The 72,089-nt window shown below is 41.6% G+C and overlaps 1 protein-coding gene and 1 pseudogene across 2 annotated transcripts; both read right to left on the minus strand.

The window, feature by feature from the left end:
* Nucleotides 1-7,153: 7,153 nt before the first annotated feature.
* VPS4B (vacuolar protein sorting 4 homolog B) lies at nt 7,154-41,530 on the minus strand. 2 transcript variants are annotated; one of them, XM_030925969.1, is made up of 11 exons: nt 41,248-41,530; nt 29,848-29,959; nt 28,666-28,822; nt 25,815-25,882; nt 22,123-22,242; nt 18,642-18,798; nt 18,148-18,296; nt 17,365-17,446; nt 15,220-15,439; nt 11,234-11,374; nt 7,154-8,960 (listed from the first exon to the last, which is right to left on the minus strand). In XM_030925969.1, the coding sequence occupies exons 1-11, from the start codon at nt 41,272-41,274 to the stop codon at nt 8,904-8,906; spliced, it is 1,290 nt and encodes a 429-aa protein (XP_030781829.1). In that variant the 5' UTR covers nt 41,275-41,530; the 3' UTR covers nt 7,154-8,903. The 2 variants fall into 2 exon arrangements, with proteins under 2 accessions (XP_030781829.1, XP_010387104.1); XM_010388802.2 differs by having other exon boundaries at nt 7,154-8,964.
* LOC115895526 lies at nt 33,697-35,033 on the minus strand (annotated as a pseudogene).
* Nucleotides 41,531-72,089: the final 30,559 nt, after the last annotated feature.

A 72,089-nucleotide genomic window follows, 5' to 3' on the forward strand; every position in this document is an offset into this window, starting at 1 on the left:
TAAGAGGCAGCTTCACAGTTCCCTACCCTCAAACTCTCCTCAGCCCTGATTCCACTCCCCAGGGGCAATCACTTCCAGTCTTTTTTTAGGTTTCGTTCCTGTGGATGATTTTATTTTGCAAAAATGGCCACAACAACATTCTGCCAACTCAAACACTCTTCTTAAAATGTCACTTTGACATGCCTCCCAGGGATGGGGAGGATCCATGTCCCCTCCCTTCAAAATTGGGTGGGCTTCTGTGAATATTGTGATCCATGGAATATGGCAGGAGAGACACTACGTGACTTTCGAGGCTAGGTTGCTAAAGGTGGTACAGCTTCCATTTTGGTCCCTGGAATACTTGCTCGTGAAGTTGCAGTCACCAGTCACCACGTCAGCAGTCAGACTGCCCTGCGGCAGCCATGCTGTGTGGAAGCCCAAACATCCTATACAGAGCGGCCACTTGGAGCAACCCCAAACCTCCATGAAGAGGGCTATCCAGCCAGCGCCCGGATGCCTCAGCTGTCCAGCAACTGTGGGACTGCACCTGTGCAGAGCTCTCCTAGGCAGAAGCTCCTGGCCAAGCCCTTCCTGAATTCCTGACCCACAGGAACCAAGAGAAAATAATTGAAACTATGAAGTCTGGGGATGACTTCTAAAGCAGCAATTCCAAACAAACGATTTTTTTTGAGTTACCTCCATGTCTGCTTATTGTACTACATCTCAATTTACTGACCTTGTACATGATTGCTTCCTACTTTGAGAGATGAGACTTTAGCTCACTTGCATTAACCCCTCACTTGCCCCTTCCAATTTTTTTTCATAGTTTAGAATTTTATCACCTACCTTTGAAACTGTTTTTAAACCTCCATTTCTTGCTCCACCAACTTTTGGAATCTCATATTACTATCCATTTGTAAGATTAATTTTATTTTATTTATTTATTTATGTATTTTGAGAAGGAGTCTCATTCTGTCACCCAGGGTGGAGTGCAGTGGTGTGATCTCAGCTCACTGCAGCCTCTGCCTCCTGGGTTCAAGCGATTCTCCTGTCTCAGCCTCCTGGGTAGCTGGGACTACAGGCAAGTGCCACAACACCCATGTAATTTTTGTATTTTTAGTAGAGACGGGGTTTCACCATGTTGGCCAGGATGGTCTCGATCTCCTGACCTTGTGATCCACCTGCCTTGGCCTCCCAAAATGCTGGGATTACAGGCGTGAGCCACCGTGCCTGGTCTGTAAGATTAAGTTTATATAATGTCTATTCTTTCTTCTACATCTATTTCAATTCTCAACTTACCTTAGATATATCTTCATTATCTGTGAAATACCAGGCCAATGGAAGAACATGTAAAGTATGTATTCACTGTTATTCTCTAAAATTCATTTATTTTCTAAACTGTCCATCCTGCAGAGTTAAACGGGCCCCTGGTAGATAAGACCATACCTGCACTTTTCATGTTCTGGATGGTGGCAGTATTTCTGTGATTCCCTCTAGTGTTATAACAGTTGTTTATTATTTACTGTTTCTGTAAGAGGGAAAAGTTCCAGGGGGTTCTCCTTGACCCTTTTTTTACATTAACCTTCACCCCACGTGTAAGAGAACCGCTCTGGTGACTGACCATTCCCAGAGATATTCATTCAGCTTAACCAATGCACACTTTGGTTAAAACACCACCTCATTTATCACTGAACCCCCGTAAGTCCCCTCTTGACCAGTGGACCATGTGACTTTCTGATTCCCCAGTTAAGATTATTAGCTCAGAGCCAGTGTCCCACAGTCCTCCAAAGTCTTCATATTTCTGTTTCACTATTTCCTAGCAGCTTTGGCAAGTAGCCTCCCACCCCTTCGGGGAAGGCCAAAAGGAAGGTACTTGTAGTATAATTGCAGGATCCTTCCTCAACAATACCGAGCCTATGCTTATTTCAAGTGGTGCAAAATCAATGCTGTGCTTCATGCTTTGCCTATCATGATGGTTCTGGTCAGGTATCCACCAGACTTGGGAGGTTTTGGTTAGGCTAATGAAGTAGCTCCTTAGTCAGCTGAATAGGCGTTTGTTTTTGTTGCAGGGATCCCACCGCCAATGAATTGTTGCTTAAGACTGTGGGAAAGACCTTTGTGATGATCACACTAGCCTAACATGGTACCAAAGTCCACTTGGCTTGTGCTAGCCTGCTGCCACTACTTGGCTTCTGCAACCCAAGTGGATTGCTTTCCGGCCCCAGTGCAATCGGAGGACAAGGAAAGCACGTTAGAAAGCATTTCTTCGGCCCGGCGCGGTGGCTCACACCTGTAATCCTAGCACTTCGGGAGGCCGAGGCGGGTGGATCACTTACAGCCTGGCCAACATGGTGAAACCCTGTCTCTACTAAAAATACCAAAAAATTAGCTGGGTGTGGTGGCGGGAGCCTGTAATCCCAGCTACTCGGGAGGCTGAGGCAGGAGACTAGCATGAACCCAGGAGGTGGAGGTTGCAATGAGCTGAGATGGCACCACTGCACTCCAGCCTGGGGGGTGAGAGCGAGACTTCATCTCAAAAAATAAAATAAAAAGTAAGAAAGCGTTCTTGCCACCTACCAAAGCTTTGATTAAGGAACCAGATTCTAGTTCTCTAGGAACACTGTGGCTTTGTGGATAGGTCTTACGGGGTAAATCCACTAAAGCTTTTTTATTTTCTAAAGTTGTTAGATTTTTTCTTTTACATTATATGTTAATGGAGTTCAGAGAGGGGCCACCGCCAAGTTCAGTTTCTTCAAGCAGTCAGGCAAACAATGAAAGTCCCTCTCAGTGACTCAAACCAAAAACTGAATACAGAATTTCTGTTGACTGAACTCACAGTGATAAATCCAATCATATCTGAAACTTGATTCCTCTGCTTTTTGATCATCAGCATAACCCACTGTCACATATGCTCCAGATGCTGATACTCAGAATCCTCCAAATTTTCACAAATATACACATTCTAATGCTACAGGGCCTGGTGTTTTCCTACTAAATTTTCTTCCTTTCACATACAAAACGTGGTGAATCTGTGAATTCAACTGATTGCCAGCAACCTGCAGGATCAAATATTGAGTTTGGCCTTTGATTACTTAGGCACTGTGGCTGTAAGAAATGTTTATTTTAGGACAGTCACAGAAGATCCCTGGTTTTCCTTCTCTGCCCTGACAGCTGTTTGAAGTTCTCATGCTCTTTATTTTGTTCTACAGCAGCTGCAAAGTGGCTCTCCAATATCTTGTCCTCACTGGGCACTTCATTCCGTGTGACCATAGGCAATAATGTAGTCAGCTGTCTCACTAGGAGCTACCAGAGTCCCATCCAGTTAGATGCTGGTGATGCTGCTATGATCCTGTTTTAAATGTCTTGCCATCTCTGTGTTACTTGCTCAAGATTGAAGGAACTGAGTGGCAGTACCTGATATGCCAAGGTTACATAAAGGGCCCAGCTACTAGTTACCAAGTGATGAAGAAAAATAGGATCTCCCCACTTTGGCTCCTGTGTTGGGAGGCCAGAAGGCAGTTAGATGAACAGCACCTCTCCAGAGTACATCTGTTTGATGACTGACTGTCCTGTTCTCTTTTTAAAACATCTCCTGTTATTTCATAGGGTTCTAGAGGGGGAGGAGTCCTAATTCCTGTGATTTGCTGTCAACCAAATTCTTCCTTAAAACTTTTTTTTTTTTTTTTTTTTGAGATGGAGTCTCGCCCTGTCGCCCAGGCTGTAGTGCAATGGCGCGATCTCAGCTCACTGCAACCTCTGCCTCCTGGGTTCAGATGATTCTGCTTCAGCCTCCCGAGTAGCTGGGATTACAGGCACTGGCCACCACGCCCAGCTATCTTTTGTATTTTTATTAGAGATGGGGTTTCACCATATTGGCCAGGTTGGTCTCGAACTCCTGACCTCAGATGATCTGCCCACCTCGGCCTCCCAAAGTGCTGGGATTATAGGCCTGAGCCACTGCGCCCAGCCCCTTAAAACTTCTTAATTTTGAGAAATTAAAAATAAAGATAAAAATACAAAGAAAAGAATGAAAGTGTCCATATTTCTATTCACCAGGATTTATAGTCACTGTTAATTTCTTGAGGTGTTTTTAGTCCTAATTTTCTTTTTAGAATAACACTGGGGGTGGGGGGCAGAAATTATACATGCTGACTGTACAAATTTAGAAAGAATACAAAGTAAGTTTCACTCACTCAACAAATATTTGTTGAACACCCATCAGGCACCAGCACTCTTCTAGACACTGGAGATACAGCAGAGAACAAAACAGACAAGAAACTCTGATTTCATAGCATACATGTTAGTGGAAGAAATCACATAAGGAAAATAGTAAATTATATAGTAGGTTAGATGACAAGCACTATGGGGAAAAATACAGCCAGGGATGGGGATAAGGAGCATCAGGAGGGTTTGTCATTTTCAGTAGGATGGCCAAGGATGGTGTCACTGAAAAAGAGACATCGGAATAGACCTGAAGGAGATACGAGAGGTAGAGTTAAAAAAAAAAAAAAAAAAAAAAATCAATCTAATAACATCATGAGCATTATGTGGAAGTCATTCCAGATGTCTATGTGAACATGCAGATTTCTGGATGATTATGGATGGATGGACAGAAAAATATACTTAGGAGACACTATCATAAAAACAATTCAAACTAGAAAAGATTTTAAATAATCAGTAAATTATTTAGTACCTATTTCTGGATATCTACGTATCTGGATATAAATGTACAGCATAAAGCATGAGTTTTCACACACACACACATACACCTTTGTATCAACCACCCAGATCCGGATTTGGAATTGCATTAAATCTATAAATTGATTTGGTTAAACTGACTTTGTTTTTTGTAAGGTATCCATCTCATAAACAGGGTCCACCCCTCCTCTTATTTAGGTCTTCCCTAGTGTCTTTTGGTAATGTTCCATAGTTTTCTACGTGGCAGTCTTGTCAATCTCTGAGTAGATTAATTTTGAGGCATTTGATGCTGATATTATTGTAATTAGTATTTTCTTTCTTTCTTTTTTTTTTTTTTTGAGACGGAGTCTCTCTCTGTCGCCCAGGCTGGAGTGCAGTGGCGCGATCTCGGCTCACTGCAAGCTCCGCCTCCCGGGTTTACGCCATTCTCCTGCCTCAGCCTCCCAAGTAGCTGGGACTACAGGCGCCTGGCACCTCGCCCGGCTAGTTTTTTGTATTTTTTTTAGTAGAGACGGGGTTTCACCGTGTTCGCCAGGATGGTCTCGATCTCCTGACCTCGTGATCCGCCCGTCTCGGCCTCCCAAAGTGCTGGGATCACAGGCTTGAGCCACCGCGCCCGGGCTTTTTTTTTTTTTTTTTTTTTGAGACACAGTCTCATTCCCTCACCCAGGCTGGAGTGCAGTGGTGCGATAATAGCTCACTGCAGCCTCGAACTCCTGGGCTCAAGTGATCCTCCCACTTCAATTCCCCAATAGTTGGGACTATAGGCACATACTACTCTCATAATTTCAATTTGTAATTGTTGCTAAGATAAATAATTTTTATTGACTTTGTATCCTGCAACCTTGTTAAATTATTTCTATAAGTTTATATCAATTTTCTACAATCATGTCATCTGTGAATGACAATTTTGTTTCTTCTTTTAATCTGTAAGCCTTTCATTTCTTTTGCTTGCACTGGCTAGAATCTGTACAAAGTTGAGAAAAAGTGGTGATAGATAACTTTGCCTTTTTCCTGATCTCTGGGGGAATAAACTTTTCAAAATTTCACAATTAAATACGTTGGCTATAGGGTTTTTTCCTAGATCTTCTTCTGTTAAGAAGTTCCCTTCTATTCCTAGTTTGTGCAGTTCAGAAAAAAAGCAAGTGCTGAATTGTATTGCTTTTTATGCATCTACAAAGAACTTGTCTCCTTTATTTCTGTAAATGCAGTAAATAGTATTAATCTTCCTATTTTAAGTTACAGGCAGTCCTTGTTTTTTACAGCTAACTGAACTCTTGCTGATTTCTATGGTATAAATATTCCCATTACAGCAGACTCTAAATTTCTAGTATGAGGTCACTGAATTCGCAGCTGGGAGAGGTACTATCGGTTTTGGTGAGCCAGGGTGAGCTAGTTTGAACACATTTTTGATTTTGTAGTTCTCAATCACCGAGACAGAAATTTATCATAACTTCACTAGACAAGTAAGAACAAAGTCACTTTATAAACTTATCTATTTTATAAGTCTCTCACATAATCCACGAGGTAGATCAAAATTAAAACATAACTCCTGTTTTTTTTTTTCCCCCAATGCTAAGTACCTAATAGCACCCAGCAATATATTAATTGCTAGGGAAAATGTAACTCTCAGAACTTACAATCTAAATGATCTAAACATGGTCAATAGAACATGCTTCAAACAGAGAAAAATCTCAACACAGCAGCAGCAATTTAACTGCTAATTCTTTAGCAGTTAGCAAAACTAGGATGGGGATAGTTTAGGCGGTCTTCCTACAAGAGGCTACATGGTTCATCATTAGGTTTTAATGGAAATACGTGGAATAGCCAAAAAAAAAAAAAAAAAAAAAAAAAAAGATACCATATTAGAATAAGAGAAGGATACAAATGAAGGGATGCAAGTAGGAAAGAAAAGGGCACCTGTGAAAACTCACAAACTTAAGATAACATCAGTGTCAACAACAGGCACTGTGTTGCTTCATTTGCAAGACACTGCCCCATCAGGTAGATATGCCTCTTTCTCATGGAAGTGGCTAAATGGTGCTTCTGTGGCACTAATCACGTACACCCATTCTGTCTTTCTGCATGTAGTCGACAGCAGACTCAGAAGTCAATTCTCTATTGACATGTTTTATAATTATAGAGTCCTTCTAGATTTCTCAAGGTGAGACAAAATGCTTTCAAATATCCAGGGTGTAGATCATAGAGATGCTTAACAACTATGATCTACTTGCTGGCTCAGAAAACGTCTACCTCAACTTCGTAATTACTGGTCAAGAGCCAGAAAAATAGAACATGCCCATTCGGGTTCCTTTGAGTATCTGTCCATAAAGAACACACAGCAGTACTGTATAATTCTGAGGCAGATAAACAGGTAAGATGTATAAATTACCTTATCCACAAAGAATTCAGTGTTAGTCTACTAAGTTAGTTCTCAACCCTTGCATAAAAGTCGTTGAAAAACAGAATTTTCATGTATACATTAATAATTTTAATGATTTCTTTGTATCTAACCAATTTAGGTAATATTTTCTTTTACACAGATGGTCCCAAAATAAAGAATACACAGAATACAGTCAATGAGTTTTACCAATTTACTTCACATAAGAGCATCATTCAGGCCTTTTCCATTTAATAACAAAAACAACTGTACAGAAAACCCAAAGGCAACCACATAGCATATGTAAAATGTGCAAATACACTTTAAAATGCAAGTTATTCTAGAGCATTTGCAAGATAGAATTTCATAGTAATTAAGGAGTCTACTTCATTCTAACTTTGTGTTTTGCATGTATAGACAATGCAAATCTACAAGGCACAACTTAGCGTTGATGCTACAGTATGAAACACATCCTCAGATTATTTATTTGAAAATATTAAAATAGTATCATGTTTATTGTTTTTTAATGAGTCATGAGCTCATTTCTAAAGCTTCATAAAGCATTACACTGATAACGTATGTGTGGTCAGGACAAACTGTTCCCTGAACTTAAAAGGTGAAGGACAAGACCCCATATTATTATCCTGTATTAAAAAAGGAAATATACATATATGTACACAGACACCCCATATCACAGACAAGAAACTTCCCATAATCCAAAGGGAGACCATTTCCTTATTAGCAAAGGAAAAATTTACACATTTACCACCTGTTTTGGTCAATCTTGCTACAAAAAGACACTGAAATAGACAATTTTCTTCTTTAAGGTAAAGACAATGTCTAATTTAGAAAATCTTCCTCTTGAGATTGCACAGTGAAAGGTATCATTTAATTAAATATAAAAGCTTACTGTTTTTGTTTTTTTGAGACAGAGTTTCGTTCAGTCGCCCAGGGAGTGCAATGGTGCGATCTCGGCTCACTGCAACCTCCGCCTCCCAGGTTCAAGTGATTCTCCCGCCTCAGCCTCCTGAGTAGCTGGGATTACAGGCACCCGCCATCATGCCCAGCTAATTTTTGTATTTTTAGTAGAGACGGCATTTCACCATGTTGGTCGGGCTGGTCTTGAACTCCTGGCCTAAGGTGATCCACCTGTCTTGGCCTCCCAAAGTGCTGGGATTACAGGCATGAGCCACCACGCCCAGTCAAAGCTCACTTCTTTTAAAGAAATTACTTAAATCTACACAGAAAAAAATATCAACTTATTACAAACCAGTAAGAGCACTGTCTATAATTCAAAATCTTTCAAACCCAATCACAATGCTCTTTGTTGTTTTATTGCCCATCCCTGAGAGTAAAGATTCTATCATTTGTAATTTTTTAATAACGTAAATTTTACATTGATAAGAATGTTTAACAATATTTTTTAAAATATAAAATAAACCCTATATCATTTTAGTAAAAAAAAAGATAAATGCTCTTTGCAAAGACCACTATTCATAAAAATTTTAAATATTTGTATGTCAATCAATTTCTGACATCCTTTCTACTGGGTAATTTCTATTTTTTGCCATTCATATATCGCTCATTTCCTCATAACCTGGTTATTTTGTACATTTTGTTAATAGGAGTATTTAATAAGTAATGGAGGAAAAGTACAATATAAAACCTAATGGAACTCTGAAGTGAGAGGTGTATTTCCCTGTGGTAAAAGTGTTGTACTGGAAACAATCAATGCGATCCAAAATAGACAAAAATATCTATGAAAGAAAGAATACATATGGGTAAGCATCTTCCTTGTCTTTGGTTTAGCCTTCTTGACCAAAATCTTCTGTAAACTTCTTTAATTTCAACAAGTCATGTTCATTGACTGTAGGTTTTGTGTTAGATAGTGACCGCAACATATCTGACTGCCAGGGAAAAAGAAGGGCAGGAAGAATATTAATAATAGAGTTAACAAAATAAAAAACCATCATATTATCATTATTGTTATGAACTTTAACCTAAGTTTAAATATGAATATTTGCCGTCTACCATAAGATACTGACAATAAACTCCCTGTTCTTTTTTTTGAGTCAGAGTCTCACTCTGTTGCTCAGGCTGGAGTGCAGTGGTGTGATCTTGGCTCATTGCAACCTCTGCCTCCTAGGTTCAAGCGATTTTCCTGCCTCAGCCTCAAAGTAGCTGGGATTACAGGCACCTGCCACCATGACTGGCTAATTTTTGTGTTTTTAGTAGAGATGGGGTTTCACTATGTTGGTCAGGCTGGTCTCGAACTCCTGACCTCAGGTGATCCACCCGCTTCTGCCTCGCAAAGTGTTGGGATTACAGGCGTGAGCCACCGCACCCGGCCCCTATTCTTTCACAGATCTTTCAAGATCTTTGATCATGTTATTCCTTTGTGTAGAAACTTACACTTTCTTCCCCTGCACTCATCAAATGGCTCCCCATTATCAGGACATTTCTCTTAGTCTGAGGATCAAGGCCTCCAAAGTATGTTCATGATCTAATTTCTGGCCTTATCTCTTTTTCTTAAACAAGAGATCAGTTTTCCAAGTAAGTATAGTTCAAAAGGAAAATATCATTCACTTACACGTAAGTGAAGCAGAATACCATTTTATGAAAAATCAACTAACCAGAATTTTACCACAGTTACAGTTAAGATTGAAATGGTTAGAAAAATATGCTAATATCAGAGATTCATTAAAAAACTAACTTCTAAGCCAAGACTCCTGTAAAAGGATATGAAAAATAATAAAAAGGACTACTCTAAGTTACTAAAAATGCTTCAAAGCTGAACAAAGTACAAAAAATAATACACCAAAGATTAAAACAAAAGGGGTTTCTGAGTAACTTCTCAGATAAGCATTATGGTTGGTTCACACACAAATATATGGGCGTGTACACATTTACATGTATGTCTATGGATCATGTAAAAGTTTCTCCTCTGGAAGTTACTATTAAACCCGCCATTAAAGGTCCTTAAAGATCTGAAACTGACAGAAAATTCCAAAAACTGGGAATGTTCTTCCATAAGTAAACAACTTTTCAATCACCCTAAGTTCCCGAAAAATAACACGCCTTACAAAATAAGTCTTGTATATTATTGTAATTCCTCCAATATCAACTATGTAACTGTAATTTTTAAAAATAAAAATAGAACTACATTATTTAAACTTTCTATGGACCTTTGAAAAGTGAAATAGAAAACACTATAAATATGATACAAGCATTAGTATTTCTGTTTTTTTTTTTTTTTGAGAGAGTCTCACTCTGTTGCCCAGGCTGGAGTGCAGTGGTGTGATCTCGGCTCACTGCAACCTCTGCCTCCTGGGTTCAAGCTATTCTCCTGCCTCAGCCTCCCAAGTAGCTGGGACTACACGTGCGTGCCACCACACCCAGCTAATTTTTTATATTTTTAGTAGAGACGGGGTTTCACCGTGTTAGCCAGGATGGTCTCCATCTCCCAACCTTGTGAACAGCCTGCCTTGGCCTCCGAAAGTGTTGGGATTACAGGCGTGAGCCGCCGTGCCCAGCCCTGTTTTTTTTGAGACAGAGTCTCACTCTGTCACCTGGGCTGGAGTGCAGTCGCGCCATCTCAGCTCACTGCAACCTCTGCCTCCCTGGTTCATGTGATTCTCCTGCCTCAACCGAGCAGCTGGATTACATGTATGTGCCACACTGCCCGGCTAATTTTTGTATTTTTAGGAGAGACAGCATTTCGCCAGGTTGGCCAGGCTGGTTTCAAACTCCTGGCCTCAAGTGGTCTGCCTGCCTTGCCTCCCAAAGTGCTGGGATTACAGGCGATTTCTGGTTATTTTTAAAAATCTGAGATGCAGGGAAAAAAAATTTCACCAATCCTATTTTTTTAGTTAGGTTTTGGCAATAATTACACTATATATGAGCAGTTTGGAGATATTCTAGCTGTAAGACCTCTAAAGTCAGAATCTTGTGCTTTAAAAAATAGCTTTTTCACTTAAAGTTTCCTCAAAACCCAATAAAATAGTTTAAAAATAATTACCTTTTATATTTTAAGTTCAATTAACTTTATAATTTCTAATGTGAGTCAACAGTATTAAGTAAAATACACCTGTTTAATACTGATTTTCCAGCAAATATTATGTAACTGAAAATTATAATGTTTTAAAATTTTTCTTAAAAACAAACAAAATTTCAAACCATGGAAACAACTGGCTCCAAAAGTTTATCTCCAGGGACATCCATCCATGTCATTTCAATGGCACCAGGGTCACCTGGAGAGCAAGGTGTTAGCAGATCATCTACAAGATGGTTAGGATCAGCTCGGGAAGGTCCGCGAACCTGAAATAAAATAAATAAATAAATATAAATAAAATAAACAGATTACTGAAATAAACAGTAATCTGAAATATTTATTTGAAACAAAATTGAACATTAAGATTTAATCCATTATCAGGAAAGTTAAAATGTATAATAGTTTTGTATGTTTAATGTTTACTTTTGGGAAAAAAAATTAAGAATATACAACAAAAAGTAGTTATCCCCTGGGTAATGGGATAGATTTTGGTTGCTTCTAGTTTTTTTTTTTTTGAAAGGGTGTCTCGATCTGTCAGCAGGCTGGAGTGAAGCGGCGCCATGTCAGCTCACTGTAACCTCCGCCTCCCGGGTTCAAGTGATTCTTGTGCCTCAGCCTCCCGAGTAGCTGGGATTACAGGCATGCGCCACCACACCCAGCTAATGTTTTTTTTCACTTTTAGGAGAGACAGGGTTTCACCATGTTGGCCACGATGGTCTCGATCTCCTGACCTCGTGATCTGCCCACCTCGGCCTCCCAAACTGCCGGGATTACAGGAGTGAGCCACCACGCCCAGCCGCTTTTAGTTTTTTTCTTGATGCTTTTCTGTATTTTGAAATTTCCTACAATAAATTACTTACATGATCACACATAGAAGTTAAAAAAAAAAAAGAAATAGTTACCTGTGTCTAAGTTTTCTCTTTTACCCTCCAGTGCTTAATAAGTGGCAGTAATCTCAGAGACCAAAAACAGATATATTAAAAAATTCTCAGAAGTTGTTCTATAGCTGAGAAACTTCTGTAATATTTGGAACTTCAGTATGAAACTACTGAATCTGTCTCTTTCAACAAAAATGCTCTCAAATCTAAGTGCAAAATTATATGCTAAATGTGGTATCAATGCCATTTTATCATGTACAACTGAAGTTTTTTTTGTTTTGTTTTGCTTTTTTGTTTTTTTTTTTGAGACGGAGTCTCACACTGTCGCCCAGCGTGGAGTGCAGTGATGCGATCTCGGCTCACCGTAAGCTCTGCCTCCTGGGTTCACGCCATTCTCCTACCTCAGCCTCCCAAGTAGCTGGGACTACAGGTGCCCGCCACCACACCCGGCTAATTTTTTTTTTTTTTTGTATTTTTAGTACAGACAGGGTTTCACCACGTTAGCCAGGATGGTCTCGATCTCCTGACCTCATGATCCACCTGCCTTGGCCTCCCAAAGTGCTGGGATTACAGGCGTGAGCCACTGTGCCCGGCCACAACTTAAGTTTTAACAATATCCAGAAAAAGAATCTTTGTGACATAGTCACATGGAAACATTTAGATGGCAATAGTCTGCATCAACTTGGGGGCACTTTCTTTTTTTTTTTTTTTTTGACAGAGTCTCACTCTGTTGCCCAGGCTGGAGGACAGTGGCGCAATCTCGGCTCACTGCAACCTCCACCTCCAGGTTTCAACCAATTCTCCTGCCTCAGCCTCCTGAGTAGCTGGGATTATAGGCACCCGCCACCACGCCCAGATAATTTTTATATTTTTAGTAGAGACAGGGTTTCACCATGATGGCCAGGCTGGTCTCAAACCCCTGACCTCATGATCTGCCCACCTCAGCCTCCCAAAGTGGTGGGATTACAGGCGTGAGCCACCACGCCCAGCCAACTTGGGGGCACTTTTACATCTGTTTCACAATGATCGACTTTAAATATTATCTCAGGATTGGTGTAGGTGTGAAGAAATACACGCTCTCACCTTATTATGTGTATTTTATTGTCTGTCTTTACTCACTAATATTTTAGCTGCATGAGGTCAGGGATTTTTGTCTCTTTTGACTGCTCTACTTTCTGATGTACCGCTGGGCCCAGATTAGTATTTTAGAAATAAAATACTAGTAAATGCAAAAAAATAAACAGGGAATCTTATTGTTAATTGAAATAATCAGCTTTAAAAGAAGTAAAGGATGGAGTTGCTGAGAGGTCTGCTGCAGCTGGTGATCCCCCGTCTCAAAGAAAAAACTCATCTGGCTGCGTTACCTTCATCCCACTAACAAGGACCTGGCTTCAGCGTCATGTGAGCTCACTCAGGCAGTAATATGCAGAATCGAGTGATAAATTCTGAGTAGGAAAGGACTGAGTTCCTATGCATTTATAGTTTCTAAATGGCAAAGAGAATTTAAGAAAAAACATAATGGCTGTGGCATAAACTTAACAGTATTTCAGTCATGAAATGGCTGAAGAAGGGTGGATGAGTAATATTCACTGGGCATCTGAAGTACCACGACTGGTGTTTTATAAGTATTGTATTACTTCATTATCAGAAAGGACTTCAAAATAGCATGATCATCCCCATTTTAGAGATGATAAAATGAGCCTTAAAGAAGTAATAGAATTTGCTCAAAAAGGTATAACAAGTAAATGGTGCCAGGTTTCAAATTCAGATTTTAATTCAAGTTTGTTAACCTAAAAAATCTTACTGTGGTATATGATAAACATACATATGTGACTTAGTCATATTAGTCTTGACATACATTATGAGATTAGGTTTGCGATAGTTTTCCACATCTGTGTTCATGAGTAATACTGGATTACTGCTGTTCACAGCAAAAGGGTTGGTCCAGATGACCTAGTACACTGTTCTTCAAACTGGGTATCTCAAGACCACAGTCTTTTTATAAAACTTTATCTCAACCATAGATGCTTAACTTGTTCTTGCAGACAAAATAGAACACAGGAGGGGCAGGATAGCAGAATGGTTGAGATTTCGGATTCGGAAACACACCTCACCTCCAAACAAATCACATCTGAACCACTCTAGCTACTGTGTTAGCACCTAAGTCCAAGACTAACCACCAGTAGGTGGCTGGCTACGAGTACTTCTTGTTTTTGTGAAGACCAAATGAAATAATAAAAGAACATAGTGCCAGGCATGTGAATATTTAAAAGATATCAGCTGTTACTATTTTTACTTTATGAGGTATAAATGCACCAGATTCTGCTCAAAAATATTCTAGATGTGTCAGAAGCAGCCTGACATCTATACATTTAAGTTTCTATACTTACATCAAAATAATACACAAATACTTCAAAGCTCATTTCACAGGAAAATTTAAAACACATTAGGATGATTAATAAGGCCTTTTCTTTTTTTAAGACAGGCTCTCACTGTGTCACCCAGGCTGGAGTGCACTGGTGCAATCTCGGCTCACTGCAACCTCCACCTCCTGGGCTCAAGTGATTCTCCCACTTCAGCCTCCCAAGTAGCTGGGACTACCGGAGTGCACCACCACATCCGGCTAATTTTTCTATTTTTTATAGAGATGGGGTTTTGCTGTGTTGCCTGAGGCTGGTCTCGAACTCCTGAGGTCAAGAGATCTGCCCACTCCGGCCTCCTAAAGTGCTAGGATTACAGGTGTGAGCCACTGCACCCAGCCAATAATGGCTAATAAACTTTATTGAAGAACTTGTTTCAGTCACATAGAAATATGTCTATTATGTAAACCCACTTATTGTATTATTATACAACACTGAAACCCTCCCAAATTCTTTGAAGACAAACCAATGATGGTCTTGAAACTCGATTTTAAAAATAGAGGAAAGGGGCCAGGTGTAGTGGCTCACGCCTTTGGGAGGCCGAGGTGGGTGGATCATCCGGAGCCAGGAGTTTGAGACGAGCCTGGTCAACATGGTGAAACCCAGTCTCAACTAAAAATACAAAAAATTAGCCAGGCATGGTGGCACACGCCTGTGATCCCAGCTACGCAGGAGGCTAAGAATTGCTTGAACCTGGGAGGTGGAGGTTGCAGAGAGCCAAGATAGTGCCACTGCACTCCAGCCTGGGCGACAGAGTGAGACTGTCTCAAAAAAAAAAAAAAAGATAGGAAAGGATAGATAAAAATGACTTACCTTTTTAAAATGAGTAGCTGACTGTACTTTCCTAACAGGCTGCATAAGTGCATCACGTACAATGATACTTATATCTGCCCCTGAATAACCATCTGTTTTCTTCCCAAGTTCCCGAAAGTCTGCTTCTGTAAGACTGTTCTGAGTGGTCCCCAGGTGCAGTTTAAACATTGCTGCTCGGGCATGGGGTTCCGGCAAAGGAATATAAATTCGTTTCTCAAATCTTAAAAGAGAAATTACATCAAGAATATATTTAATTGAAAATTAGGATATTTGCAAGGAGAAACAGATACTAAGTTAAGTGGGCGTGTATGTGCCAAGGTTAAACATATATATTTAGGTTCAAGGGAGAATATCCAGAACACATTAAAAACAAACAAATAAAATCAAAATAGCCAGGGAGCTAGTATGGAGTGGTTGAATATTTCGCGCATGATTTTTGGGTTATTTTGGCCACAGTGTTCACATGCCTGGAATTCATGAAATAAAAAGAGGTCCTACAGGATTACAGTTTCCCACAAAATTGTACTGTGAACTCTTGATCAAGGGACTAATGATTAACAATATAAAACAGGAGTAGAGATGACACAGTAATTCTCTACATTCGAAATAGAATTAACTCACAATCTTATAGGATATACATTATACAAAATGTCCACTTTAATGAATACATCCAGAACAAACAATCCTATATTATAAAAAATAAACACTATATTTCATTAACAATAATTCTGCTTGCCTTCTTAGAATGTCAGTATTTGCAGACAGAGAAGCAGCGATGAGGGATAATTTAAGTGGTCAGGGCAGACTGTTTTTCCTCCAGGTAACTCTCTGTGGCAATGAAAAGAATTTAAAGTTTCCATTGCCTCTAGAGATGGGTGCAGAATAAGGCAATTTTCCAAAAATACCCTGCACATTTCCTTTCTTGGTACTGGATGGTAAGCTAGCATGCTGGCAAATCATCAAGTGAATGGGATAAAAGTGGCAAAAACTGAAGTGCTAATTTTTACCATACAAAGTAAGTGAATGTACCAGGGAACTGTGAAGAGTGAAAAGTGAAGAGTCCGTATGCCTTTCCTACAGCTGAAGTTTTATTTTCGACTTAAAAATTAGATAGACATATACACACACACACACTTATTTTATTTTTGAGATGGAATCTCACTCTGTTGCCCAAGCTGGTAGTGCAGTGGCACAATCTTGGCTCACTGCAACCTCCGCCTCCTGGGCTCAAGCGATTCTCCCACCTCAGCTTCCCGAGTAGCTAGAACTACAGACGGGTGTGCGCCACCATGCCCAGGTAATTTTTTTGGATTTTAGTAGAGACGGAGTTTCACCATGTTGCCCGGGGTGGTTTTGAACTCCTGAGCTCAGGCAATCTGCCCACCTTGGCCTCCCAAAGTGCTGGGATTACAGGCGTAAGCCACCGCACCCGGCCTGACATACATTTTTTACTTAAAAAAAAAAAAAAAAAATCTTGGCCGGGAGTGGTGCTTCACATCGGTAATCCCAGCACTCTGGGAGGACGAGGCGGGCGGATCACGAGGTCAAGAGATCGAGACCATCCTGGCCAACATGGGGAAACTCTGTCTCTACTAAAAATACAAAAATTAGCCGGGCGAGGTGGCGGGCGCCTGTAGTCCCAGCTACTTGGGAGGCTGAGGCAGGAGAATCGCTTGAACCTGGGGGGTGGAGGTTGCAGTGAGCAGAGATTGCGCCACTGTACTTCAGCCTGGCAACAGAGCGAGACTCCAACTCTTACCTGGTTATCTTATTCTGACTTACAGAATTGCCATTTTGCTAAAATTTTGTATGAATGGTTTTTACTGAATTGTCAAACTATGTTTGTAAATTTTTGAAGCATCAGTGCCCACCAAGCTTCATCAGAATGAAAGGTAAGCATTACGTAATACATTTTCTAATATGAAAGACTGAAGGATGTGGAAATCTTGCATATTTGATAAAGTAGGGAAACAAACAAGCAAATAAGCACCCTTCTCCCCCTCAAGGCAGGGGAGCGATAGGGTTAGAGTACACTACAAATCTTTTGAAAAGTTGTTAGAATGCCTCCTCACAAGACAAAAAGGGAATTATCATCTTCTTGTTACATCTGCGGTGAGAAATAAGACATTTACTGTATTATCCTACCTTCGCCTAATGGCAGAATCCAGAACCCAGGGTATATTTGTAGCTCCCAGAACCAAAATTCCATCATTGTCTACACCAACCCCTGCATTAAAATAGGTAATGCTTTAATTAATTTGTCATTTTGCTGTTCTTAAACCTCTTCCATATATTCTGTTAAGAAATGTGGTGCTTTACCATTAAAGTGCCTCATCTTGAGAGTCTGTCTTTGAAAAAAAACTGTATTTAATCAAATATCACCTTACAGTAATATGATCCAAATACACTATGATGCAGGATGATGCAAATGTAAGAATCAAATCTCCCAGACTGTGGACAAATACTTTAACATTCATTTCGAAATATTTCTTGAAAGATTTCATTTGAAGTCTACATATTACTTTTACGGAAGTTGTTCCTGGTACGCTATAAATGAATATATTAAATCTCTTTTCTATTTATGTCAGTGAGTCCTACAAGATAATTACAAATGAGTAAAAATTATGTATGCATATGGAAGACAATGGAATGAAACATGGCAAAATGAAACAGTTTGTTAGAATGGAGAAATTCTGCTTGAATTTTTTATTACTGCTATAAAAACTGTTATAAAATAAAAACGACTTTAAAAATTAGTAACATTAAATTAGTCAGGCACGGTAATGCGTGCCTGTAATCCCAGCTACTCAGGAGGCTGAGGCAGGAGAATCACTTGAACCTGGGAGGCGGAGGTTGCGCCACTGCACTCCAGTCTGGCGACAGAGTGAGACTCTGTATCAAAAAAAAAAAAAGAAAAAGTAACACCACCTTGCATTTGCACTAGGAACTCCGTCTTAATTCTACGTGCGGCTTCACTTTCGTTTTCACTTCTTGAACCACACAGAGAATCAATTTCATCAATGAAGATAATGGAAGGCTTGTTCTCTCTGGCAAGTTGGAATAAATTCTTAACCAGTCTAAAAATAAATGAAAACTTTAAGTGTCTAAAAAACAGTAAAAGATTAAAACAAAGCAGTGTATCAATATTACAAGAACTGTGTAGATTAAAAAGCCTAATCATGTTCCAGGTACAGAAAATAAGAATGCTACAACTGGATAACTCACTTTGATTTACTAGGTTGTACATATATGCTATCTTTTCCCACAAATAAATTCTAGATTAGAGACTGATTTGACAGAGGACTGAGTACCTATATTACATCACTTCTCTGAATATCTATGAATGATGTAAGAAATCTATTAAGGACTGATACAGTAATTATAGGCAAAGAAAAAACTTTAAAAATTGATTTACTACTTACTTTTCACTTTCACCTAGCCACTTAGAAACAAGATCAGAGGAAGATATTGAAAAAAATGTTGAGTTGTTGGCTTCTGTTGCTACAGCTTTGGCTAAGTAGGACTTTCCTGTTCCAGGCGGCCCAAATAATAGGATTCCCCTCCAAGGTGTTCTCTTCCCTAAAATTTACATTTAGAAAAATGTCAGAAGAATTTTAACACTTAATTGCAGTTACCACTGACATCATCTATACGGAGGAATACTCTGAAAAGATTTTCACTCTAAACCTGTAAGGACTAAAACAGTATTTTAAAAATAAATCAATCTAAGGTATGTCTTAAATGTATTTTGTTTCTTCTAGAGACTACTTTATCAAAAATACACTTACATAACATAAGCCTTCTAACAGGAAGTACATTTGTTTGCTCATTCATTCAACCAGTATGTATCAAAACCATAACATGTGCACAGGCAAAAGGATTTCTGCCCTGCATGGAGTCTAGTAGGGGAAAAGAGTTCAGTGAAAAGGTACTTTCTGATCATCTACTGTGTGCACTGCTTGATAACAGAATATTGTACAAAAACTACATCCGTAAAAAACGGGCAGCTGGAAGAGATTTTCTTTCAATATTTATGCTCTTTAGAAAAGTGAACCTAACAAAGTTTGGATGACTTATGAGTTTCTGCTGAATTCTTGATTCCACAGGAATGCACAGGTTAGTGCTATAGGTAGCAGACTTCCTTTTATTTTTTTTGAGACGGAGTCTCACTCTTGTTGCCCAGGGTGGAGTGCAATGGTGCTATCTTTGCTCACTGCAACCTTTGCCTCCTGGTTTCAAGCGATTCTCCCGCCTCAGCCTCCCAAGTAGCTGAAATTACAGGCATCCGCCACTATGCCTGGCTAGTTTTTGTATTTTAGTAGAGATGGGGTTTCACCATATTGATCAGTCTTGAACTCCTGACCTCAGGTGATCCGCCTACTTCAGCCTCCCAAAATGCTGGAATTACAGGCGTGAGCCACCACGCCCGTCTAGGTAGCAGACTTTCATGGTTGGGTAACAAAAGGTGATACTACCTTAAATCCTAGTTTTGCCAAAATATAACCAGTGAATACATCAACTCTTTGTGCCTCAATTTTGCTAATGAGCAATTATAATCCTGCCTAAAATAAAACAGGCTTGGTTACAGCTGGCAGTAAATTATCAAACATACATTTAAAAAACTATGCCTGGGCACAGTGGCTCACGTATGTAATACCAGCACTTTGAGAGGCCGAGACGGGCGGATCACCTGAGGTCAGGAGCTCGGGACAAGCATGGCCAACATGGTGAAACTCCGACTCTAGTAAAAATACAAAAATTAGCTGGGTGTGGTGGCAGATGCCTGTAATCCCAAATACTTGGGAGGCTGAGGCAGGACAATTGTTTGAACTCAGGAAGTGGAGGTTGCAGTGAGCGGAGACCTCGCCATTACATTCCAGCCTGGATGACAAGAGTGAAACTCTGTCTCAAGAAAAAAAAAAACAAACAAAAAACTGCTAGGTGCAAACTATGGATGTATACACAGTATCTGCAAAAGGATGATACGCAGATGAGTAATACTGTTTCACTTAACTGTTATGAAAGCAAGTATTACTTGAATTTCATTTTCTTATTTCAAATGTATACATTTACAAATCAGTGTCTAAGTATGGTACATATACCACTGGTATAACATGAAATACTTTTAGGTGGTATACACTTTTTAATTTTTTAACGTGTATTAGGAAAACACTTTTTTCACTTATAATAAGCACAAAGTCTTTTCAATAACGTTACTAAGTAAAAATATGTGAGATAATTTAAAGTTCAAATACAGGCAAAATAATCTCTGGTGTTAAAAGTCGAGAGAGAGATGACCTCTGGGGAGGAATGAGGCAGAAGGCTCCTGCCAGGTCCCTGGCAATGCTGTTATTTCTGGATCTGGTTGATGACACTGGCATGCTTGCTTTGTGATCATTAAGGAAGCCCAACACCCAGGGGCTCCTGTATGTCTCTGTGTATTTATGCTATACTCCAGTAAAAATGCTGTTCTAAAAAATAAGCAAAGAAAAAGTAATGGTACACATACATGGAAAAATTCATGAAGATGATACATAAATGACTTATGTTTGAGAAACACTGGTATAAGTAATATACCATAAAATGAGTTCAACCATATTTTTGTGCTTTTCTAGGATTACGATGTCAACTTTTATGCTGTTAGTTTCATACTCCTGAAGTTGGGTTGTAAACTACACCTTGAAGTTAGGTGGACAGTGCGTGACCTACAGGCTTTTTGCTCTTCATCACTGCTCTATATGATATGACTGTCTGGACTGCTCAGTCTGAGGCCTACATTACAGATTTGCTGTTGACATAAACCAACATGTTTACAAAAGGAAAACCTCTGTCTGACCGTCAGATTGTGGGTGTGGCCATATTACAGACACAGGCTATCAGTCACAAGAAGGATAATAATAAAGGAATGGTTTAGCACAGACATATCACTTACTGCTGGAACTAGAACTTGTAAGTTTCCCCGGATGGGAGGTCAGCAATATTCTCTTCACAGTGATAATGAAATGTCCTTTTGCTACTAGAGGATATGCACTTCCGCTGAAGCTGTTAAGTGATTCTTACTTCTCATTTTAAGAAATGGAAATACCCTTTAAAAATTAATATATAACCGGCTGGGCGCGGTGGCTCACGCCTGTAACCCCAGCACTTTCGGAAGCCGAGGCAAGAGGAACACGAGGTCAGGAGATCGAGAGCATCCCAGCTAACACGGTGAAACCCGTCTCTACTAAAATATACAAAAAATTGAGCCGGGCGTGGTGGCGGGCACCTGTAGTCCCAGCTACTCGGGAGGCTGAGGCAGGAGAATGGCGTGAACCCAGGAGGCGGAGCTTGCAGTGAGCGGATATTGCACTCCAGCCTGGGCGACAGAGCAAGACTCCATCTCAAAAAAAAAAAATTAATACATAACCACTGCAAAAATTCAGATGAGAGTCAAAAGTAAAAATCTCCTATAATCTTATCTCCTAGGCATACATTAATATTTCTATGTCAATCCAATTATACTTACTTCTCAGCATACACATTTAACAAACATGGAATCATACTATTCAGTTTATAACTGCTTTTTGATCTTTGTAATAGATGTGGACATTCTTCAATAAAATACAATGCAGATTACAATTTATTAATGTAGATGTACACTCTATTTTACTGAGGGCATAGTATTCTACTGCATGTTGGTGAATTACCCTACTGGTTGACATTCAGGTTGTTTTTCAATATATATACTGCAAATATGGATATGTATAAGAAATAAAACATCTTGTATAAAGATAAATCACCACCTTTTAAGAGTCACAATTTATTTAAGATAATTCATTAGTGACAAGAATGACAATGCTTCGCCTCAGTCATCAATGAACTTTTATAAACTCATGAAATAAAATTATTTAAAAGTTATGTCACCTGTAAAAAGATGAGGAAATTTAATAGGCAGTATCACAGCCTCTTTCAGTGCTTCTTTGGCTCCTTCAAGTCCAGCAACATCACTCCATTTCACATTTGGTCGTTCTATAACAATAGCACCTACAAAAAATTATGTTATCTTTAAATTAAGAAAGACTATTTCACCAAAGTTAGAAGAAAACATGAAATAATGATGTTAAGGAAATGCATTATAAAATTGTCTGGGAAAGTTTTATGTACTAACAATCTTTTTGAAATAGTGTGAAGAGGAAGCAGGTGTTAGGGAGAAGTCAATAGGACTAGGAACCAGGTGGATGACTAGATAACCTGGGGCATGTTTCTTTACCCTTCTGTTTCAGCTTCCTCATTTGTGAAATGAAAATAATATCATCTGCCCGAACTACCTAGATAGGTTGGTGCAAAAATCAAATGACATAATGAATATTAGAGTGTTTGGAAAAGCACCAAACGTTCCGTAAGTTGGTTATATTTGAATACATTGATTTTGGGGTATCAAAAGTACTTGTTCTACTATTTCTCCTGTTAATCAAAAGAAAAGGGGATCTAATCCTCTCCTCAACCACTGAAAAAAAAATATGCTTAACAAATTTAACTCAAGATAGGCAGATAGACAGAAGAGAAAAGGAAAAGGGGAGAGGAAAGGAAGGAATGGAAGCAGATGATGGGAAAGAGAGAAAATATATCCCTGCAGATTTGCAATACTTTCCTAAGATTTGCTAAACTTTCTATTTGGCTGCTAAATAGATCAATTTACAACTTTTGTTAATTAACAAAGTTAACTTACATGGAAGATTTAGCTTCTGAATATAGTATATTCAAAAGCCAAAGCAATTACTGCAGTAAGAGTCCAAGAAGGATGTCTTTTAATACAGCCTACTGACAAATTTTCTAGTTCTCTTTTATCAAAAGCTTTTCTAATTTTCTAGAATATGGACACTGTTCCACTATAAAAGATGAAGCAGCCTGTTCTGAGATGGCATGTACTTAATTGTCTTAAGTGTAACAGAACACCACCACTTATACAATCTATTACTTTATGAAATCAGTTCTACTGATTGTTTCTCCTTGTTAGGAAAGATAATCTGTTACTCTAAGACTAGTTAATCAGCAACTTCCCTAAATTATGAAAATCTTCAGCTACTAGATTAAAATTAAATGAAATCATAAGCATTTTGTATTACAAAAGTTCAGACTACTATAAAGTAAGAAAAAAGTAAATTCACTTCGTCTTTTTTATGTTTCATTAAGATTAGTAATCCTAGGATTTCATGTCAGTTAAACAAAAGTAAACTTATTTTATATATGTACACCATCCGACTAACTCAAGATTTTCTGCTATAAATTTTAAAAATATGTCATGATTTGTTTTCATATATAACTAATACTTTTAAGTTAAAAGGTGACTTTGGAATGTTTACTGATAAACAATCTCATACTAGACATGGTTTGCAAAATGAAAAAGGGGGGATGGGATTAGTGAAAAATGCTAACAGATGGAATGTACTTCAGTGATATAAATTTATCCAGTCTTTGACTATACTGTTTATTACACTGGTATATTATTTAATCACAAAAATTCACTGAATAAAATTAGCTAACAGAAAACTCAAATCACAAACCAATTCTTAATTTTAACAAATATACACTTAATATCATAATCTAAAACAGAAGTAAAAGATTTGAAATACTGTTCAAAAAACAAGGAAAAATTCAAAAAAATATGTAATAGTATGAAATCCAGCAGCAAACCATTAAAAAGTAGAAAAAAAAAGGATATTCAAACATAAAAGGCTAGGACTCCTTTCATATTCTATTTCATCCTGAAATTTCAAACACATTTCCTCATTTAAATGTTTTAAGTATTTGGTTTTTGTTTGTTTGTTTTACATTTCTGGCCCTTATCATAAGTGATATGGAATTTAGAGAAATCCCTATTAAAAATTGGTTGTATCGGCCAAGAGCGGTGGCTCACAACTGTAATCCCAGCACTTTGGGAGGCTGAAGTGGGTGAAACAGTTGAGCTCAGGAGGTTGAGAGCAGCCTGGGCAACATGGCCAAACCCCATCACTAAAAAAAAAAACAAAAAAACTCAACTTAGCCGGGCATGGTGGTGTGTGCCTGTGTTCCCAGCTACTTATGAGGCTGAGGTAGGAGAATCCCTGGAACCCAGGAGTTTGAGGCTGCAGTGAGCCATGATCGCGCCACTGCACTCCAGCCTGGGCAACACAGTGAGACCCGGTCTCAGAAAAACAAAAAAGAAAAAAAAATGTATCTTTTTCAAAATTAAAGACATACAACTGATTTTTACCTGGGGCAGGGAAACAAAACCAAAACCAAAAGAGCAGACAGAAAAAGTATCTTGCTTTACAACTGGAATAAGGCCACTTGGCACAGACCACTGGGTTACCCAATAAATGCCAACTGAGTGGCAGTGCATTCCAGCAGTTTCAGGTGGTGGGGACATGGCAGTGTAAACTCAAGTTTTCGCCCCTGGACTATACCTACCACTGAGGTTGCTGGCGCCTAAAGATGTTTTCTATCCTCATTACCTGGTCTGTTGTCAACATATTATCCTACAGTGTTTTCCTAGACATCCCAGTAGGGTAGGCAAGACAAAAATATTACCAAAACGAAGACACTAGTATAGCAAGGCTAAAAGTCTGGTTAAGGTAGGTATTTTCACTACTCAGTAACCAAGTCTGAACCTATAAAATGGAAATCCTTCCCAGTTATGCATTCTATTTGGTAAGATTCAAATGAACAAAATACATACTACCATTGGGTGAGCAAAAAATTCAATCTGAAAAATTGTTAGATCATTTATTTCAAAGAATAATCAAATCTCAGCAATTAACAAAGCCAGCCAACAAATAGATGCCTTTTTAGATAAACAGAGCTACCATTTATTGAGTCCCTAGACTTCGTCAGATATATTAGGTAGTTTTTACACTGTCATTAATCTTCAAAGCCCTGAAGGAAGCTATTGCTCATTTCTATTTTAGAGATGAGGGACTCTGACTCTGAGAGGCTCGGTCACTCACAATTATAAAGTTTCTAAGTGGCAGACCCTTGAACAGAATGAAGATCTGAATGGAGCCCAAAGTCTATGTCCCCTCCGTTATGCCACTATGCTATAGTAGAACAGAATGAAAGGGCTTCACAGGTGTGGAAGGTAAACACAGAAAGCTTAAACACTTAAATGTAAACAGGAACACTGAAAAGCAGATGAAGAGCAGTTAAGAAACAAAATAAACTATCAATAAGTGAGCTACAGCAATGGCAATAAAAGCCATGTGTAAGTCCTAACTTCTGCTCCCCTCACAGTAGTAAATTTTAATACCATCACATTTTGCAGTGTGCTAAGAGTATAAATGTTACCTTCTCCAAAAGGGGGCAAATAAACAAATCAAAGAGCAAGTTGACTAAGAGCCTTTTAAAAGCAGATACGAAGCCAACAAAACTTTTACTATATAAAAAAGGCCAAACCATGATCCTAGAGGGCAAACCCTAAAAAAATACTCTAAACAAAGCCAGCACATGACTACTGGGAACCAAAGCCAGTTCTTAAACTTCATTTAAATATAGAGGGAGAACAAAAACAATTCAAATAGACAATTCACTTTGAGTCTCTTTAATAGGACAGTAAATTTAAAAATGAAATCTAAAGCAACCTTGAAGTTGATTCTGTAGTTTCTTTTTTTCAGGATCATCAGATTCTCCTTCCCCATCACTGTCATTCCTGATAAAAAGAATTTAATATATTCAAATGATCACTCATTGCTATCAAATAAGGCAAAAATGAAGGAAAAAATAACCTGAATATTTGTAATTTAAGTGGTAAAATTAGACATTTACATTAAAAGCTATGCTTACTTAAAGAACATAGTAAATAAAATAGGAAGCAGGCACGTTATCATCAATAGAGAATCATGTAAAGGAAAGGGACAAAAAGACCAGAATGAAGTCAGGAACTAGCTCCAAATTCCCATGACATATTTAGGTGTGTATTAATTCATAAATGCATGCCCCACACATCACTCCATGAAGGATTCAAGATGAGTAACAGGAGAGTTGCAAACAACAACAGTGAAAACATCAGGACTGGGCACGATATAAATTAGAACAAGAGGTCACATTAGGAGGAAAAAAATCTGGAACACTAATTATCTAAGGTACAAAGGTCTACAACCCTTAGTCTGGGGTTCCAAAGGATAGAGGAAGCTTCTTGAGGACAATGAACTACACTCAAAGAACAAGTAGGTCGATCAAGGCATTTCATATCTAGGAATTTATCTTGAGGAAATAATTTTAGAAAAGTTCAAGGATTTGACCATAAGGATAATCACACACACACCCTTTGCAAAAAGGGAAAAAGTAACATATTATAGGGACTAGCATATGACAGGATACATTGCAACATTTAAAAGCGATGTAGAAATAGGTTATTGGAAAGATGTTCCTGATACAATGTTAAGTATAAAAGTGATAAAGCCAAAAATAAGGCATTATATCATTTTAAAAACAGTAACATATAAAGGGGGATAAAAGCATGACATATTTTATGCCAAAATGGAATTGCCTTGGTTATCACAGGATGGTGGGGCTGTGGGTGAGGCAGACACTGCAAAACAGATTCACTTGACACTCACTTTAACCTCCTACTATCATGCTGTCCAGTACTATAAAGGCTGTCCTTATTAAAAACAAACTGCCGTTTCTCATCTCCCTTGCAGTTAGGGTTCCACATGAGACCTAAATTCTTCCAAGAAGGTGGGGGCTGCTCACAAGGAGACAGAATCTTCAGGTGAAGGCACTGGTTTTGCTGAGGGAGCTGCGCAGAGGTTTTACTGCCTGCTCCCAAGCACCATCAGTGTTAGCAGAGTTGTTGGCAACAGTGGGATCCCTACTTGAACAACCTTGGTACTGTCGGCCATTTCTCCTTGTGATCCAAGTCTGATTCCCTGGCCCCACTACTCTGTAAGGTAATACCTATAATACATCCCTTTTTGCTTAAATGAGCCAAAGTGGGTCCTACTGTAAACGAAGACTGCTGTCCAGTACAGGAGAAAAACTGGCATCGCCTTGTCAGGTAATTGTCTCAGGAGAGATCCTTACAGGATTTTCAAGCACGACCAGAAGAGCTTCTATGGACAAGGGAAGAGAAGCTTCTGCTGTCAAGAGAGTTTCAGTGAGAGCTGGAGGTCCCAGGCAGTCACGGTCAACTAAATTCTTCCCAAGATTTTCACTTCACGTTTGGAGTCCCTGTTTTATACTAAATGTCCTCACTTTCATGTAAGAAACCCTAAGTTGAAATTCAATAATTCATCAGATTGGACTATCATCTGATTTTTGTTGTGTCAATGTTATCGATGAAGAAGATAAAATGTTGTTAGGGTCTCACAGAAACTCCCTAGTTCCCCGATCACATCTTGAACACAGAATATAAAACCTTGAGCTTGAGCTTATCATTTCCTTCAAACTCTGCCACTTAGTTTGGAGCAGCCAAGTCAACGCTGATTCTAATATTCCTCATGTCCTTCTAAACGGTCAAAGCCCCAAAGCACTGCCTAAAAGGCACTTCATTCCTTGTGACCACAGGGTATCGTTTAAGTAACTTGTGCCACTGCATACCATGAACAATGAGAACCACAACCTCTAAAGCTGAGCAGAATCTCCCTGCTTTCAAACCCAACCAGGCCAGATAACTCCATCCCAGAGTCTCATTTTCTTAAGGGTGTGTTACCTGGAACTACTGGCATCAATTAATAGGAGAGCCAGAGAGGATGTGGTTAGAATACGTTCCCAGTGCTGAGCACAAACTTGGCATGCATATGTCATGTACTGAATAAACAAATTCTGCATCTAGAAGTGATACATCCCCCATCTAGGAAGACATGCCAAAAATCAGTTTCAATGTTTGTAAGTTATGCTGTGCTGTGTTGTTTTCTTTACAATGACAACATAAAGCAAGTCTAACACAAAATCACATCAAAAAATTTTGCATAAGGTATCTGAAAAAAATTTACATTGTTGGAGTTACTTTTCATTTTTTCCATATGGTCAAAGGTTTAATTTTCAGGTCACTCCTATAATCTTAAGCTTCGATATTAGCTAAAGGCCAGAGGGTAACTGGGTGCTGTTCCTACAAGCATTCTCCCCTACTACTGGCAGGCTGTCAGGAAGGGTTGTTTGAGGAATATCATCCATTAAGCTTGGCAAACTAGGGGTCAGCAGACTTTTTTTGTAAAGGACCAAACAAGTAAATATTTTAGGTTTCATGGGCCATACAGTCTCCACACAACCACACAACTTTGTTGTCATGGCATGAAAGCAGCCCTAGACAACAATATGTAAAAGAATGGGCAAGACTGTGTTCTGATAAAACTTATTACAAAAACAGGCAGCTGGGCAGCTTTGGCCCATGAGCCACAGTTTGCTGACACCTGTTTTAATCAAAAGAAATTTATTTCACAAATCGAAAGCTAAAAGCCACAATAAAATTGAACAATTTTAAACACGTACCCCTTCTCATCTGCTGGACTCGGCTGTCCTTCTTTCACTGGCTTCTGTGCTTTTTTCTCTTTATTTTTCAGGTACTCCTTTAGTTTTTCTGCTCTATCAAGATATTCTGTACACTTTGCCCTGATACTTTGCTTGGCTTTATCACCCTGTGCTTCATCTATTAAAGGGAAATGAGAGAGATTTTTTTCCATTAGTATTCTGTGTAGAAAGGTTTGAACTCTTAAATATGTATTTTTTAGACAAAGAAATTCTACGTTGGGAGAAGGAGGGAAGATCATCTCTAACTCATTGTAGTCAATGATTATCACCTCTTTTCTACCCCTTCCCCCAGCAGGGTTGGAGACCAACAGTGGGTCTGAGTCAGAAACAATCTGAGCAAGATAGCAGGGTATTTTAAGTTAATGTTAACTAACAGGAAATTATTTAATATTCTGAAGCTTTCACACTCTTCCCTTACATTTTTTGCAGATAGTTCAAAGTTGCTTGTCTTCCACAAACCCAATTATAAGAAAGACAAATAGAAGGAAAGCAGTATGAATCATTTCCATGAATGTCTACAAAAGCTTTATTTCAGAAGAGTAAAGTGATGGAAATCCCATACATTCTGTGTAATACCAATGTCATCACTTTACTACATGAAGGCCTCTGCCAGAGCTGTTTTCAGTGTGAACTTTGGCAACACATGCAGTAGATGGGATGAGCCCCACACAGCTTACAGGTTATGACTCATTCTTGGTTTCACTTTAACATAAAACCTCAAAACTAAATGAGAGAAGTTCAAAAGAACATCTTCAATTATCCAACTACATTCCATTTAAAAGCCATGAAGGCTGAGGTTTTATCCATTTTTTTCTATTGTATCCCCAGTGCCTGCCACATGGTAAACACGCAATACATATCTGTAAAGACACAAATAAAATGTCTCCCAATCTATTTTCCTCTGACTATACTACATTTTAAGATGTTTAGGTATACCAAGTAATAACTATGATGGCTGTCACATCTGCTAGCTAAGTCTCATTACTTAAAAATCACTAGAAAGAAAGTGGACTTTTTTTTTCTAATTTTTTAAACAAATGGATAGTTTAGAATTTTCTGGCATTATATTTCAATTTTTTAGATATGAAATAGAATAAATTTTTCTTTTTGTGTTTTTAAATAAAATATAACCGATGACCTCACATTTCACGACATGAAGAAAATACTGCACAGCATGCTGGTAGAGCTGAAGGGCTTCTTCGTAGTTCCCAGCCTTGTCTTCTTGCGCTGCTTTGCTAGCCAGATCTATCGCTTTCTGTTTGAGGGAGGCAAAATAATAACATTTAAATCAAAGCATAAACATAAATTTGAAGTAAATAATCATATTGAAAGTTTTATTTTTTTTTAAGCTTCCTAGCCTGCTGGGCTGTTAAAGAAAACAAACAAAATAAGTAAAAAATAAACAATAACTAAAAAAACATTTTTTTCTAACCCACAACTGTATTTTATTATAAATTACAAGTTGATAAGATGCAAATTACATTTGTTATATGAATAAATGTCACTGAATATTACTTTAGTACCAATCGCTAACATTTACATATAATTTTCACTTAGCTAAAGTTAATTTTAGGGCTAACAAGAAATAATAGAATCTGAAAATTCAAACTAAACAAGTATTTAGGGAAATTCTAAAAAATTAAACGCTGCTTTAATCTAAAAGATATAACAACAGTGGAGATGTAAATGGGGTGAAACCCCTTCAGAAGCAATGGGGCAATGAAATATCAAGAATCTGAAAAACATTCATATATTTCAATCCAGTAATTAACTAAAAGGTTTACTGAGCAAACATATTAATCAGAGAGGTCTTTCAAATAACAGAAACAAAACCTGGAAACCTAAATCATAAAGATGCCACAAAATAGAATATCAAAGGATCACTAAAATAATATTAAGAAATATTTGTAATAACATGGAAAGTGCTAATAATGGGCATTTTTAAAAAGCAGGACACAACTTTTTATTATGTAGCATGAATTTATTTGAAACAACAGCAAAAAAAAAAAACAAAAACAAAAACAAAAAACAGCACAGGAAAAAGATGGGAAAGACATTTAACAGAGCTTATCTTTGATAAAACTTCATAGGTTTTTCATTTCTACTTTTTCACATCTTCTAAAAAACATGGACTACTTTTGTGGAATTTTTTTTTTAAAACCTCCCAGAAATAAATCCATACTAATAAAGCCAAGAGATTTTTGAAAATGATGCAAAAAGTCAGTCAATGGCACCGAGTCAGGCTTTTGAAGAAGTGGTGCTAGAGGAACTAGACATCCATAAGCATACACCTAAAAGAATCCTGACTTAAACTTAATACTTCCTGCAAAAATTAACTCAAAAATGGATTACAGAATTAAAATGTAAAACTACAAAATTTTTATTCTTATTTATTTTGTTGAGACGGGGCTCCATCTCACTATGTTGCCCAAGCTAGCCTCAAACTCCTGGGCTCAAGTGATCATCCTGCATCGGCCTCCCCAAGTAGCAGGACCACAGGTGCACACCACTGCACCCAGCTAAAACTTTTAGAAAAAACATGGAAATCTTAGGATCCGGGGCTGGGCAAAGAGTTCTTAGATCTGACATCAAAAGCATACTATATAAAAGAAAAAAAAATGGTAACTGGACCTCACGACAAAACTTTTGCTCTCTGAAAGATTTTGTTAAAAGGATGAAAAGACAATCTATAGACTGGGAGAAATATTTGCAAAACATATCTAACAAAGAACCAGTATCGAGAATATATAAAGAACTCTCAAAATGTAACACATATCTTCATGTGATAAAACTACACAAACACAACCACACCCACACACATAAAAACACATGAGGACAAGTAAAACTGGGAAAATATGAGTAAGAGTGGTGGAATGTATCCATGTCAATATCCTGGTTGTGATATTGTCCCAGTTCTACAAGATGCTGCCGCTGGAGACAAATGGATAAAGGGAATGCCGGATTCTCTGTATTTCTTACAACTGCATGTGAATCTACAATTATCTCAAACTAAAATTCTCCTGAGCTCAGGAGTTCACGACCAGCCTGGGCAACACAGTGAAACCCCGTCTCTATTAAAATACAAAAAATTGGCCAGGCATAGCGGCATGCGCCTGTAGTCCCAGCTACTTGGGAAACTGAGGCAGGAGAATTGCTTGAACCCGGGAGGCGGAGGTTGCAGTGTGCTGAGATCATGCCACTGCACTGCACTCCAGCCCGGGCAACAGAGTAAGACTCCATCTCAAAAAAAAAATAAATAAATAATTATATTTAATTTTTAAAAATATGCACAGACACATACAAATAAAGGGCAAACATGATTTATTAAAACATTCCAACTGGGTTAATTTAGGTCGTAAAACTATTCAACAGAAACAGGTGCCAGTAAAAAAAAAAAAAAAAGATAGTTGTTAGAGATACTAAAAAGTAAGTACATAACGTAAGCAAAAAATCATTCAAACAATGCAAAAAACCAATTATGTGTAAGAATATTACATTCTGGGGCAGTGGAGCATGGTAGCTGGGCTGAGATCTGTAAATGGGAGGAACAGGTCTCCCGCTGGAAGACCATGCTTCCTCTATTACAGCGGGGAAGAAAAATAAATGGTTTATTTTAGAATTGATAAAATGTAATAGTTACGTGTCTCACAGTTCAAGTAGCCTAAATTCAAAGCTAAAGTTTCAAAAGTCTTATCAGCTAGCATATGAATATAAAACATGCAGTCACATAGTCAAGTGGTGGTTAGGTGAGACTGGCCATATAAAAATGCATTATGGCTGGGTCCGGTGGCTCATGCCTGTAATCCCAGCAGTTTGGGAGGCCAAGGAGGGCGAATCACTTGAGGTCAGGAGTTTGAGACCAGCCTGGCCACCATAATGAAACCCCAACTCTAAAAATACAAAAAATAGCCAGGCACCTGTAATTGGGAGGCTGAGTCAGGAGAATCGCTTGAATCCGGGAGATGGAGGTTGCAGTGAGCCGAGATCACGCCACTGCACTCTAGCCTGGGTGACAGAGCAAGACTCTGTCTCAAAAAAGAAAAAAAAAATGTATCTCAAAGTCTCAGTGGTTAAGCTACATAGCAAAAATAAATCCTTTTTCTTTTCTGTTTTTGTTTTGTTTTGTTTTTTGTTTTATTTTTTTTTGAGATGGAGTCTCGCTCTTGTTGCCCAGACTGGAATGCAGTGGCGCCATCTTGGCTCACTGCAATCTCTGCCTCCCAGGTTCATGCGATTCTCCTGCCTCAGCCTCCCCAGTGGCTGGGATTACAGGCACCCACCACCATACTTGGCTAATTTTTGTATTTTTGGGAGAGATGGGGTTTCACCATGTTGGCCAGGCTGGCTTCAAACTCCTGACTTCAGGTATCCACCCGCCTCAGCCTCCCAAAGTGCTGGGATAACAGGCGTGAGCCACCATGCCTGGCCTAGAAATAAGTTCTTTCTTATCCTAACTATAATTTTCTTCTCAGGTGATTTTGAAATGCTGTGCCACTCACCTCTTCAGCCACTTGTTCCTCTCATTCAGTCAGGTCTCACTGTGGCACCACACTGATTTTTATTAAGGTAAGTAAATCTCTTACACTGCAGTGCGTATTATTTAAGCATCTAGCTCCAAACATAGTAATTAAACCAGCCTTTCCCTGTTGATGAGAATGTCTGTATATGGCTTCTGAGCTCTTGAAATGTGGCTAGTGTGACTGAGGAGTGAGTTTATGTAATTAAAATTAAAATAGCCACATGTAGCCACTGTACTGAATGGCACATGTTAAATCTTTAATCAAAGACGATGAATTAAGAGGATATGCATTTATTTTTTTTCCACTGATGAATGCCCCATCTCAACCTTATTTCTGTTAACATTTTTCATCTGAAATAAAATTAACCATGTCTGTTAGCATTTTTCATTTGAAATAAAATTAACCATGTCTTCTATGGTCTCTATTGTTAATTCTGGAGAGCTAATTATTTTATTTTTCATTCTAGAAAGCTTTACCGGAGAGATCCATAGAAAGGACATCCACGCACTTCCATTAGTTTCTTGACGGACATGTTTTACTCTCTATCCTTCTGCAAGATGCTGGCTACTGCTATCTCAAAGTCCTCCTGGGTGACATGGACTCGCTGTTCCCTCAGGGCATACACGGTGGCTTCTCTGCATATGACTTTCACTTCAGCCCCTGATGCTCCTGGCAAAAGCTCAGCAATTTTTCTCTGGTTGATCCCCTGGGTCAGGTTCCTTTTCAGAGAATGGATCTTCAAAATGTCCAGCTGGAATTCAAATTTTCTGTTGACGTGCCCTGAGCGAAGCAGCGGTCCACGATAACCTCCATCTTCTTGGTGGCCTCAAAGCTGTCCAGCTGGTTGTGCAGCTCCAGCACGATGTGCACTTCACTGTCCCCTCCACAACCCACCTCCAGCTGCAAGGAGTTGATGGAGCTGATGATAGATGGCAGGTCCTCATGCCATGACAGACAGCTCCCTCACCATTCTTGGCCCTTCCCTGATGAATTTCTGTACCAATTCAGAGCCAGAGATATAAACAAAAGTACAGTCTATATGATGAGCCATGACCCAGGCAAACAGTGTCTTCCCAGTGCCTACAGGTCCATACAGCAGGACCACCTTGGGTTGTGCAATACCCAGTGCTTCAAAGAGCTTGGGATGCTTAACAGGTGGCTCGATCACTTCTCTGATGTCCTTAATCTGCTTGTCCAGTCCACCAATCATCTCTTAAATCAAGGCTGGCACCTTCTCCACCATCATTGGTGACACCAGTGGGTCTACTTTGTTGGGTACGATGCTGTGCAGTGTGTAGCTATCATTTCTGAGCGCCACCTGGCAACTGGGTCTCATGTCATTGATGTCGCTGTTTCTGTCCACATCTAAGACAAACTTGCCCTTGGGATATACCTTGACTAACACTCTCCATATCCATGGCCTGGACTACTTCCCTCATACAGGAGCCCTGTTCCGGCAGCAGCTGCAGCTCCTCCTGCAATAGGCGAACTTTTGCATTTAGTTCATTCCTTTGTGCCTGCAGCCTCTGGAGGTATTGGCTCTTATCATTCACAACTGACTGGAGTTCTTCAGTTCTTCAGTCTCAGACAGATAGAGTCTGCAGAGTCTCAGTCAGCAGAGTCTGCTGCCTGTCTTCCCCTCTTCCGGCTCCATCTGCTCTGGTCCATCAAACATTATCTTTCCTCTTCAGCCAGAGCTAATTTTCTTTCTGAATATAATCCTCCACCCTCTCCCTTGCTAACACCCTAGTTCAATCTGCTATCATATATGTCAAAACTACCATCCAGCCTCGTGAGTGGTCAGTTTGTTCCCACCCTTGCTACCTGAAAACATACAAGGCAACCTTCGATGGCTTCCCATTGAAAAGAATAAAATCCTGATGCTGGAGCTGACCTAAAACGTCTGAAATAACCTGGGCCCTAGCTACATGTGGTTCTCCTCTGAACCCTAGAATCCTCCTGCAGTCAGGCAGCCTGAGCAGTTGGATCCCTCCACCTAGAATGTTCTTCCTTCCTTTCCCCAGATAGAAGCATGATGTCTCCTTTTCAGTCCTAGTTCAGATGGCAAGTCCTCAGAGAGGCCCTCCCTAATTTGCTATAGAAAAGGCTGTACCTCATCCCTGCTCCCTGCTATCTGCCCCCGCTGCACTCTCTCATCCTATTACTGTCATTATATTTACCTGTACACTCACCCACTGGCTGTCTCCTTTAGGGAGGTAGGCTCCATGAGGACAGGACTTCACCTTGAGCTCCCCACGCCTAGAATGGTGCTGGCATACAACGGGTACTCAAAATTGTTTAATGAATGAAAAAAAAAATTCCCCTCCTCCTTTTTCAGTATCTTCTTCCTTTTAATTACTTCACTTCTGTCATTCTTAACATTTCTCTCCACTAGATATTTCCATCAACATACAAACAGCCCTCCTTTAAAAAGTCTTATTTGATAACAAAACACTGTTCAGTGTTAGTTCTGTTTCTCTGCTACCTTCTAGAGTCAAAAATCTCACCAGAGTGGCCTCTATTCTCTTTCCCTTATCACATAATAAAACGGCTCCTATAAAGGCTCTCTAGGATGCTAGATCCAAATACCAGCTCTGTCTTCTCGATCTTCTGACATTGAAAGTTGATTATTTCCTCCTTTTTGGACACTGTCCTCTGCTGAGTCCCCCACTACCACTTGGCTGGTTTTCCTCCCACCACTCTGGCAGCTCCTTCTCAGTCTCCTTCATTGATTCTCCCTCTCCTATGTGACAATGAAGTATATTCATCAGGTGCGGGCTGGGACTCACCACCCTACGTGGTTTGCAGTGACCTAGGGCTGATGATCTGTGTGTGTGTGTGTGCGCGCGCGCGCGTGTTTCTGAGCACGCACATGGTTTTTTTGTTTTTCTTTTCATTTATTGGCCTCTCTCTCCCGTTAGAATGTAAGCTTCAGGAGAACAGCAGTTATATCTGTTGTCTTCACTTCTTTATATTCCCAGAGTCTACCACAGTGGCTGACACAAGACTGAATGACGTATCACCCCAGGATCAGTCAGGAGCCAGTTATCAATATGGAAGTATAAAAGTTGGGAACATGTGGAATTGTCCTTTTCCACTTAGGAGACCCAGACACATCTCTACCTTAGAAAACCCTGAGAAATGGGGTAAATTCTACAATTACCTGCCTCAGGAGAAAAGGTGTCCCAGGCCCTGTCTGTCGAGACCAATTCTTTCTCCTCTGCTGTGAAGCTGATCCCCAACTTCCTCCACTGACATTTACTCCATCAATGACATGCCTATCAACTGTTCTCTGCAACCTTTCCTTTTTTCCCTCAGCAGAAAAATGTGTTGTCCTATCTCAGACTCACAGCTGCAGAACACAAACTACACACCATCTCTCCTCAGCTCCTCGGTTCTCCTCTCCCTACATCTCACTCATCTCTTTGCCTCCACATCAAAATCCCAAACACCCACATTCATCCCAGTTTCCTGATCTGCCATTTTTCACACAGCAATGCTTTCTGCCTCCTGATAACCAAATCTTATGCTTATCTCACTCCCTCTCCACAGCACTTAACACACAGAACAAATACCCTGACAGTGTCTCCTTGCTTGGCTGTCATGACATCATTTTCTTCTAGTTTTAGTCTTTTTTTTTTTTTTAAGACAGGGTCTCACTGTGTCACCCAGGCTGGAGTACAGGGGTGTGATCACAGCTCACTTTAACCTCTACCTCCTGGGCTCGAGCCATCCTCCCACCTCAGCCTCTGGAGTAGCTGGGACTATAGGCATGCACTACCACACTCAGCTAATTTTTGTAGAGAAGGGGTTTCACCACGTTGCCCAGACTGGTCTCAAAATCCAGAGCTCAAGCGATCCGCCTGCCTCGGCCTCCCAAAATGCTGGGATTACAGATGTGAGCCACCACGCCTGGCCTGGTTTTACTTTTGATTAACAATTCTTTTCCAGGCTCCCGCTTCTCTCCTTAAATGTCGCTAATCCATAGAATTTCTACCTTGGTCTTTGTTTTGGCTTATTCTGTATACTCTCCAGGATGTGACTCTGTATGCTTACAACCTCTACTACCACCTGTACGCTAATAATTCCCAAATCCTTATTTCCAGCCTAGTTCACTCTCACTAGTTCTACACATGCGTATGCAAATATTCACCGATATTTCCATTTGATTGTCTCCACAAGCAACTAAAACTCAACAAGTTTAGAACCAAATTATTTTGCTCCCTTGCCCTGGCCCCAAATCTCTCTCCTTTTGTATTCCCAGAACCAATCCCTACCTACTCAGATACCCAACCCCGAAATCTGGGAGAAAACCCAGACTATTCCTCCTCCCTTTCAAAATGCAGCTACAGCCGGGAGCGGTGGCTCATGCCTGTAATTTCAGACCTTTGGGAGGCTGAGGTGGGGGGGATCACCTGAGTTCAGGAGTTTGAAACCCGCCTGGCCAACACAGCGAAACCCTGTCTCTACTAAAAATACAAAAATTAGCTAGGTGTGCTGGTGCATACCTGTAATCCCAGCTGCTACTTGGGGGCGCTGAGGCAGGAGAACAGCTTGAACCCGGGAGATGGAGGTTACCATAAGCTGAGATCACACCACTGCACTCCTGCCTGGGCAATAGAGTGAGACTCCGTATCAAAAAAAAAAAAAAAAAGAAAAAAGAAAGAAAAAAAAAATGCAGATACAAGCTTGACTCTTCTCCATCTTCAATTTTTCTCCTCTGATCAATCCTTTTCACTTTATTTGAATGGATACTCTCCTAATTTGGCCCCTCACCGCCTTCCATCACACAGACCTTGCCTCCTTGACCAGTACAATATACTGTAAGAAAAGTTACGTGAATGTGGTTTATCTCTCTCAGCATCTTATTGTGGTGTTCTCAGCCTTCCTGTGACTATGTGAAATAATAAAATGCCTACGTGATGACGTGAAGTGAAGCGAATGACACAGGCTTTGTGACACAGTGTTTCAAAATGATGAACTATTTATTCTGGAATATTTCATTTTGGACCCAGGTTAACTGTGGGTTCTTGAAACTGTGGAAAGTAAAACCACAGAGAAGTGGAGACTACGGTGTAGCTTTATTACATTATTACATAATCTTGATTTTTAGTTATCTGCATTCCCTCATTAGATTATAAGCATCTGGCCACAGGGATTTTTGCCTTGTTCAGCACGAAGTTAAGCATTACATGGATATTAATCCAAATTTCCTAGGTTAGAAGGTTGAAAAGGTTGAATGAGAAAGCACACATGTGAACCCACCACTAACAAAATTACAATTCAAGATCCCTCCTGCTTAACAGTAACAATTATGCCTTTAATGTTGGTCAGTCTCTGGCTGACGCACTGAAGAATAGCCAACAGTCCAATTCAAATATGATGCATTCTGGGGCTGGGCACGGTGGCTCACACCTGTAACCCCAGCACTTTGGGAGGCTAAGGCGGGTGGATCACTTGAGGTCAGGAGTTCAAGACCAGGCCGGGCGCGGTGGCTCACACCTGTAACCCCAGCACTTTGGGAGGCTAAGGCGGGTGGATCACTTGAGGTCAGGAGTTCAAGACCAGGCCGGGCGCGGTGGCTCACACCTGTAACCCCAGCACTTTGGGAGGCTAAGGCGGGTGGATCACTTGAGGTCAGGAGTTCAAGACCAGGCCAGGCGTGGTGGCTCAAGCCTGTAATCCCAGCACTTTGGGAGGCTAAGGCGGGTGGATCACTTGAGGTCAGGAGTTCAAGACCAGGCCGGGCGCGGTGGCTCAAGCCTGTAATCCCAGCACTTTGGGAGGCCGAGACGGGCGGATCACGAGGTCAGAAGATCGAGACCATCCTGGCTAACACGGTGAAACCCCGTCTCTACTAAAAATACAAAAAACTAGCCGGGCGAGGTGGCGGGCGCCTGTAGTCCCAGCTACTCGGGAGGCTGAGACGGGAGAATGGCGTGAACCCGGCAGATGGAGCTTGCAGTGAGCTGAGATCCAGCCACTGCACTCCAGCCTCGGCCACAGAGCGAGACTCCGTCTCAAAAAAAAAAAAAAAAAAAAAAAGACCAGCCTGGCCAACATGGTGAAATGCTGTCTCTACTAAAAATAGAAAAAAATTAGCCGGGCATGGTGGCAAGCGCCTGTAATCCCAGCTACTTGGGAGGCTGAGGCACGAGAATCACTCGAACCTGGGAGGTGGAGGTTGCAGTCAGCTAAGATCATGCTGCTGCACTCCAGTCTGGGCAACAGAGCAAGACTGTCTCAAAACAACAACAAATAAACCTGTAAATGATGAAGATTATGTTGTAGAGTACCGAAATCACATGCGAAGTCTCTGACAAATGAAAAGTTGGTGAAATAAAAATTGTTAAAAAGCCAATGATGACAAGATGGGCACTTTAGAAGGGTCACCTTTAATACTCAAGGGAAAAACACTTTTACCATATGACCAACGCTTTTTCCAAATACGTTTACCAAAAAGAACCTTTCCAAATAGGACTACAAAAAGCTACAAAAAACTCACGTGAAGATTGCTGAATCTTAGTTTAATACAATCTTGGTGAAAAAGATACAGTCGGCCGGGGGCGGTGGCTCACGCCTGTAATCCCAGCACTTTGGAAGACTGAGGTGGGCGGATCACCTGAGGTCAGGAGGCCAGCCTGGGTCAACATAGTGAAACCTCATCTCTACTAAAAATACAAAAATTAGCCAGGCATGGTGTGGGCAACTGTAGTCCCAGCTACTCGGGAGGCTGAGGCAGGAGAATCGCTTGAACCCGGGAGATGGAGGTTGTAATGAGCTGAGATCGAGCCACTGCACTCCAGCCTGGGCGACAGAGCAAGACTCCGTTTTTAAAAAAAAAAAAAAAAAGAAAGAAAGAAAGAAAAGAAAAAAATACACAGACAAATCAACACTTGACTTATTCTACAAAACGAGTCATTGTTGCAATTATACAATTTTTTGTGAAAGATTAAAAAAATTATTTTCATAATCTTCTAAGTCGATTTTCAGGACGAAAGTCCCAAGCAAGCCTCCTTTCCTACTCTTTTTGCGTATGCGTGCGTGAAATTTTAATCTCTGTTTAAGTAGGTCTACTTTGAGTGGTCTTTCTTCAGAATCAATAATCATGGACTAAGGAGTTCTTCCATTACCTTTGATGCCTCTATCAGGCACTCCAATAAATGCTTGTTCAACAACCTACCGGAAGTCCAAGACAGGGATTCAATACAAGTATTTTAGGCTACTCTTTCTTCCCTTATTGACTTACTGGACTGGGAGTCCTCTACATTAAGCCACATTACATTCTAAACTCCACTGAAGCCCTAGATCCATTCTGGGGATGGGAGACACCATTACATGAATTTCTTTTCTGAAAGAATTCCATTCCACAGAAGACTAACGATTAAGCCTAAAATCTTAAGATTCCATGATTTGTGTACAAAACACTGTGCTCATTGCGGTAGAAGAGGGGAACTGGAGCCACACAGAAGTTTAAGAATACTCCTCGATCTTACACACTACAATCTGGGAGCCACAGGAGACTGCACATAAGTTCAATGACTTCACGGAGATTGTATGTAGGCTGGCTGTAATCTCAGATTCTTAGTCTGTTCCCATATTTCTACTCACCTGACAGCTCAGAATGAAGGCGTCTGCTGTCAGCTTGAGAAACTAAGACCGAACTGTGACCACTCTATTTTCAACTGGTCTAGAACAGGGCTTTGCAAAAATTACGTTCTTTCTCCCTTAACCCTGATTGGAGAGACCTGCCCAGATCTTGGCTGGTTTGGGGACGTGAAGACCCAACAAAAGGGAAGAGTATCACAAAGTCAGTGACTCGGGAGACCCCAAGAGCGGGTCAGAAAAGACCTTTCCGCTGGAAAACGGGCCCCTCTCCCACCTGCGGCAGGTCCCCGGACCCGCCCTCCTCCTTCCCGACCACAGGCGCGGCCGCTTCCTCCCTTCTCCCCGCCTCCCACCCGCTTCTCGCGCCTCCCCTGGGTCCCAGCTCCCTAGGGGGACGGGAGATGAGCAATGATACCTGGAGGTTGGGCGAAGTGGATGACATGGCGGCGTTCCCAGGCGGTTCCCAAGGGGAACCAGGGGCGAGAAGAGCCAACAGCAGCGACGTCGAACCGCGCCCGGGGTAACAGCCCCCGAACTGGGGAGGCCGGTGGTTCTTGGACCGCGAGCAGCAACCTCCCTTCCGGAACTTGTTTTCACACAACACTCTCTCCACCAGCACTTGGACCCTCCCCACCAAACTTCCGCAATCCTGACCCCTCTAGGTTCTGGTCCCGCCTCTGCTCCGGGCACTTCCGATTTCGTCATCAGCACGCGCGCACCCAGTCACCAGACTCCCTTCTCTCGCCACAGCGCAGGCCCTCCCTAGGCCGGGAGAAGTAGCCTGGAACATAATCGAGCCCTGGCGGAAGTCGGGCTCGGCGCAGGCGCACTGAGACTCTGGCCTAGGGGCGGGGCGGCAGCCTGGCGGACCTAGTATAGCGCAAGCGCGGAAGCACAGAGCCGGTTTTATTTCTTTTTTCTTTTTTTTTTTTGTTGTCGTTGTTTGTTTGTTTGTTTCCCCACCCCCGGGGACGTCTTTTACTTTGAGATGAATTATTGGCCCTGGCTCCCTTCCCTCCTCATCCACGTGCCTTGTTGCCTCGCAGCGTTTGAGTAAAAAACTCATCCATTTCCAAGACCCGCCGACTGGGGGCTTTGGGCCTGTGACTGCGCCTCCCTCACTCCGTGTCCTCTGTGGAATGGGGGCGATCACAGTCCTCGTCTCGGTGGTGAATAATTCAGGAGGGAGTGCGCGATGAGGCGGCTGCACAGCGATTCGCTAGCAGTCAGGCCGCGGGCGGGTCGGCGCTCGTTCCAGCTTGTTCTTCCCACGCCGCTCGGCATCTTCCAAATGACTGTTGTGTTGGGAAGATGACCGTAAATAAGGCGTGGACGGCCGCTGTCCTCGAGTATATGTTCTGAGAGGGAAGCACTTGTCCTGTAAAATGGGCATTATGCCAGTTATGTTTACAGGCAAATGGCTTGAGGTTAAATGCGTCAGGGATTAGAGGCAGAACCAAGGTAAAACCCTTTCTCAGCCTTCTTGTGGTTTGCAGCCACCACCACCCTTTTCTTCTTTTCATAGTTAACCTTCTCAAAGGAAAGCAACGTAGATGTTTAATCACTCCATCATTTTTTTCTCACTCATTCCTTAATTTTTTCTAATCTGACATCTCCGAAAGAATTAAAGTCTTCTTCTCCTCCCTCTTCATTGGTATTGTCAACTACCCCGTTCTTATTTGTCCTGCTTCCTAATGTTCCTTTTCTACCTCCTTCACTGTCTCCCTTTCTTACTCCCTGAGCTTAAGCTGAATTTACTCAAGAGTCTGTTGCCCTCTTCTCTTTTTCTTCTCCACCTCTGCTCATCTTACTCTCTTCTTGAGCTTCAGCTATCAATAGACTAGAAGTCGCTTCAAATCTGGAGTTCTGGACCCACCCCGTGCCCTGCCCAGCATTTACAACAGCCTCCCGGAGGTTTCCTTCACAGGTTTTTTCTACAAGACAAATTCAACATACTCAAATTAATTTACCTTCTACCCTAAACTTCTTTCTCTGGTCTCTCCTTAGAATAGTATTGCCAAATCTGTATCATCCAGGCTCAAAGCTCAGAGCCCTCTCTCTGCCCTGCATCTACCAGTCCTTTCTCCCTACTTGTGAAATTGCCTTTGCAAAATGATGACTGAGACAGTGAAAGAGATCTAACTTAACCAAGTCCATCTTGCTTCTAACCTCCAAGCTGTCCTTGTACATTCCTGGGCATAGGCTGAACTAACTGTGGGAGAAACTAAGTTTATAATTTAAGCAAAGATGGGCCAGGTGCGGTGGCTCAAGACTGTAATCCCAGCACTTTGGGAGGCCGAGGTGGGTGGATCACTTGAGGTCAGGAGTTCGAGACCAGCCTGGCCAACATGGTGAAACTCCATCTCTACTAAAAATACAAAAATTAGGCCAGGCGTGGTGACTCACGCCTGTAATCCCAGCACTTGGGAGGCCAAGGCGGGCGATCACCTGAGGTCAGGAGTTCAAGACCAGCCTGGCCAACGTGGTGAAACTACATCTCTACTAAAAATACAAAAATTAGGCCGGGTGCGGTGACTCACACCTGTAATCCCAGCACTTTGGGAAGCCGAGGTGGGTGACCACCTGAGGTCAGGATTTGAAGACCAGCCTGGCCAACATGGTGAAACCTCGTCGCTACTAAAAATACAAAAATTACCTGGGCATGGTGGTGCATTCCTGTAATCCAGCTACTCGGGAGGCTGAGGCAAGAGAATTGCTTGAACCGGGACCCAGGAGGCAGAGGTTGCAGTGAGCTGAGATTGCACCACAGTACTTGAGGCTGGGCTACAGAGTGAGACTCTGTCTCAAAACAAACAAAAATTATCCAGGCGCGATGGTGCCTGCCTGTAATTCCAGGTACTTGAGAGGCTGAAGCAGGAAAATCACTTGAACCCAGGAGCAGAGGTTGCAGTGAGCCAAGATCACACCACTGCACTCCAGCCTGGGCAACAGAGAGAGAATCGGTAAAAACAAACAAAAAACCCTCTTTTATCACCAGTAATAAGCCATGTTGTTATGATGGAACCCCTGATGTGGAGAAGGGCACATTACCTCTGTGGTATGCTTCCCAAACCTGTAACCTCAATCTAATCATGAGAAAACATCAGAAAAATTCATATGGAGGGTTTTTCTACCTCTACAAAATGACCAGTGCTCCTCAAAAATGTCAAGGTCATAGAAGACGAGGAAAGACTGAGGAACTGTCACAGATTGAAGAGACTAAGAAGATGACAACTAAATGCAGTATGGGATTCTGCCTTGGATCCTGAAACAGAAAAGGGCCATGCGTTGAAAAACTGTTGTAAGAATGAGAATAAAGTCTGCAGTTTAGCTAATAGTAATTTATAAATGTAAATTTCTTAGTGTTGATAAATGTACTGTGGTTATTTAAGATGTTAACAGTAGGGGAAGTTGGGTGAAGAATATATGGGAATTCTCTGTATACCTTTGCACCTATTCTGTAAAAGTTTATTTTTAATTTTATTTATTTATTTACTTATTTTGAGACAAAGTCTCGCTCTGTCACCCAGGCCAGAGTGCAGTGGTGCAATCTCGGCGCACTATATCCTCCACCTCCCATAACGATTCTCCTTCCTCAGCCTCCCAAGTAGCTAGGATGACAGGTGTGTGCCACCATGCCTGGCGAATTTTTTGTATTTTTGTAGAGATGGGATTTTGCCGTGTTGTCCAGGCTGGTCTCAAACTCCTGTCGTCAAGTGATCTGCCTGCCTCAGCCACCCAATGTGCTGGGATTACAGGCGGGAACCACCACACCCAGCCTGTAAGTATTACTTTAAAACGAAAAGTTTTCTTTTTAAAATTCTCGTTCCCTGGTACCTTACATTTTAGTGGAGTAGAAACTTTTAACCGTTTACATATTTAAAATGTAAATGTAAAAATGTTACATGTGTAAGAGTTTACAGAGTACTTTTGCATACATTATATTACTGTATACTACAACGTAAATCTTAAATCTCCCATTTTTACAAAAGAGGAAACAGGCCAGGCGCTGTGGCTCACACCTGTAATTCCAGCACTTTGGGAGGCCGAGACGGGCAGATCACAAGGTCAGGAGATTGAGACCATCCTGGCCAACATGGTGAAACCCCGTCTCTACTAAAAATACAAAAACTAGCTGGGTGTGGTGGCATGTGCCTATAATCCCAACTACTCGGGAGGCTGAGGCATGAGAATCACTTGAACTCAGGAGGCGGAGGTTACAGTGAGCTGAGATCGCGCCACTGCACTCCAGCCTGGCGAGAGAGCAAGACTCCATGTCAAAAAAAATAAAGAAAAAAAGGGAACAGCCTCAGAGGTATCAGTAGAAATGCCCCCCAATTCATTCAGCTTTTATATGGCGGAGCTGGAGTTTGACGCAGGTCTTCTGACTCCCGGATGACAAGTGCTAGGATAAAGGCAGGAAGCCCTGTGGGACCACAGGAGAGAGAAGGCTTAATTCTGAATGAGTGGTTAGGGATGTCTTAGGGAAAGTTCACTTAAACTGAAGTTTAAAATCTTAATCTGATTTTGACGGAGTGCAGGCCGTTTCAGGCAGAAGGAAAAGCAGAAATAAAGGCGCTGAAGAATAAAATACCTGCTCTGTTTGAGGGATCCCTGGAATGTAGGAAGCAGAGGCGCTGTGGGGTTGGAGTGGCAGGAGATAAAGCTAAAAATGCACCAACTGGCACTGCCAGTTAGAGGCTTGCAATAATGAGTTTGGACATCATTCTGTAAGATTTGTTGAAAGCTTTCCTCTTCATTCTGTCACTACCTCCTGCTTTTCTCTCTTCCTGTCTTCCTTCTTGGTAGAGTTGTGATTTGGTCAGATGTTGGTTTCATGAAGGTGGATCTGAGTCCTTTTAGGATACACCAGAAAGAGGGAGGAGGCAGTAAGATCAAGCAGGAGGTTCCTGCAAGTGTTTCATTTTAGAAAAAAGGGATGCAGAGCCAAAAGGGATATTCCCGGTTCCTGCAGTGCAGCCCCCATTCCTTGCCTCTTGGGCGTTAAAGAATAGATTCTCCTCCTGGCCTGATATGGTGGCTCACGCCTGTAATCTCAGCACTTTGGGAGCCCGAGGCGGGTGGATCGCCTAAGGCCAGGAGTTTGAGACCAGTCTGGCCAACATGGTGAAACCCTGTCTCTACTAAAAATACAAAAATTAGCCGGGCATGGTGGTGGGGGCCGGTAATCCCAGCTACTCGGGAGGCTGAGGCAGGAGAATGGCTTGAACCAGGGAGGCAGAGGTTGCAGTGACCTGAGATCATGCTATTGCACTCCAGCCTGGGCAACAAGAGCAAAATTCCATCTCGAGAAAAAAAAAAAAAGGAAATCCTGGCTCCTTTCATTGCTTTCACCAATTCAATCTATTAAAAATCATACTGTTCCTCAAGTGTCAGTTCCAATGTCGCTTCCTTAGGAAACTTCTGAAACCTGTCTGAGCTCTCATCGCACTTTGGACCTTGAATTGCCCTTAAATCACACATGCCAAGTGCCTAACACAGTGCCTGGTGCAGAGCAGATGCTCAAAAATTGTTGATCTTACTAGCACGTGTTCTACTTTTCTAGATGGTGAAATCCCCAAGGGCTAAGACTTCATTTTATTCTATTTGCAACCTACCCCCCTGCCTTACCACCTACATGTACTAAGAGGGTGTGTTCTTCAATAGCCAAGGTTTGTTGAACAAAATGGAGTTTCCCTGCTGTGATCAAGGACTTCAGAAATTAGGAAGGTCAGTGGGGTGGCAGGTGGTGTTTGTGGATTCAGCCTTCGACAGGGTCTCACATGCAGACCGCCCAGGACTGAATTCATTTCACTCAGACCATTTTAAAGACACGCCTAATATTAACATTAAGGTCCTCCCCTCCTGTGCACCCAGAAGTCAGGTCTCTATTTGTTGAGTTTTCAACTTCCTGCCTGACCTGAAACATAACTTGAAGGAAGGCAAAGTGTGGATGGGGCTGATCCCATGAAAGTGACTCAGGCAGTTGTCAGGCAGGAAGTTGGTTGAGCCCATCAGGTGACATTCCTTTCTGAATGCGCTCAACTACTCTGAAGGCCCAGCCCTTTCTCACTTATTGCTATTCATTTTATTCATATGAAGCCACAGCCAGCTTGTGGACTGATAAGGAGGTGTGGGAATCAACCCATCAATGTCATTCATTCAGCCATGTGATAGAGGGCGTGGGGATGAAGCAGCAATTCCTCATTGCTGGTCATATAAGGGTGAACATGACGTAAGACATTAGCACAGAAAAGATGAGGGGCCTGCCCTCAAGCAGTTTGCAGGCTAGAATAAGAAAAAAAGAAAAAAAATTTTTTTTTAGCCACACCTGGCTAATTTTGTATTTTTAGTAGAGATGAGATTTCACCATGTTGGCCAGGCTGGTCCCGAACTTCTTACCTCAGGTGATCTGCCCACGTCGGCCTCCCAAAGTGCTGGGATTACAGGCATGAGCCACCGTGCCTGGCTCATCTTGTTTAATTTTTTAATTTATTTTTCATTTTTTGAGACAGTCTCGCTCTGTCGCCCAGGCTGCAGTGCAGCGGCGTAATCTCGGCTCACTGCAACCTCCACCTCCCGGGTTCAAGCGATTCTCCTGCCTCAGTCTCCTGAGTAGCTGGGACTACAGGTGCATGCCACCACACCAGGCTAATTTTTGTATTTTTTAGTAGAGACGGGGTTTCACCATATTGACCAGGCTGGTCTTGAACTCCCGACCTCGTGATCCGCCCGCCTGAGACTCCCAAAATGCTGGGATTACAGGCACAAACCATTGCTCCTGGCCTTCTTTTTACTAATATTTTCACCTGCAGTTGGTTGAGTCTATGGATGTGGATTTATGGATTTATATGCTTTATAAAAGTGTATAAAACAAGGTATTCTTGTGTTATATGTGTTGCAAATATTTTACCGTTTTAGCAGTTGGGTCATTACTTTTTTGGCGTGAAAATTTATTATTATTTTTCTTTTTTGCTGTGTTGAGAAAGAGCTTACCCACTATTTAAAACAACAACATCATACTTTTATCTTCTTTCAGTATGTACAGGGTTTCACTATTGCATCTAAATCTTTGACCTGTCTGGAGTTTATTTTGGTGTTTTATTTATTCCAAATGAGTAGCCAATCGTTCCAATGTTATTTAGTTAACATTCATCTTTTCTTTACTCATTTGAAAGGGCAGCCCTTGTTGTATACTATTTTCTCAAAGGATTTGTCTGAATTCTTGATGCCGTTTTAACTATTTCTTTTAACCACCTATTCTTACTCCAAGAAAACTTATTACAACAGCTTTAGAATACATTTCAGTATCTTGTGAGACTGCCCGATTTCTTCTAAGCAGAATGCAACACTAGTTAAGGGCTCAGTTTCTGATGTTAGAATGCTTGCTTCAATTTTTTTTTTTTTTTTTTTTTTTTTTTTTTTTTTTTTTGAGATGGAGTTTTGCTCTTGTTGCCCAGGCTGGAGTGTAATGATGCGATCTTGGCTTACTACAACCTCCGCCTCCCAGGTTCAAGCGTTTCTCCTGCCTCAGCCTCCCAAGTAGCTGGGATTACAGGTGCCTGCCACCATGCTCAGCTAATATATTGTATTTTTAGTAGAGACTGGGCTTCACCATGTTGGCCAGGCTGGTCTCGAACTTCTGACCTCAGGTGATCTGCCTGCCTTGGCCTCCCTGAGTGCTGGGATTACAGGCATGAGCCACCATGCCAGCTTCAAAATCTTGACTCTAGCACATTGTAGGCAATTACTCAATATCTCTAAACTGCTGTTTCTGCATCTATAAAAGGGAGTGGTATTACTATCCCATCTGCTGGGGCTACATGAGAATTAAATGAGACTACAACATCACAGGATTGGGCTCAAACCATAGTTAACACTTGTTAAATGTTTGCTGTCAAGCATATTCAGAATAGTTCAGATGTTTCTTACGTTACTTTTCCACATGAATTTTAGTATTATTTTGTCGAGTTCCACCTAAAACATTTATTTGTTTTGTAATTGAATTGATATATTAATTCAGAGCAGATGGACATCTTTACAGAAGTGAATTTCCCTCAGGTTTAAAAATCATGATACGTCATTCTTCAAGTCTTCTCGTATGCTTTTTTTTTGTTTGTTTTGTTTTGCCTTTTTTTGTTTTTTTTTTTTGTTGTTGTTTTTGAGACGGGTCTCGCTCTGTCACCCAGGCTGGAGTAGAGTGCAGTGGGGTGATCTTGGCTCACTGCAACCTCCGCCTCCGGGTTCAAGCTATTCTCCTGTCTCGGCCTCCTGAGTAGCTGGGATTACAGGCACGCACCACCATGCCTGGCTAATTTTTGTATTTTTAATAGAGACGGGGTTTCACCATGTTGGTCAGGCTAGTTTTGAACTCCTGACCTCATGATCTGCCGACCTTGGCCTCCTAAAGTGCTGGGATTATAGGCATGAGTCATGGCACCCAGTTTCTTGTATGCTTCTTTTTTTTTTTTTTTTTGAGGCGGAGTCTCGCTCTGTCGCCCTGGACTGGAGTGCAGTGGCCAGATCTCAGTTCACTGCAAGCTCCGCCTCCCAGGTTTACGCCATTCTCCTGCCTCAGCCTCCCGAGTAGCTGGGACTACAGGCGCCCGCCACCACGCCCGGCTAGTTTTTTGTATTTTTAGTAGAGACGGGGTTTCACCATGTTAGCCAGGATGGTCTCGATCTCCTGACCTCGTGATCCACCCGTCTCGGCCTCCCAAAGTGCTGGGATTACAGGCTTGAGCCACCGCGCCCGGCTCTTGTATGCTTCTTAGCAGTGTTTTATATTTTTCTTCACATGGTTTTTGAACATTTGTTTCGGATTTATCTCTAGGAATTTTATTGTACTGTTGTTGCTATCATAAATAATATATTTTCTTCCCATATTTTCTAGCAGATTATGGTTTATATACAGGAGACTGTTAATATATGCAGGCTGATTTTGGCAGACACTTTGTTTCTAATAGATCATCTACCTATTCTCTGGGAGTTTCCAGGCAAATGATGAAAACTTCTGCAAACAATGATACCTTTTCCTTTTTCCCATACAAAGTTAAAAGTGTCAAGAATAGACATCTTTATATTCTCCCAAAGTTTAAAGGAAAGCCTTCTAGTGTCTTATAAAGAATCATTTAGCATGTGAAATATGATTAGATTCGTTTTCTATTGCTGCATAACAAATTAGCACAAACTCAGTGGCTTAAAATAACATACTTTTATTGTCTCACAGTTTCTGTGGATCGGGAAGCCAGGCCCAGCTTAGCTATGTTCTGTGCTCAGGGTCTCACAAGGCTGAGATCAAAGTGTAGGCTGGGATGCATTTTCATCAGCAAGCTCAACTAGGGATGGATATGCTTCCAACTACCTATGATTGTTGTCAGAATTCATTTCCCTGGAGCTGTAGAATTCATGATAGCTGATAACCTGCTTCTTGAAAGCCACACACACACACACACACACACACACACACACACACACACACACATGCATGTGTGCGCATGCGTGCTCGCAGAGTTTCTGCTGCTTCAAGTCTCTTACTTTAGGGAAAGCTCATACTCTCTTTAAAGGGCTCACCTGACTAGGTAGGACTCACTGAGGATAATCGTCCTTTTGATGAACTCAAAATCAACTCCTTAGGTGCCTTAATTACATCTGCAAAATCCTTTCACCTTTGCCATATTCTATTGGTTTGAAGTAAGTCACAGGTTCTGCCTGCACTCAAGGAGAAGGACATTACACAGAGGTATGACTTATCGGGGTATATCCGCTACAGTAATATTTCAGAACACATCTCTATAGAGGAGATAGGAAAAATTAATATTCTGCTCAACATAAGAGAAATGTGTAAGGTTTCATATTCTAAATGCTATGCTCACAAGCAACTATAAAACTTTTGTTGGTGCTATATATATATATGTGAATATGTAATTTATGTTTTATAAGACTAAGACAACTGTTACATTTATTTAGATATCAACAATAGATAATAAAAAAGAGGAGTGACCAAAAGCAGATGCTTATAAAGAAAGGTAAGGCACTGCTTTGGAACATTGTATGGAGGGGAAGCACTTGGTTTAGAAAAGAGGAATTAGTTTTCCATACCTTGGAAATATGCTGACTAATACATGTTCCAGCAGTAAAATTCATCTGGATCTAGAAGCTCTTATTGTCCACCGAGTGGCCCTTCTCCTGAGTAACTCATTCCAGTTGTCTTTTGAATTGGCAAAATTTGGAGTGCCAAGATGCTGTCACTAAATCAACACGCAGATCTAGGGTGAGAGTATTGGAGCGGAATCATTTTTATTCCAAAAATCCACCTGTATTTATTTCTCATGGACTAGTTTCAGGAGCATTTAGGTTCTATTTCAGGATTTCCCCCAGCACTGAATAGCACAATCTCCCAAATAGCAACAATGCCATCATCAGGCTAATGATTGGCTAGATGAGCAAAGGAATTTTGCGTATCATTATCTAACTGCATATTTTCCCAGGAATTATAGTCTACATTAGTTTTTCATTGTCCTATTTGATTGCTAAATCAAGTCAACAAGATTAAGCAGAAATAAGTGAATAGATCGTAAGAGTAGAAATTATGTATCAGAGAGGGCTCAAATATGATGCCTATGATGTTTGTTTAGTAATATTTTTTCCTGAAAATAGTATAGTGCTCTCTTACTCTGTCACTCAGGCTAGAGTGCAGTGGTACGAACATAGATCATATATCACTGTAGCCGGGAACTCCTGGGCTCAAGTCGTCCTCCTGCCTCCGCCTCCCAAGTAGCAGGGATTAGAGTTGTGCAGCACCATGCTCAGGTCCTTCACCTTTTTACAAGCTCATTTGTATCAACTTCAGGCAAATCTTTCCTGAGACCTTAAGCTTTGCTTCCATCTCCCTGTTCTCCCTTTTCAAAGTGCATAACTTTATATCATTTCTTGATACTGCAGCTATTTTTAAAAAGAATATAACTGCCACAGCTGGGTGCAGTGGCTCAAGTCTGTAATCCCAGCACTTTCGGAGGCCGAGTAGGGGGCAGATTGCTTTGAGCTCAGGAGTTGGAGACTAGTTTGGGCAATATGGTGAGACCCTACCTCTACAAAAAATACGAAAATTCGCTGGGCGTGGTGGTTCATACCTGTGATCCCAGTTATTCAGGAGGCTGAGGCTGAAGAATCGCTTGAGCCTGAGGTGGAGGTTGCAGTGAGCCAAGATCGTGGCACTGCACTGTAGCCTGGGCAACAGTGAGACCCTGTCTGGAAAAAAAAAGAAAAAAGAAAAGAAAAAATATCTAAAAACAAATTGGCTATAAAAACAAAAAGAATATAACTGTCAGGAAAAAAAGTAAGCCGTGGTTGTGGTTTTGTGTGGAACACACAGAGAAGCCTTATGATTTAATTACAAGCTAAACTTTTAGTAAATGGCCCTTAGGGAAAGTTTTGAGTAACAGGTGAGGATAATACTCTGGGTAGTGGGAAGTAAGGAAACAGGACTGAGGACCCGCAAAAAAGGTCACATCAATTGGAACCTTAAGACTGAAAATCAGCTGGTTACCTTCTTTGTAATTTATCAGTTTCCCAATGAAAAACCAAAAATTGCCAAACTTTCACAATGTTTTATTAGAAGTTGCTGTTTCAGGGCACTTTAAGGTCAATGTTTTAAGTACACAAGACACTCAATACTCCTATTTCTACTTTAGCTGTAATAACGTTGGGCTTTGAAATCAAAGCATGTGGTACAGAATTCTTATTTGTATGTGTAAATAGATGTCAACCCCCGGACTCAAAGAAGAGACAATAGAATTCATGGCACAGCTGTGTTAGAACCAATAATGGTTTTCAATCACTTGGTCTGATGGTGTTAATTGAGACTCTGTCAGGTATGCAGCACTTAAATTTGATGTTTAAGAGAAATGAATCCCAGACAGAAGTCAAACATGGCCCCTTCTTGAAAACTTCTAATACGACTGAAAGAATGAAGCAGATATATACCGAAGGCAGTCTTTATGGGTCAAAATGAATGATAAATATATTTTACAGCTTATAAGTTATAAACAAACAGTGAGAGCTGTTGGTTTCAGTGATCATAGAAAGGGCTGGGCCTGAACTATGCCTAGAGAAGAAACTAGATACAGCGAAAGAATCTACTTATTCATGTAAAGGCACTCAGTGCTGCCAAACAGAGTTCTCTTTTCATATTATTCAAATTGTAATTCCAAAATGGAAGTCTTGGAAGCCCAAATGTTTGCTCATAATCTTGGCCAAATTCCACCTTGGAAGAGTAAGTTAAAAACCACAGCCAATTCAATTATTTAATTTCACTGTATTAAACCTCAAGGTTGCCAAATGATCTCATTACCAAATTATATCCTAAGGTCGTCCTGGGAAAATAAGCTATTCTATGCCAGACAAAATATCCCCAAGGGCAATTCTGGGCCAGTGATATTTTCAAAGTTGCAAAATGGCTGTGTTTTTCATTGGAAAATTCCATCCTCCGCCCCTGGTACTCTTGGAGAATTCTGTAGCTTACCTAACCTAGCGCAACAAAGCATTGGGCCAAAGAGTATCATGCAAAACACACTCAGTAACATGTGAACGACCACTAGTTGCAGTCCGAAAAACAAATTTTTTATAGATTTTGTAAAGATGCATACTGAGTCTGCAAACATCTTATGAGAAACAGTGGATTCCAGTATTAATCACAAGTGCCTGTCATATAGTCTGTGTTTTTTTGTTTTTTGTTTTTTGTTTTTCCAAAATGGAGTCTCACTCTGTCGCCCAGGCTGGAGTGCAGTGGCATGATCTCAGCTCACTGCAACATCTGCCTCCCAGGTTCAGGCAATTCTCCTGCCCCAGCCTCTCGAGTAGCTGGGATTATAAGTGCGCGCCATCGTGCCTGGCTAATTTTTGTATTTTTAGTAGAGACAGGGTTTCACCATATTGGTCAGGCTGGTCTCGAACATCCTGATTCACCCACCTCAGCCTCCCAAAGTGCTGGGATTACAAGGGTGAGCCACCGTGCCCGGCCTCTTATATAGTCTTATGATTAGGTATTCAGAGGTTATTAAAATGCTGTAGTAAGAGATGTTATGCTTGGGAATATTACCAATAAAGACATGAAAAGACAGAAATGTTCTGCTTTTACTCTTTGTGTTTTAGGGCTCATTTTTTTTCCAATGGAGAGACTTTGTAGTAACAAAAGGTTCAGGTTCCCTCTTAAAAGAGAAAACATACTACTTCTATCAAGGCAAGGAATACCCCTAAACAAAGTAGTCTTATTTTGCCAGGGTCAAGTGAGAAACTCCAGGAAAGGGATATTATAAGAGTCCCTAAGGGGTTGATTTAGGTCAGGGGAAATGTATACCTCGGAGGGAGATGGAAACATTAACTTATTTAGAAGTTGGCTCTCTTCAAAGACCCCAGAGTGTAAAGTATCAGGTAATTGATCCAAGTGGCCAATATGTCAATCAACAAATCTAAATTGAGTTGACTATTATGTGAAAGGTACCTAACTCTCCAAGCTCCTTCTAAATTTCCCTAAAAGGGCAGCATTGTGCATTGATTGTCTAACTCATGAGTATTAACAACACAGATATATTTTAGAAGTACCAACAGTGACATTGTAATTTTATGGTGTTGTGTCTACACATTGTAATGTGCAAAGAGCTCTCTCTGGAGTCCAGAAGTCCTAGGGTGTAAGCCTGCCTCTTCCACTCAACAGCTTTGGTGCCTTTCTCGAGAGTAAAGGAAGGGTTTTGGATGAAAGGTAGCGTGATGGAATCAGAAGACTTCAGTTCTATACTCAGCTATCCCACTGCCTTGCAGTGGGAAGGTCACTTAGCTTCTCTATTTTGTCTTTAGTTTGCTTGTTGGTGAAGAGAAAAAGCTACATCACCTCTAAATTATCTTGCTGCTTTAAATCAGTCCCTTGAAGCAGAAAATAATTATACCACTTGAAATTACTGTGGATGCTTAAAGTTGCACCTATATTTTTACGCCTGACTCTTGAGATGCCGTGGTGTAACAGAAAGTATTAGAGATTTTGAAGTGAGACTCAAGAACAATTACCTGGTCTAAAACTTAGTTTTATCTTTAAGGTTAGACTAGTAATTCCTACTTTACAAGGTTTCTGCAAAGATGAGAGATAAACTACAATGTCTGGCTCATAGCAGACACTTAGTAACTGGTGGTGCTTTTTATTTATACCTCTATGAACTACTTGATGCCAAGGTGTAGCATTATTCCTATGGGAAAATAAAGTAGACCTTATAACAGTCTCCTGTTTCTAGGGCATCACTGCAGCAGACACAGCATAATGCTATCTTATGTAATGTAGACAGTCAGGTATGAAATTGTAGGGAAACTTATTAATGGAGCCCAGTACTTTACAAAGGTATTGAATGTTACCTTTGTAAGGTCTCTCACTCAGATCTTACAGTGAATTCTGACACTTAATGCCCAAGGCTTCTTTATGTGGTCAGGTCAGTTCTGATAGGCTCCGAGTTAGGGATATTCTACTGATTGAATAAAGCTGCTCCTCAGCTTGGTGTCTTTCTCCATCCTTCTTTTCGGGCTCCTCTTTTTCACCAGCATCCCCAGCACATCACACCCCCACTACGCTGTATTTCTGCATTTTTACCACATCGTGGATACTTGTTGGCACTCACAAATGAGCATTCATTCGTCGTGTTTCCAGCTTTCACAGTTTCACAGGGAACTCCCTGTGTAAGGCATAACCCCTATTTTTAAAGAGTTTACAATCTATTAACATATAGAGAAATAAGCAATACACAATCCTGTGTGATAAGTGTGAGTAGTGTTACAAGCAGGAACTTCAGGAAGGAGAAGAGACTGCTTTAGACTGGGCTGGGATGGCTCCTGAGAGGAACTCACTACTGAGCTGCCTCTTGGTGGTGGGAGAGGAGAAGCTGGGCTTTTCAAGAGCAGAAATGCGGGGACCAAGATGGGTGGCAGGATGGTGCCAAGAATGTGGTCTGTGGAATTCTTCCCTAGAGAAGTTTTAAAGAAAATTATTTTCCAGTCAATTCATAAGCTCATCTCTGCTGTGGACATTCTTTTTACTCTAACCCAGAGAAGAAAAGCAGGTATCAGGTATTGGATGTGTGAGCCTGGCCGGACCAATTATCCACATTAAGTCCCATTTCATCACCAGTTAAGGTCAGTATCATACAGTTAGTGTGACAGCTAAGATGCAGTACGTGAAGATACTGAGAGGTAGCAGGTTCTTGATGAAGGCATGATGCCACCTCTCCCTCTGCTCCACAGAAATATGTGTATGACAAGTTGGGATTGGGATATATTTATCTCTGTAATTTATTTTTATTTAATTAATTAATTAATTAATTTTTTTGTGAGGGAGTCTCGCTCTGTCACCCAGGCTGGAGTGCATGGCGTGATCTCGTCTCACTGCAATCTCTGCCTCCCAGGTTCAAGCGATTCTCGTGCCTCAGCCTCCCGAGTAGCTGGGACTGTAGGTGCACACCGCCATGCCTGGCTAATTTTTTGTATTTTGGTAGAGACGGGGTTTCACTGTGTTGCCCAAGCTGGTCTCAAACTCCTGAGCACAAAACTTTGGCCTACCAAAGTTTTGGGATTACAGGCGTGAGCCGCTGCGCCTGGCCTATCTCTGTAATTTATTAATCTTGTGTAATTTCTTTTTTTTTTTAAAGAGACAGGATCTTGCTCAGTCACCCAGGCTGGAGTGCAGCACTGCCATCATAGCTCACTGCAGCCTCAAATTCCTGGGATCAAGCAATCTCACCTCAGCCTTTCAGGTAGCTGGGACCACAGGCATGTGCCATGATGCCTAGCTAATTATTTATTTTTTTGTAGTGATGAGAGTCTCATTATGTTGCCCAGGTTGATCTCGGACTCCTGGCCTCCAGTAATCCTTCCACCTTGGCCTCCTAAGGTGCTAGAATTATATGCCTGAACCACAGTCCCTGACCAATCTTATATAATTTTATATAAGTATTTATTTTCAAATTAATGCACATACTTATGTGAATAAATCTAAACATAATAGGTTTCCCAGCTCTTTTTTTTTCCCTGAAATATTTCTGTGATGGATTGAAAGAAATTTTAAAAATAATTTTAAGGAAATCTTATCAAATGTTTTAGCTCAGAAAACAGAAAATTGTGTCTGGGTTGCTGCTGTAACAATGTAACACCAACAGAACGGCTTCAAACAACAGAAAAGAAGTGTGGGGCATGGTGGTTCATGCCTGCAATCCCAGCACTTGGGGAGGTCAAGGCAGGAGGATTGCTTGAGCCCAGGAGTCTGAGATCCCCAGCCTGCACAGCGTGGTGAAACTCTGTCTCTACAAAAAGTAAATTTTAGAAAAAGAAAATAAACGTGTCTGGCACAGCACATGCCTGTAGTCCTAGCTACTTGGAAGGCTGAGATGGGAGGATAACTTGAGTCCAGGGATTCGAGGCTGCAGTGAACCATGATTGTATCACTGCACTCCAGTCCGGGTGACAGAGCAAGACCCTGTCTTAAAAATAAAACCAACCAAACAAAAACCAACAGAAATATATCCTGTCACTGTCCTGGAATCAATCAGGGCGATGCTCCCTCTGAAGGCTCTAGTGAATGATCCTGCCTGGCTTAATTCTAGTTTCCGGTGGTGACTGGCAATCCTTGGTGGTCCTTGGCCTACAGACAAATCACTCCATCTCTGCCTCCATGGTCGTCACATCACGTTCTGCCTCTCTGTCTGAGTCTCTGTGCCCAAATTTCCCTCTTTTTTGTTGTTGTTGTTGTTTTGAGACAGAATCTTACTCTGTCGCCCACGCTGGAGTGTAGAGGTGTGATCTCGGCTCACTGCAACCTTCTCATCCCTGGTTTAAGTGATTCTCCTGCCTCTGCCTCCTGAGTAGCTGGGACTACAGGCATGCATCACCATGACCAGCTGATTTTTGTATTTTTAGTAGAGACCGGGTTTTGCCATGTTGGCCAGGCTGGTCTCGAACTCCTGACCTCAGGTGATCTGCCTGCCTCAGCCTCCCAAAGTGCTGGGATTACAGGTGTGAGCCACCGGCGCCAGCCAAAATTTCTCTCTTCTAACAAGGATACCAGTCAGCAATCAAGAACCCTGAGCAATGGCAACATGAACTGAAGCGAATTCATGATCCAAATATTACTAAATGATCCCAAGGAGAAGCAGAACCTGGAGACAGCTTCAGATGAGTGACTGCCATGAAGAGCATTCTGACATGATGTGAAATATTGACTCCCAGGTCAACCTTTTGTTATAAATATTCTACACAAAAGACAGGATAAAGCTCCTTTATAAATAAAGTAATTACCTCAGGAAATTTAAGAATTTCACTCTTCTGTGTCTAGTGGTCTGACAAAGGAATTCAAATTATTTTAAAAATTGTGATTCAAAAGGTTTTAGAAAAAATTAAAAGAGGAGTTCAACTACTGTTGCTCCTTTTAATTTTTTTTTTTTTTGGTCATTGGATCAATCCCCAATATCAGTTTCATCTGTACATTTTAAAGAAATTCTCCCACTCTTGAATTGATTTTATTTTCTTAGTTCAGTCAATCTATCTTGTAATCAACTAACAATCCAGAATATGTGAAAGCCAATCTGTATTCCAGTTAGTGGGCTAGTTTTTTGGTCTTAAGTGTGGTAAGAGTCCCCTCTACTGGCAATGCCTAGAAACTGCAGTTCTCTACCCGTGCAACTGGAACAGGGGGATTCAACAGTAAGTGACTTGCCTTTCATTGTAGCCCCCCTTGAAAATTGCTACACGTAGTAGGCTCAGGGCAAGCAACACCGAAAAGCACAGATTAGGAAACCCACTGTGAAGTGAGCCTTGGCCCACAGCCTTGTGGGTTGAATTGGAAAACGCTTACTTCTCTACAGAACAATGCTGTTCAATGGAAAAATAATGCAAGCGGCCGGGCGCGGTGGCTCACGCCTGTAATCCCAGCACTTTGGGAGGCCAAGGCGGGCGGATCACGAGGTCAGGAGATCGAGATCATCCTGGCTAACACGGTGAAACCCCCGTCTCTACTAAAAATACAAAAAAATTAGCCGGGCGTGGTGGCGGGCGCCTGTAGTCCCAGCTACTCGGGAGGCTATGGCGTGAACACGGGAGGCGGAGCTTGCAGTGAGCTGAGATTGCGCCACCGCACTCCAGCCTGGGCGACAAGAGTGAAACTCCGTCTCAAACAAACAAACAAACAAAAAAAAAAAAAAAAAAAAAAAGAAAGAAAGAAAAACAATGCAAGCTACAAGTGTGAGCCACATATATAATTTCAAATTTTCTAGTGGTCACATTCAGTGTAAAGAAACAAGTGAAAATAATTTTACGAATGTATTTTTATTTAACCTAACATATTCAAAATATTGTAATTTCAACATGTAATCAATATAAAAAATTAATGAGATATTTTCAATGTTTCTGTTGCACTAAGTCTTTGAAATCCGCTGTGTACTTTCCACTTGCAGTGCGTCTCGATGTGGACTAGACACATGTCAAATGTTTAGTAGCCCCATGGGGCTGGTGGTTGTTGGGCTGGACAGTACAAGACCAACTCCAGAAACAAAGACAAGACGTGAGGGATATGACCTTACCTGCTTCACGATTTACAGTTCAGAGCGCAGGGCAATACCTTACCACTTTCCTGAAATCCGTCTAGAAAAAGACCATTATACATTCATACATTCGCTTGCAAGAATCTAGAGGTCAATAGTGTGTTTGTATCACTTTTGGTGCAACAACAGTTATACAAAGTAACAGCACCAGAACTCTGGAAAGTGGTTTGACATTATGTATCCAGAGCTTTCAAACATTCACAGCTTCCAGATCAGCAGTTATATTTATGGAGATTGTGGTAGTGAAATATGAGCACAACTCTGGCTTTGGGGGCCAAGTTCCTGTTTGCTGGGTTGGGCTGTGTCTCTTTGCTGGGCTGGACTGCATTTCTGCTCCCAATTCTGGCAAGACTGGGTTCTCAGGATGGCTGTAACCCTCAGCAGCAGACGTCGAGTCATCCCTGACAGGACTACTTTGTCCTGGGCGGAGGAACACTGACCTTCGGCCCGTTGGTCACACTCTCGGCTTGCTTTTCTTTCCCTTTCCCTTGGGGTCTGAGGTTGGGTGCGGTGGGCTAGTTAAAAATTAGATGCATCCATAAAATTAAACTAGTAATCAATATGTATAATTTTACTAATAAGTATATAACAAAACTAATTAAATGGATTATTGCTCCTGAAGGCCTTTGTCCTCCAGGCTGTTTTGTTGGTTCTAATGAGAGGGAGCCATGGGTGACGGTGGAAGGGCATGGCTTTTCTGGACCTTCTGCCCTGGAAGGGGAATCTACCCAGAGGAGGTAGTCAGAGATGCAGAGCAAGATCCATGGATAAATCTATTCAACCAGCTTTCTTTGTATTAGGAACAAATAGAAACAAATATTCAACAGTAGGAAATTGCTTAACAATATGACATTTCCATATGATGGAAATTATGTGGCTTTCAAATAAGGTTTCAACTAATGTTTTCCCTCTTGTTTTGTTTTGTTTTATCCATGACTCCATGACACCCGAGTTTTGTACGGTTTATTATGAAAAGCATCGGCCCCTTTCCCTTTCACTTCTCCCCTCCCCAGATGTCTCACTACCTCTGAACTGGTCATTTTGAAATTTACTCCCAGTTCTCCAAATCAGCTACGTGTATTTCTGTTTGTGGGCTTTCAGCTTTAGTCATTATATACTGGCTGTTAGTTCTGGAGGAGGGATTGAGCTTCTTCCCTTCCCATCCCCACCGTGAATGGTCACCTCTCCTGTTTCCTTGCCCCTCTCCCTCCTACAGCTTCAGCCTCCGCAGGCAGGGTGCTGCTCTTGCTTTTTTTTTTTTTTGAGACAGTCTTGTTCTGTCACCCAGGTTGGAGTGCAGTGGTGTGATCTCAGCTCACTGCAACCTCCATCTCCCAGGTTCAAGTAATTCTCTTGCCTCAGCCTCCCAAGTAGCCGAGATTACAAGCGTGTACGACCACGCCCAGCTAATTTTTGTATTTTCAGCAGAGATGGGGTTTTACCATGTTGGCTAGGCTGGTCTTGAACTTCTGGCCTCAAGTGATCTACCCGCCTTGGCCTCCCAAAAGTGCTGGGATTGCAAGTGTGCTGCTGCTCTCTTTCTACCTATGCTCTGCCCTGACATTTGTCTCACATCAGATTGTGGTCATCCATTTTGTTGTTCATCTTCTTTGAGGACAGTCTATGCCTTTCCACTCTGTCTTGGGTGTCTGATGCATTCCAGACACTCAGTGTTTGAGGAAAACCAAACAAGGCACGTGGCAGCCCCTAGGCTGTTGCTTTAAGAAGGGCATGGAATGCTAGCAACAAGTGAAGCCACCCCACCAGGAACTTATAAGGCAAGGGAGTATCCTGCTGGTCTCTACCATCTCTCCAAACATGTTATGATATCTTAACCAGCATTTCCCACCCTCCCAAGACTTCACTTTTATGTTGAGGCTTCTCTTTTCTCCCCATCTTTATGTTGGTCAACTTTCTTCCCAAGTCTGCCTATAATTGGGAAAGCAAAAAGTAAATCAAGATCAAGAACATTTGAAATGAATATTCTCATTGAACTATCCCAAGTGGAGCTGAATTTTCTCCTTAAATGAGATATAGAATGATGAAGCTTTTAGATTGGGCCTTGAAGATCAGGAAAGACACCAACAGGAAAAGATAGGGCTTATTTTGCAGAAGGGTGTTCTCAGTAGTAATCCTTTGAGGCAGCGGAGTGGGGCATGTTCCAAGGAAAGCCACCTGTTTATGTTAGCTATAAATTAACCGTATTTGTAATAGAGATTAGGCCATAATATTGTTGCTGTTTAGATTTGATGCACTCTGGTCTTTCAGAGGAGCTTGTATATATCTGTGAAGTTTGTGAGTTGGATGTTTGTAAATAGAGAATCTGCTAGATTCTACTGCATACACATTTTAGGACAGGCACCATTCTTGATCCTGGAGATAGAAGCAATAAGAAAAGACATGGATCTTGTAGTTCAGTAGGTGAGATGATTGCAAATAATGAAATAGATAATCATGTACAATAAATACTATGATGAGAAGCTTCTATGAGAGTGTTTAAAGGAAGAAGGAGGAGGAGGGGTGGTTAGGGAACGCTTCCCTCGAGGGAGGACTGGCCGAAACTCACCTTTCATTAGAGAAGATTGTAAGGGATGTGGTGCCAGTGGGCAAAAGTCAAATTCCAAGTATTAAAATGTATGGAAATGGGACAAGTGTACAAACAAATGTTTGAAAATACAGGTTAAACCATGCATGTAATGTTATACATTTTCAAAAATCAGATATACATAAATGTAACATTTTGATAACTGAATTTAGTTCTAATGCAGGGAAAAACAGTCTGGCTACTTTTAAGTATGTCCAGCTACATTCAGTAATTTGGGGACATTAACTGATTTAAAGCTTTGTCACACTGGGAACAATTTCAGCCATGTTCAGGATGATTACTTCTGGCACTATTCCTCTCCCTGGGATAGATATTAGGATGTGAACTTTGCATCCGAGGCACAAAAGACCCCTGGCAGAGGGTGGCCATGGGTACGTCCAGATGCCCTCCCAAGCCTAGACACACTCTTTTTTCTTTTTCTTTCTCTTTTTGAGACAGAGTCTCACTCTGTTACCCAGACTGGTGTAATGGTATGATCTCAGCTGACTGCAACCTCAGCCTCCTGGATTCAAGTGATTCTCCTGCCTCAGCCTCCTGAGTAGTTGGAATTACAGGCGCATGCTACCATGCCTGTCTAATTTTTGTGTTTTTAGTAGAGACGGGGTTTCACCATGTTGGCCAGGTCACTCCTGACCTCAGGTGACCCACCCACCTTGGCCTCCCAAAGTACTGGGATTACAGATGTGAGCCATGGTGCCCAGCCTAGATACACTCTTGCACTGCCAATACCCTCCAGGGTTGTCATGACCTGTAACCCCAGGGGGCAATTTTTGGTAGAGACTTGCTGTCTCCCTGGGCCTCCTCCAGCATTTGAGGCTCAGGCCCTGCCTGTTTTTGGATTTTGAAAGTGAAAAGGGAGCTTTATTGTGTGTTTCTACTTCTCCTTCCACCCCCAACTCGACTTGCCAAGCGACAAGCAAATTTTGTGGCTCCCACACTGACTCTTACCCTCGTACTTCCTTTCCAAGGCTTCTTTCTCAGTCATCCAAATCAGAGGGTCTTTTGTTTTATTGGAGTGGGGGTGGGGCCTAGGAGAACTGGGTCTTCTCTGTTATGCCTTCTTTAAAATACTTTCTACTTTACTCCTTTCAACACCTTTGCTTGCTAATTCTGGCCATGCCTGGGCTCGTGGGAGAGCCTGAGAGTGTAAGGGAAAGAGGCGTTATTGGGTTATTGGGTGTAGCTGCCTGGAGGTGGTTGCCACACCCAATAATGCATACCCCAAAACAGACGCTCCTCTCTGTTCACAGGAGAACAGGGATTCTAAAGTGGCCCATAGTGGTAGGGTGGTGGACAGAGGTGATGTGTGTCTCAGGGAGGGCTGATCAGGACAGAGAAGCAAGCAGGGAAGAAATAGTAAAGTCAGGGTCATAGGTTGGCACCTGGAGGGCAGCGATGGTAGTTACCTAAAATGAGCATTGAGTCAAGGGTGTGTCATGGTACAGGCGGGGGAATCCCAAGAGTGCCGAACTTCACCTTACGTTCTATGAGTCATTTCAACCACAGTTCTTTTTGTTTTTCCTTTGAGACGGAGTCTTGCTCTGTCCCCCAGGCTGGAGTGCAGTGGTGTGATCTCGGCTCGCTGCAAACTCTGCCTCCTGGGTTCAAGCAATTCTCCTGCTTCAGCCTCCCAAGTAGCTGGGATTACAGGCGTCTGCCACCAAGCCCAACTGATTTTTGTATTTTTAGTAGAGACAGGTTTTCCCCATGTTGGCCAGGCTGATCTCAAATTCCTGACCTTAAGTGATCTGTATGCCTTGGCTGAGATTATAGGTGTGAGCCACCTCACTCGGCCCGAAACATAGTTCTAAAAAGCTTATTTTTCATTCTTTTTTCTTCCCCCCATTTATTCAATTTAACAAGTGTTGTGGTTGGAAATATAGATTGCTTATTTCTTGAGTACTTACTTTTAAACCTGAGTAAATGCCTAGACATTTGAAAATGCAATAAATTGAAAGCATGTGGTAGCTTATAGAAATGTTACAATGCACACATACACCCAGTATGTCTGAGTGGGTCAAATGGAGTGTCTCTGCAAAATGTGCTGTCTGAATGAGACAGCGATTATGTCACTCATTGGCAATAAACACTTGCGGAGCCATCACTGAGGCTGGCAGGAAGTTAAAAAGAGTCTCTGGGGAAACAGCTTGTTCTGCTTCTGGTTCCATGAGATGTAAATATGTCTCTGGAAATGCGTCCGTATATATTTTATTACTTATTACCACATAAAACTTCATCCCTAAGGTAGGGTGCCTGTTGTGATGACGGATTTGAGTACTAGCATTCACTCTTCAAAGGCACAGTTCAGCAACCCCACTCCTGGGGTGAATATGCGCTTGAAATGGGAAATTTTTCTTTAATGCCCAAAACCCCCGACAGAACAACCAAAAACCACACCCAAGAATTCTTCCCCATTCTTCCTCAAAGTGTGAATTCATTCTCTTGAGCCAAGATTCACAGAAGACAAGGCGCTGGGCACCCCGCAGCAGAGAAGCCCTCAGTCCTAGAAGCTGGAACCCGTAATCCTCTTGTTGGGGCCTGTTAGGGTGATGCTCTGTTGGAACAAACCCCACTCGGAGCTGGGCCCAGTCCCTAGGCAGAGAGCCCGCCCAGTCACATTTGTATCCTAAAGCCAAATATCTTGTCTTATGAGGAAATTAACCAGTTCTCCTAGACGTTTTATGGGAGCAGCAGAGAGGGTGGGTTTGACTGAGGTGAGAGAGAAAAAGGAAGGCCCGGAGAGAGGAGCCAAGCCTCACTGGCTTAGAGTTATTGGGAAAAATGTGAGTTTAGATAAAGGAAAATTCTAAATTATGGAGTATATTTCAAAAGATATATAATTTAATATTTGAAAGTATACATATAATAAACACAAATACTTATGGTTGTTAGTTAACTAAATGAAAAGGTATAATATTTCTTTTTTCTTTCTTTCTTTTTCTTTTTTCTTTTTTTGTTTTTTGAGACAGTCTCCCTCTGTGGCCCAGGCTGCAGTGCAGTGGCTTGATCTCAGCTCACTGCAATCTTTGCCTCTTGGGTTCAAGCGATTCTCCTGCCTCGGTCTCCTGAGTAGCTGGGATTAAAAGCACGCATCACTATGCCCAGCTAATTTTTGTATCTTTAGTAGAGACAGGGTTTCGCCATGTTGGCCAGGCTGGTCTCGAACTCCTTCTCTAGTGATCCGCCCACCTGAGCCTCTCAAAGTGCTGGGATTACAGGTGTGAGCCACTGCACCTGGCCTAAAAAAGTATAATTTTTCTTAGTCCTACATTACACATTAATGTATCAAAAACACTAAAAAGTGATTTTGAACTTTTAAGCAAATACAAATCAGTGCTACGCATACATAAGAATACATTTTAAATTCGTGAAGTTAAAATCAAGGAAGATCTTTGGCTTGTTATTATTAAAGTAATTGTTGCTTAATAATTGCAATAATAACTGCTCTAAGGTTTCTGAAAGGGCATCTGAGAGGTGACACTCTTTGCAATGGAACAATTTGAATTCAAGGACCCATAGGACTTACTTCATTGATAACAGACTTGGACAACACTAATGGTCTGGAGATGGACATGTGACCAGAGTCTGGCCAATCAGCATGCTGCCTTGAGGTCTGTCTGCCTGGAGTTGGCAGGATAGAGCTTTGTGCTCTCTGGCCATGGAGTAGGTGTTGATGAAGTTGTGGGTCTCCTGTTGCCTGGGGAAAGCCCACCTGCAGCAGTAGACTGAGGCCAACATGCTTAGAGAAGCAGAGATGAAAGGAAGTGAGATAAAGTCCTGCCTGGGCTAAATCCCTGGTCTTTGCCTACCCTACTTGGTTGAATGGACGTATATTGTCCCCTTTCACGGTGGGCAAGCTTATGTTTCTGTTACTTGCAAGCAAAAGGATCTACCGAATCCGTTACTCATTAGTATTATTTCCTTGAATTTGCAAGGAAAGTTGACACTAAGGCACCAGTGTGAAGTTTGTGGTCATGTTTACGTCGCATCTCTAGCTTCATGGGTACTCCTTTAGGCATTTCTCTGTGTTTACTTAGGATGAAAGCACTGCTGATGGGAATGGTATATATTGTTTGATATATTGTTAAACAAAGTTGCACCAATTGGAGGCTTGCTTTACATAGCTGGAAAGTACATCCCATTGTTTGGGTGTGTGCCTGGTTCCTGGATTAGATTGTGAACTCCCTAACAGCAGGGATCTGCTACTTGTCATATTCATATCCCGAAGACCCAGCAGAGTTCTGTCCTATAAAAGGCACCCAGTAAAGGTTGAATGTTCCTTTTTCATACTCCTGGCACTTCTCCCATTCTGCTTTCTACTGGAGATACTTGTCACAGGCCTCAGTTCTCTAAATGTTGCATTAGCTTTTGCTGTAGAGTCCAAGTTCAATGATCTTTGCACCTAGCATCTGCATGGCCTAATGGCAGGCGCTCGTTCTGCTCCCAGAAACTTGTATTTGCGAGCGGGGTAATGGAGGCTAAAGCAACTGCATCTTGGATGCTAATCTCAAAAGTTGACTTCTGATTAACCCCAGTTCTGGGAATACCTCTAAGATTTCTAATCTCACATGGTTACTGTAAATCCTACCCTTAGGTCAAAACAACCTTTATGTTATCATAAACACATACTTACCATAAATCCTTCCCCTCGGCAAATGCCCTGTGGTATACAAGCCCTGGGTCTGGAGAGTATCAGGGTGGGAGCCACCATCTCATGGCCGCATGGAACATGGCTTCTGTTCCTAAGCCCCTGTGACACGTTTCTTTCTGAGAAACTGGATTTATCAGCTTCTTTCTGCAGCCTCTCAGCTTCCTTGGTTTTTGGGGGTAGGTTTCATAGAGCTTCTCGCTACAGAACAGGTGTTAAGATTATGCACTTTTTGGCTGGGCGCGGTGGCTCACACCTGTAATCCCAGCACTTTGGGAGGCAGAGGTGGGCAGATCACAAGGTCAGGAGATTGAGGCCATCCTGGCTAACACGGTGAAACTCCGTCTCTACTAAAAATACAAAAAATTAGCTGGGTGTGGTGGCGGGCACCTGTAGTCCAGCTACTCAGGAGGCTGAGGTAGGAGAACGGCATGAACCTGGGAGGCGGAGCTTGCAGTGAGCCGAGATTGCACCACTGCACTCCAGCCTGGGCAAGAGAGTGAGACTCTGTAAAAAAAAAAAAAAAAGAAAAAAAAAGATTATGCACTTTTAGCATCAAGATGTGGGGACTGGGGGCATCTCCTTTACCTTTACATTCAAATATACTCTAGAATGTGCACTTCTCCTGGGCATGCTCTAAACAAACTGGACATACCGCTTATTGGAGTTGCTTCACTGTATTTCTTCTTAACTTCTGAATTTTGAGATAATTAAAGGTTCACAGGAAATTGCAAAAATAATATGGAGGGCCTCCATTCACTCAGGTTCCCCCACTGGTTACATCTTATTTATTTATTTATTGGAGATGGAGTCTTACTTTGTAGCCCAGGCTGGAGTACAGTGGCACAATATCAGCTCACTGCAACCTCTGCCTCTGAGGTTCAAGTGATTCCCCTGCCTCAGCCTCCCGAGTAGCTGGGATTACAGATGCCCGCCACCACACCTGGCTAATTTTTGTATTTGTAGTTGAGATGGGGTTTCACCATGTTGGCCAGGCTGGTCTTGAACTCCTGACCTCAGGTGATCCACCCACCTCGGCTTCCCAAAGTGCTGGGATTACAGGCGTGAGCCACCGTACCTGGCCAGAAACAATTCCTTAAATGAGGTAGCGAGAGAGAAGAGGGGAATGGGAGATGGATTTCATGACTCAGTAAGCAATCACTTGAGAGAGCAGCCATGGCACAAACGAGTTAAAGAGGACCACTTCTTAGTGATGGGGACCACCTAACCTGGAGAAGGTTACTGGACTCTTCTGAATTCCAGTTTTCTCATCTGTAAAAATATCATAACAATGTTTAGCTTCATAGTGTTATAAATCCGTACTTCCACATATTAAAGAAAAATAAAAGTAGTGGCTGGGTGAAGGGGCGTACACCTGTAATCCCAGCACTTTGGGAGGCTGAGGTGGACAAAGTGCTTGGGTCCAGGAGTTCGAGACCAGCCTGAGCAACATGGCAAAACCTCACCTCTACAAAAAAATACAAAAATTAGCCAGGCATAGCAGTGTGCACCTGTGGTCCCAGCTACTCGGGAGGCTGAGGTGGGAGGATCACCTGAGTCTGGGGAGATCAAGGCTGCAGTGAGCCAAGATAGTGCCACTGCACTCCAGCCTGTGTGACAGAGCAGGACCCTGTCTCAACTAAATAAATAAATGAATAAATAAATAAATTAGGCAATTAGTATACATTCTAATTGCCTGGGGAAGTTGTTAAAAATGAAGATTTTGGCCAGGCACGGTGGCTCATGCCTGTAATTTCGGCACTTTGGGAAGTCGAGGTGGGAGGGTCATGAGGTCAGGAGATTGAGACCATCCTGGCCAACATGGTGAAACCCCGTCTCTACTAAAAATACAAAAGTTAGCTGGGTGTGGTGGCATGTGGCTGTAATCCCAGTTACTTGGGAGGCCGAGGCATGAGAATCGCTTGAACACAGGAGGCAGAGGCTGCAGTGATCCGAGATTGTGCCACTGCCCTCCAGCCTGGCGACAGAGCAAGACCCCATCTCAAAAAAAACCCAAGGGAAAAAAAAAAAAAAAAAAAGATTTTAAGGCGCCTCCCAGAAATTCTGACTCAGTCGGCATAGGGTGAGGCCCTGCCCTGGAATCCTCTGGAATCCTCATTCTATAATCAACCCTGGTGATTCTGTTGAAATTGATTTCTAGATTTCAATTTGAGAATTCTTCTGTCCATTGATTCCAAAACCTGGCTGTGATTTATAATTGCCATTATTTAAAAAAATAATGATGCCTGGACCCCACCCCAGATCAATTACACCTGAATTTCTGGGGGTAGAGCTTGGAAACTGTATTTGTTAAATACTCCCTGTTGATTCTAACATGAAGCCAGGGCAGGGAGGATCCTAGCTAGATGACCAAATGTCTAGGGTGATATTGGCATTCAGTTGCATGCATGGAAAGAGTGGTGTTTACTCATGATTTAAGATGGTTATTTAAACCTTACAACAATTCTATGACATAGGTGTGATTATCTCTATCTTTTGATTTAAAAAACCCAAGGCTTAGAAAAGTTGCATTATTAATTTGAACGCTGAAACCATCACTGGATCCTGGAGTTAAAGGCTTTTTCTATATATCTTGCTACCTTCTTCCACTAAGAGAAAAACAAATTTAATTTAGTTTTAGAATTGAAATCAACTGATTATCAACATGCCTTAATAAGAAATTGCCCCCATTGAAATCTGTTTTTAAGCATTGTGTTATAAACTTAGGTAGGTCACGCGTGTGTAACCTGAGGAATGATCAATGAACTGGACACAACCTTGTCAATGGGTAAAAACAGTGTTGCTAATTTATACGGAATTTTGGTTATGTGGAAAGAAAGTGAAGTCAGGTCGGGAGCAGTGGCTCACACCTGTAATCCCAGAAATTTGGGAGGCTGAGGTGGGCAGATCACTTGATACCAGGAGTTCAAGACCAGCCTGGCCAACATGGCAATACATCATCTCTACTAAAAATACAAAAATTAGCTGGGCATGGTGGCACGTGCCTGTAATCCCATCTACTTGGGAGGCTGAGGCATGAATTGCTTGAACCTGGGAGGCAGAGGTTGTGGTGAGCTGAGATCCCACTGCTGCATTCCAGCCCCGGTGACAAAGTGAGACTCCATCTCAAAAAAATAGAAAGTGAAATCTGTTTGTTGCTGGTGGCAAATCCATAAGGGTCTGCAGCAACCTCAATTCTTGCCTCCTCAGAATAAATAATTTGACTGAGGGGCATAAGGCAGAAGGAGAGACTGAGGCAAGTTTTAGAGCAGGAGAGAAAGTTTATTAAAAGCTTTAGAGCAGGAATGAAAGGAAGGAAAATACACTTGGAAGAGGGCCAAGCATGTGACTTCAGAGATCAAGTATTCAGTTTGACTTTTGACTTAGGGTGTTACAAGAAACAAACTCACCTGTCCAAACCCAAAGAATGGTCTCAGAGACCCACAGAACAGCAAAAGTGAGACTTTCAATGATGGTCTTGCAAGATTGGGTGTTTGATGGACAGGCACACCCAGTGCAGTTTCAACAAGCAATTTATCTCCCAGTGTGCAGGTCCCTCCCCTGGTTCCTCATAGGCTGGGAACATGTAGTGCTGACAAGCCACTGCACATATGGACAGCTCATATCAAGGGAAGAATCACAGGGGAAGGGATGCAAGACCCCGGAAGCATGCCAACATGTAACACTGAAGGAAATAATGTATACAGTGACCCATTTCCGAGACAAAGTGCCTTGAATCGGCTTGTTGTGGGATTCAGGAGGATGGGAGAGACCTTGGGTTGAAACAGGAGAATCTTTATTGAGTGCACTCAGGCCCAGTTGACTTACGTCCAAAAGATTGCAGCCTCACAGGCTGGGAACACATAGGCATGGGGTCACAATCTTCCCAGACATCAACTATTGATTGTTGGGTAGGGACTTTAGGTGTTTTTTTTTTTTAAGGTTGTCTTGCTGTGTTTTGTTGCAGCCCACAATGCATTGCAATCCTAGTCAGCTCTGGGGCTTTTCAAGTATTTGATTTATGACATAAGTAACTGGGCAGGCTGATAAGAACAGACAAAACGAACTATTTTGCAGGCTAGTAAACTTTCATCTTAGACTACACTTCTTTGGTTTGGATGAGGGCAACTAAGGGGTGGAGAAGTGAGGGAGGGAGAAGCAGACAAGCAGGCATTGGCTATCCAAGCAGGGGCCTAGTATATCCTGTTCGTTTTGCAGTTTGCTGACCTAAGCCTGAGGAGGGAAATAAAAGAAAAATAAAATTAAAAAGAAAGAGAAATAAGTTTTAAGCTAACTTTTCCCAGAGGCAGCAACAGGCACAGCCCAGACCCAGGAAATGTTTTGATAATATTATCTAATGTGCTCTGGAGACTCTCCCAGCACTCCCTCAACAAAGGGAAAAGAAAAACAATTTTTCCTTTGTTTTATGGAATGAGTTTATAGATTCCTGTTCTCTGTAACTAGTGACTTCGAATATTGTTTTATCTAAGAAGTGCAACAAAGGTCATGAGAAGCCTAAGCAGGCCTGAACTACAGCTGCCTAGGCACCATAGTGAAGGTTGTAAGATAAACCTGTGTGTGCCCAGGCAAACCTAGATAATGGACATCTGGGTTGCTTGGCAATGGTCATGTGCAAGCCTGTCTTTGTCCTGCCTCTGTACCCCCTGCTTTCACACCACTGTGCGCTTGCTTCAAGCTAGCCCACCCCCTTCTATGAAGTGTGTATAAAAGTCAAGTACTGTCTTTGTTTCGGGCTCAGTCTTTTGGATGTCAGTCAGCTGGGCCTGAGTGCACTCAATAAAGATTCTCCTGTTTCAACCCAAGGTCTCTCTCGTCCTCCTGTATCCCACAACAAGCCGATTCAAGGCGCTTTGTCTTGGAAATGAGTCACTGTATACATTATTTCCTTCAGTTTTACATGTTGGCATACTTCTGGGGTCTTACATCCCTTCCCCTGTAATTCTTCCCTTGGCATGAGCTGTCCACATGTGCAGTGGTCTGTCAGCACTTGGGAGGGGCCACACGTGCAGCGTGTTTACTGGAGTTCTGCACATGCTTGCTTGAGGTGTTTTTCCCTCACTAATCAAGTGTTCTTCCCTTACCAGTCTAGCGTTCCGAGAGGAAGGTCATATACTAGTTAAACTCTGCCATTTTGCCTCTTCATGTGCATGCTTTAGCCCGCTGGCCCAACTTCTGAGATCTTATTGGGAAGTTGCTGATTACCAGTGTGGTTTTTTTCTTCTATCTGTTGGGAGATTGCCTGGGAAAGACCTTTCCCAGGGGTCTAGCTACCTGTTGTCATGTATTCTCCCCCATACATAGCAGCGACCTCCACTGCTGCAGGGATGGAGACTCCTTCCAACTGGCCCACTGGCCCA

This window comes from Rhinopithecus roxellana, chromosome 21 (assembly GCF_007565055.1).
Source record: "Rhinopithecus roxellana isolate Shanxi Qingling chromosome 21, ASM756505v1, whole genome shotgun sequence".
Lineage (NCBI taxonomy): Eukaryota > Metazoa > Chordata > Mammalia > Primates > Cercopithecidae > Rhinopithecus > Rhinopithecus roxellana.

Bases quoted from the DNA above. Each gene is read 5' to 3' on its own strand.
- VPS4B (XM_010388802.2), bottom strand. From the start codon at position 41,274: ATGTCATCCACTTCGCCCAACCTCCAG. The intron at 18,297-18,641 runs GTAAGTAGTAAA...ATTTATTTTTAG, and splicing joins TGGCTAGGTGAAAGTGAAAA to ACTGGTTAAGAATTTATTCC. The intron at 8,965-11,233 runs GTTTGAAATTTT...TTTCCCTGGCAG, and splicing joins TGGAGCCAGTTGTTTCCATG to TCAGATATGTTGCGGTCACT.